The sequence below is a fragment of the Epinephelus moara genome, chromosome 24 (genome assembly GCF_006386435.1).
Source record: "Epinephelus moara isolate mb chromosome 24, YSFRI_EMoa_1.0, whole genome shotgun sequence".
Classification (NCBI taxonomy): Eukaryota; Metazoa; Chordata; class Actinopteri; order Perciformes; family Serranidae; genus Epinephelus; species Epinephelus moara.
In genome coordinates, this window is record NC_065529.1 from 36395987 (window position 1) to 36468075 (window position 72089).

At 40.6% G+C, this 72089-nt stretch overlaps 3 protein-coding genes across 7 annotated transcripts in view; 1 reads left to right on the forward strand and 2 right to left on the reverse strand.

Annotated features, from left to right (window-relative positions):
* The window catches only part of tfap2c (transcription factor AP-2 gamma (activating enhancer binding protein 2 gamma)), a 12341-nt gene extending 1611 nt beyond the window's left edge, over positions 1-10730 (reverse strand). Inside the window, exons 1-7 of one of the 4 annotated variants that reach the window (XM_050038680.1) lie at positions 10577-10730; positions 6472-6930; positions 6059-6110; positions 4702-4773; positions 3925-4147; positions 2519-2637; positions 145-286 (exon numbers count right to left, since the gene is read on the reverse strand). In XM_050038680.1, the coding sequence (XP_049894637.1) occupies positions 145-286; positions 2519-2637; positions 3925-4147; positions 4702-4773; positions 6059-6110; positions 6472-6930; positions 10577-10606 (1097 nt within the window). In that variant the 5' untranslated portion in view covers positions 10607-10730. Of the gene's footprint in view, positions 1-144; positions 287-2518; positions 2638-3924; positions 4148-4701; positions 4774-6058; positions 6111-6471; positions 6931-7638; positions 10538-10576 lie in introns of those variants that run through there. The other 3 variants (XM_050038679.1, XM_050038682.1, XM_050038681.1) reach the window with 3 other exon arrangements.
* Positions 10731-15474: 4744 nt separating this feature from the next.
* rtf2 (replication termination factor 2) lies at positions 15475-40690 on the reverse strand. Its single transcript, XM_050037449.1, has 9 exons — positions 40523-40690; positions 40028-40122; positions 39735-39828; positions 39047-39186; positions 38577-38655; positions 23066-23176; positions 22812-22866; positions 19469-19540; positions 15475-17170 (listed from the first exon to the last, which is right to left on the reverse strand). The coding sequence occupies exons 1-9, from the start codon at positions 40589-40591 to the stop codon at positions 16968-16970; spliced, it is 918 nt and encodes a 305-aa protein (XP_049893406.1). The 5' UTR covers positions 40592-40690; the 3' UTR covers positions 15475-16967.
* Positions 27437-34849, forward strand: gcnt7 (glucosaminyl (N-acetyl) transferase family member 7). 2 transcript variants are annotated; one of them, XM_050037448.1, is made up of 5 exons: positions 27437-28374; positions 30388-30640; positions 30809-31550; positions 33032-33124; positions 34539-34849. In XM_050037448.1, exons 2-5 carry the CDS (start codon positions 30437-30439, stop codon positions 34778-34780), a joined length of 1281 nt encoding a protein of 426 aa, XP_049893405.1. In that variant the 5' UTR covers positions 27437-28374; positions 30388-30436; the 3' UTR covers positions 34781-34849. The 2 variants fall into 2 exon arrangements, with proteins under 2 accessions (XP_049893405.1, XP_049893404.1); XM_050037447.1 differs by having other exon boundaries at positions 27444-28374; positions 33029-33124.
* Positions 40691-72089: the final 31399 nt, after the last annotated feature.

The following is a 72089-nucleotide window of genomic DNA, read 5'->3' on the forward strand; positions in this document are numbered from 1 at the left end:
TGTACTGTTTCACTGTGATCTAAGACCAAAGTCTGCAAGAAGTTAAAATCCTCCAGTAATCGAAAACGTCCTACAGTACACCCTACTTTGCTAGAGGTGTATTTCCACGCAAATTAAAGGCAACCATGCAGATAAGACACTTACTTGGCAGCAAGCAGCATGTTCTTGCGAGAGTTAACCTCGTTGCGTTCCACGTGCGGCCTGCCCAGGTATTCAGCAATTGCCTTTGCAGGGAACTCTGTCTCACACACGTAACCAAAGTCTCTCGCTAAATGAACAGCTTCACCTGAGGGAAGAAGAAGAAAACAAACCTTGTAAGAGGAAAGAAAAGAGGAAACTTTGAGCCTAAGTCTAAAGGCAAAGACACACTAAAGCAACATCAAAAACTTTTGGCGATGAAGGCTGACTGTTGCGTCGCCTCACATCATCTGTACCCCGGACAAAAAGTTGAATTTAAACACACTGCACAGACTACAGCCAATGGCCATTTTGTACATATGTTCCACCCCTGCATTACAGGGAATAACTCTCCATAGCAACAGGCAGCAGTAGTCTGTGTTTGTTATTCAAAAGGGGAAACTGGGAGACCGACAAGGCAGATTCAAGATGCTAGTTAGCCAGCTAGCACATTAAAACACAACCCAGTGTTGAAAGAGCAAAGGACTGTGCGCCAGCAAACAATAACACAAACAATGACAAACCATTTCTGCCAAAGAGCTCAAAAAAAATCTCACCTAATATAACCAGTTTGTTCTGATCTCCCGCCCCCTTGACTTGAGTCATTTGTTAGCTTTCCTCACCTCTGTTCCTCTTTTTGTGCAACGAGCTGCCAGTGGAGTGATTTTAATTACCGTCGGGCTCCGCCAACTCTGATTGAACATGCTGAATCAGCCGATAAAAGCTGACAAGGGCCGACTAATGCCAATGGTGCGGTACACACAGCAAAAACTAGGGTGACAGACACTCACCAACAGCTCGACATTGACTGACGGCAAAGCATCAGCTTGGTGTGTCAGGGCGCTCAGACAACACAATTGGCTCATGGTCTCAAACTAAGACTGTTTATTTATGTAAGAATAAAGATTATTACTATTTACACGGATATTAAGACCACATGCCCTCTGACACACTGGGCAAAGATCAAATGGTAAGCTGGCTGCATTCAGCAATTTATCAATTTAGAGCATTATACTAGCAGCCCCGTCTTGGACCAGACACACACACACAAGCATCAAGGCACATGAAGTGAAGCAGTTGAACTACAGAATAATCAGCTGTGCTCAGTCTCGTAGCTCGAGGGAAGAAGAGCTAGTGAGATGAATATATTTCAGTCTTGAGGGTGGTTTGACTTGCATGGTCATAATGGGCTTATGTGGATAAATGCTAGCAGAGAGTGCCCGCGGCGCCAACAACACCGCTTATTGATAGACACGCACATCACTTGAGGATGCGGGCGGCTATTCAGAAGCACAATCTTGAAGGTCAGCAGACCCTCCTGGCGAGCCGAACACAAGATAACAAGGCTTAATTCAGCTTTGAAGGTCTCTAAATAACACAAGCCTCCAGTCATTCTCCTGCACAGAATCAGCAGCCCATTTATAAAAATTAGGCGCGTAGGGAGCGAGAGAGGGAGAAAAAATATTTTACCTTAGCCCGCGGCAGGTAGATGTGATTAAAGTGATAACGTTTTCATTGCGAAGCGTCACTGTCTGGCTAAGGTATGACTGATGTTTTAGTATTCGAGGCTTTGACAAGAGAAGGTGAAAGTGTTGTGTCGTGTGGTCATTTTAATTACGCAACTCTGTGACATTAAATAAGTGAAGATGTCTGGTCATGTTACACAATGAAGACATTTAAAAGACGAATATTTGAGAGAGAGGTGTCGCTAATACAAAATAATACAATCGGAAAAGTGGTAGAATCGGAGCGGAAATATTTTGGAGCTTCTCTGCTGCGCGATTAGTTTTTTAAAGATGAACTCAAAAGGATAATTGGAATTTAAGGATTTATAATTTTGTCATATGGACAACTATTGCACATCTCTCCGTCCTGGGAAAGGGATCCCTCCTCAGTTGCTCTTCCTGAGCTTTCTACCATTTTTTTCCCTGTTCATGTTTTTTTTGGGGAGTTTTTCCACGCTGTGAGGATCCAAGGACAGAGGGTGTCACATGCTGTAAAGCCCCGCGAGGCAAATTGTGATTTGTGATATTGGGCTATATAAATAATGGACAGACATACCATGGGAACAAAAGAGAAAGCTAACATGCAGTTGAAAGCTTTGCAAATGACGCAAAGTTCCACGACAAGGAAAACATTGAAATTGTCTTAATATATTTGAGTATTTCAACACTGAATGGTGTTCGGAATATGGCTTAGAAGATACTGTACGGTACTTCAAACACACACACACCCTGTGAGAGAGACTGACAGTCTCACAGTAATACAGCGACATTCCAGCCACTGCAAACAGCAATTACACCCGAGAAGGTGCTACGCGCTACTGAGTGACATGTCATACCTTCTACTAGTGAGGTAAGCAGAGTGACATTCGCTGCCTTCCTTCTTCCTGCAGGCAGGTTGAGTCCAATCTTATCCAGCTTCTCTCTCAGAGAGCGACCTCCATTTTTTGACTTGGCTCTGCAGAAGAACAAAAAAAAAAAAAAAAAAGCATTTTAAGTCCACAGTTGTTAAGTAATTCAAACAGATTATGAGTTTTCTAACATGCTGTGTTAAAGTTTGTGGAAAATTATTAAAGGAAGAAATGAATATGAAATCTTTTCACACATTTTCCTTTGATTAGCTTAAGGACATTTAACCCATAAATTAAGACAAATGGAGCAGATTTGTATGATTATTGTGCTATCAGCTAACATCAGAGATTGTAAAGCATACTGCAGACATATCCTATCAGAGGAGGCCTCGTTGTGCACTTCTGATAACAAATAAATCACACAAACAGGCTCTCCTGACCTGAAAAAACACTTGACGCTTCCATTCAAAAACCGTTGCAGAAAAATCACTCATACATGCGTTTGCAAAAACACTTAAACTCCCCACTTGCAGTGGCCGATTCAGTTTTACGCATGACTGGAGGGCAAGCTCTCCCTCTCCTCGGCGGGTGAAAGAGGGAGCATCTTTTGGGAGGCATGTGTGTATGAGTGCCCCCACCCCCTCGTCCCCTTCTCCCCCCTGTCCCCCTGCTAACGATCCCCCTCCTAGTGCTATATGACCTACTTAAAAAATGTCTGTGATTGTGCATGTGTGTGTGTGTCGATGTGTGTGCATGTCAGCGTTAACACAGGCACATGGGAAGTGGCAAACGTGCACTCCAAGCACAAAACGCTCCGGTCAGGGGTGCCGAGTACGTACTGCAACCTTGTGGTCCCTCAACAGACTGCCACACTAACATATGTGCCATAAGGTCAACTGCTCTGCCACGGATAGACCTACCCATGCTGCAACCCCGTGACAAATGCACAAAAACACACCCACAGAGTCTTTAGATTGGTACTAACTGTGTTGATGTAACCTATCCCCAGAAGAAGCAGAGAACCAAAATTGCAGACCACACAAAGAATGTCACGAACCTTACGCAAAAAACTGATGAGCCAGACTCTGAGCCAAGCTGTGCTTTTAGAAAAGCCTTTCCCGTGGGCTGCTGAGCTTCAGTCTCCAGATATCTGGAGCTGCAACTCCTCAGTTTAATGACAGTCATATCTTAAACAATCAGACAACCCTGTGAAAAGTTTGCAGAGAGCAGAGATATATATAAAAACTAAGGAAATGAATTATGCTTGCGTTAGCCTCCCTTGCTTTTTGTGAATCAGCTCTGTGTTCCTGTGTTAAGTTGGAGCCTTTAACAAACAACAACAGGGAAACATTCAGTCCAGCTTGCTGTCATGTTGCATGAGTCTGAGCTCTGACCTGCGTAAAACCCCTCCCAGGAGCGATGCGTTGAGGCACTCAGGGGGTGATAGACGTCTCTGGACTTCAGCCACGGTAACCTTGTACTTGGATGTGGAGCTCAGCAAGGAAAGACGGCCCGGTACGGAGCAGAAAACCTCTGTGGGGTTCGACACCATGCCCAGCAGGGACTCTTTCTGGAACGGAAGACCCAGCGCGTTGCCTTTGGGAAGAGTGACAGGACCTGGAGGGCGAGGGAGAGAAAAGTGGGTAAGCTGAAGAGTGAAGAAGAACAAAAGAAAAGCAAAAAAAAATTCTGGTTGTGCAACAGAATTTGTTTATGTATGCACTTTTCCTGTGTATGTACATAAGCTCTAATCATCATAATCCTTTCTGTGCAAAAGGGAATCTGTGTTTTCTTGTACGTAATCACAAGACAGAGTGTGTGTGCAGCCCTGCATGGCTAAGGAAGACTGTGTCTGCTGGACTTTTAAAATATTGTATGGTTTTGCAAACACTGGATCCCTGATGGTTAAACAGCTAAAATGCCCTCATGCCAAACACCATCCACAAACAGGTACACACATACAGCCTGCCCCTCGTCTAAGCCTCACATTCACCTCAGTACTGTTTATTATATTGCTCTCAAAGGGCTTTAAGTATTCCAGACAATGTGTGTGCTTTTTTTGTTGGCACTAAAGTTAGAAGTTTTCAACCCCCCACAAAAGGCACTAACAGTCATCGGACAAAACAGAAACAGCACAGCACACTACAAAACATAGCTATCTTCATCCTCACCCGCAAGAATGCCCCCCTGATAATAAGTCCTCTGTAAGCGATCAAGGTTCCTGCCACCTCGTAGTCCTAATACTGAGACAAAAATCACAGAGTCACATGAGTGCTTTAAGGCTCCTCTGGGGCACATGGCTGGGAATGACATGCCATTGTTTACAAGTGGAAAACCTAGATTGCCCATAGCGTGCCCTTGAGCATGGGAACAATATAATGAGCCATCACTTATTTCCGTAACAAATGGGGACTGGCTGGTGTGGTGTGCCATGCAAATGGCTTTCTGCATGTAACTGTGCATCGTAATATTGTGACACTTTTTGCTGTTATGCTTTTAAAAAAAAAATCACAGTTTTTTACCGTAAATGTCGCATAAATGTCTCAGAATTAACCAGAGCGCTGTGATATTGGTCAGGCTTCATCATGAGAAACTACTGGTTAGACTTAAAATAAAAGGTAAAACCTGCCTTTGTACAATTCAATTTTTTTATAGTTTTATAAGTTTTTACAGGATTGAATCTATCTATCTGTCTGTGGTTTGAATAACTGAAAAAGGCGAAGCAGCACAATAATGCTGCTCGAGCTGATTTTTCTATGACTCAAACCCTGTTTTAATGAAGCCCTGGTGACAAAACATCGGGAATAAGTTCTCCCTCAAAACAGTTCATGTCCCGACAAATAACTAAACTGTCCTTCACATGCAAGCCCTAATGCCACACCCCGCCAAAAGCTGGTTCTGCAGAGCCAAACACTGCTCCGAGATCAACTCATAATTTCCTGTTAACGTGAACTGAAAAGAGCTGCAATTGCGAGCTTAACCAGCCTAAAGATGATCCAAAGCCTTCCTCTTCTCTCACAGTCAACACCGACGCTTGTGAGATTGCTCAATTTTCATGTCTTGTCAGCTGTAGCCTGTCAGAGGTTTTTTTTTGTTTTGTTTTTTTGAAAGGGGATCAGTTCTTTCCCACTGGGCATCCATTCAAGCACCTTCACCAACAGAATAGGCTAAGGATCACATCAAGCTTAGATAAGTGCATCTCATGGCTACGAGGATTATCGGTGTATGCAGTGCAAGTACAAATACAAGACTCCTCCTTTGCTGTACTCGTGAACTGAGTGCCCTGACATGCCACTATAGAAGTAATTGTTATGACAATTCCAAGTATGTAGAGAGTGAAGAAGGGGAAAAAAAAGAAAATACGGTCCTTACAGTAAATTTCCAGCCCTCGCCAGTAATTACTGCATCTTTATTTGGTTGTACAAAGGCACATGTACCCCAGGCAGCATTTTCCAAAAACCTATTTTGCTTTTCAAAGTAAGAGAAGTGCAGCACTGACGACTGGACACAAACATGCAGTGAACTCACCTTTTTTGATGACTGTCTGATCTGCCATAATAATACTGTGGTCGTCTACATGCTGATAAGAAAAAGAACAGAAGCAGCAATAAGCATTGTTTTAAAAAAAATTACACAAAAAATGACAGAGACAAAGCTGGCTGGAATTAATTTCTGTCAATGTGTGTGCAATTTAGAAAAATCTATTTTGCCTCTTGCATGCAGAACAACAACAAAAAAGCAGGCATATTATTGTGACATGTTTATTGACTTGCTAGTGGTGACATTTGGTTGTTTTTGATCTCCTGTTTGATATACAGTAACTGAAGGAATTAATTTTAGCTTTGCTTTGCATGAATGCTATCCTGACAAGTGCTACCTGTGTCAGCACTGCAAATCACACACACGCAGCATGCACGCACATTTACTTGAATTTCACTCACTTGAACATCCTCCATCCCGTGCCCCATGTCGTGCATCCCCATGTTATCACCAATAACCGACGACTCTATGCCGTGCACATGTGGAGGCAGCAGCTCCGGCCGCCGGAACCCTTCCCTCCTCACCCCGGACGAGCCTCCCTCCAGGCCCAGGATCTGACTCGCCAGCCCGCTCCTCCCGTGCGCTCCGAGGCCCTCCTGGCCCTGCCGCCCGGGCCATTGCTGCTGGTTCGACGACGGCGACTGGTGTATGGAGTTGATGTTGAAAGGGTCGCCGAGGTGCGAGTAAGGGTCGCTGGACTGCGGGTAGGAGATGGGCTGGTAGGGAGGCGGGAAGTACGGGGGCTGGAAGTCCGAACTGGCCGGGTGTGAGAGGGAGGGAGACGGGCTGTAGAGGTGCTGGCTGACCGCGGGCAGGTGAGGCAGCCGGGGGTTCCCATTGCTGTTGCCGTCGTGCCTTTCCTGAGGGAGGACGGAGGAGACACAGGTCAACTGAGAGGGCTCACAACAAGATGGCAGGTAGTGGTGACATTTGGCCCTCAGGGGACTCAAGTGTCTGATGTACACTTTAAATAATGGCTTAGAGATGTGCCTGAATATATTTTTAATAATAGTATTATATTATTTTTATTTGGCATGGGAAAGACACCCACACTACTAGCCTATTTATATTATTATAATATATTATTTGATGGATTAATCAATTAAATAGGTTATTAAAACCATGGTAGAATGTCCTCATGTGTAAGTAATGATCCAAATGCAAAATAATAATTTATCTTCAGGCTACTACTTTTGCAAAATACATTTTTTTATTTATTATTTTTTAGATTATTTTTATTGTTTTATTTTTGTCATTATTATCAGGCACATATCTGTTTTTGTTGTCATCTAAATAAATATTAGCCTGCATTTATTCTGAAATGTGTCCTGCTTTTACAGCTGTATGCAACTTTTTTCCCCCAAACAGATTTTTCTTAGCACTTTCTCTTCCCCTGTTTTCGTCTGTAGTAATGTCTGTTTTCCATTTTATCTTCCCTTATCTTATCATTGTCACATCATAAATATAAACTAGACCTATAGTCACGGTTGTGGTTCAATGCCAAACTTTTTTCGCTGCCAACCAAAAGGTACTTTTCCCCCTCGTTCTGCAACTCCCTCGAAACTCACCTCACAGTCATCCTCATACTTGACGTTGTCAGCTAATTTCCACAACATTCTGACAGAGAAAAAGTCTCCCCGTTACAAAAGAGTAAAAGCACAAGAAAACAATCTCGTCGCCTGCGAGTTAATCCAGGTATGAAAAACCCAAGAGCTTCCTGGTGATCATGAACCACCTTGTTCTTCAGCTGCGGCGGACAGGCGAAGTTGCGGGTGAATGCTGAAGGGGCGAACTGACCGACCGACTCACTATCCAACCGCAGATATGAGTTTTCCCGACAGCCACTACGGGAGAAAATAATCAGGCAATATTTCCCCCCCCTGTGTCCGGTCAGTGTGCTCTGGAGTTCTGTTTGTGCAGCGGGAGAAAACGGTGCATTTAAGAAACTTGACTCCCTCTTATGGCAGAAAAAGCGATGTTCAGTCTTATTGGTGAACACATGAACACTGTACTATATGTGCACAGGCGCGCACAGGGGGCGGCACCCTGCGCGGTGATGTCAGGGGAAAAGGGAAAATGAAAATATTGCTGATTGGCGGGATGATGGTCCAATCAGAATTCTGTCCGTCTGTGCAGAGTCAGACATTTAAACCCAGTGACTTTACTAGAGCCCACTTTAAGTGGCCCACAGTGGGAGAAGTCTCTCAACACTAAGTTTGTTTGTATCTCCAGACGCATCATCAGTAACCTGAGGACACCTGTAGGCTCTGTTTCAGGATTATATTCCTTATACACACACTGAGATGATGAAGAGATTTAAAACAACCCTCCAAAAATTAGGAAACAACTCATTTTCAATTGCTCATAAGTAAAAATGTAAGAAAACATTGAATTAGATCGTGATACAATTTGTGTCAGAACCAGCTTTATTATAGGGAAATGTTGCAGTGACGGGTTGCTAGGTTACTGAGAGGCTTTCAGCCAATCACAGTGCTCGGTTCGAGGTGTTCCAGCATGTTGATGGTGTTCTTAATAATTATTAAGAAAGGCGCCATGTTTATTATAGCAGGAAAAATACTGCAGAGTTTTTTAGTATAAAAACTAAGCTACTGATTTTATAACTGATCTTAAAGTCAGGATATGCCAATGTAAATATCTGTTTGCATTTTTGGAATTATTTTAAATTATTTTTTAATTTTATTTTAATTTTATTTCATTGTATTTTATTTTATTTTTTACTGTAGCCTACCTAATCGCATCAAGTATTATTTTAAACATTTTAAACAAAAAAAGTGTTTTAAAATGATCATTATTATTAATAATAATAATCATTTGTTTATTTATTTTTTATTTTTTTTATTATTATTAGCCAATTATTATTCACAATTGTGGTTATTACATTAACTGTTATCAGATGTATGGTAGAATAATATCCGTGCTCTTTATGGATGCCATTTAACTTAATTAAATCCTCGTGCTCATCTGTTTACCGACTCAAAATAACTCCAGCAAGATATTAAGATAATGCAACTGTCCGATTTAAATGCCTAGGTAATAACAATAATAGTCATTCAGATAAACCCATGACATTGTGATGTCGGTGTTTCACAGTGGTGGTTAAGTGCTTGTTTCAAACCGCAATAAGCCTCAGGGCTTCTCTCTCTCTCTCTCTCTAAAAAAACCCTCCAAAGCTCAAAAGGATCTCAACAAACAACTCTTTCTTAACTTCATTTACATTTTTGGTGGAGCTTTGCAGTGTCCAAAACAAGGCTGCTTTGAAGCTTTGATATGCATCTGAACTGAATGTGTGGACAAAAGATGTTTTTCTTCTTTTGTTAATTATAACGAACTCACTTTGCATTATTTTGTTAAGTTTTAGCCCATTTTATTTTAAATTCAGCTGTCAGAGGGTAATGTGCAGTATATTTGGAGTCATTTCGTTAATTGGTTTTGTATCACTGAAGGAGAGCATGTCAGATTATAAATCTTGAGATTAACGAACAGACTTTTGGGTTGTAGGATAACAGCCTGTGGCGTCCGTGCACCCAAGCTGTGATGATCGGCTGTGCCTGGGAACAGCAAGACATGGGCTACACTAGGATTATCTTTTTTTTTTCCAGTGTTGGTCCCTGGCTTGTTGTGATGCGGAGCAGAAGTGAAATGCGCGCTGATTAAAATGTTATTTCACGTCGGAGCAGAGCAGACCTACAGGAGGTTAGTGACGCTTGGCTTGCCGGTGATGTTTTGTGCAAATGTGATGCTCAGCTTGTCATTTTAATGACAGCACACTGCGGTGACAACCGGCTCAGCTGATGTCAGGTGTAAAGATTAAACGGATCCATGCCCGGACAAATTAAGAATGTGGCACAAATCAATGAGGGAGTTGTGCCATGTGGCCTGTGGGAAATAATATTTTAAGGTTGATTTGTGTGAGAATTTTCACAATATAATGATAAATAAAAATCCCAAATTCGCCTTTAAAGCCTATACTAGACACCAGCAGGCCCTATACAAGTCACTATGATATTCAGGTTATATTCATACACTATATATAGCCTATATTATCTGTATCATGTTGTACATTAGAATCCCATATGATGTCCATGTTCCTGCAGAACTCGCTTGCTTTTATAGTTTAATTTTCAAAAAAGAGAAATAACTAAGAAATGATCCAGCTTATTTTGTACAAATTATAAAAAGAAAAATATGCATCATTTTCTTAAAAGCCTGATTCAAAGTCTGTTCATCACGTCTTTGTAATCCAGCAGCCTCAAACCAAATCACTTTGACTTTCTGAGAGAATAAAACCCAAGCCTTTTGACATTAATCACGGGTTATCCAAAAGCGCACACGGCGCTGCTGCTGCGCGATCACAAACAGGTGATTATTATGGAAAGGTAATAAAACAAATCTAAGCTCAGCAGTAAAAGCGATAAATAGGCTATGATGCAGGTTGGGTTAAACTAAGTCAGCTGTATAGGAAGAGAAATACAGCAGTGAACTCACCCTCCAGTCTATCCTCTCCAGCATAGACATCTGCAAAGCTCCAGTCACAGCAATCCCACTGAGACGCAGCGAATGAGTGAAACCATGAGAGGTTTACGTGACCGACTTCACCTGACGGTGCCGCACTGCGCATGCGCCACCCGGGCTAATACACCTGAGTGGGATAAATCAAAACAATCTATCTCCAATTCCTTCACGTGAACCTGCATTTATAATGTTTTATTTAAAGCAACATATTAATATAAATTAAAGTGGGGGAAAAGCAGCGCATAAATGTGTCAAAAACATTATTTTAAAATAAACTGATTATACTCACAGGATTAGATCTATAACCAAAAAAAATTATTGCTGATCTCATAATTATCTGTTGAGTACAAAATAAAAAAAGAAACAGTGACACACAGGCTAAAGTGTAAGAAAAGGTGAAAAGAAAAACACGTGGGGAAATTTCAAGATGAGGTAATTCCACCCCCAAAGACACATCGCCTCAGGCTGACCAAAAAGAATCTGCTTTCAAAAGCCACTGAAGCTTTTTAAGGCCTAAAATGGCTCTTGTTATCTGATCTCCCAAATACTTTAGCTTAAACTAATGAACAGATCAAAGTGGCTTCGCTATGTGGTGGAGAATGTAGCTTATATATCTTGTTCTGAGAAAAAAGAAACTCACCTTTCTGAGGCGCAGCCCGGGCGGACACCTGCCATAAAATAAAGCCTCATCAAACAACACACTTTCAAATAATGGAAACAATTGTGCGTGTCCTTTATTATAATGATAAGATAAAATATTTTAATTCCCATCTCCGTGTCTATGTATCTGTGATGTCTTCACTGCACAATACCAGCTGTACGAACTATTTTATGGTGCTTGAAAAAAGCATTATCTGACAGATAGGTCTATGATCTCCACCTTAACTTGAATTCCAAACATTTAAGCTTTGTGTATGGTCTTATTTAATCAAACTTTAACATAAATGCTTGTTGCAATTCATTACAAATTTACATCTATGTTATAATGGGTGCAAACGTTCAGATACGTCTGTTCAAAGATGCGTTCAAGGACTCTAAATTCTCCTTTTCTTTCTTTCTTTTTAGCCCATCGCATTGGCTCATGCAGGATCTGGTAAATCTATCTGTACAAACATCTACTCAGATCAGAAAATGCATCTTAGTGCTGCCAAAATTATGGGCCCACATAGAGCCAACACTGAGCTTTGAAAAAATGCTACTGGAATATATCAAGCAATCCAAAGAGGCCGTTAGAAAACGCATCTGTCTTTGCTCCTGCGCAGAGACAAAGGGTTTCTCTGGTTACTAACAAGAGATCATCGAAAACGAAACAAAAGAAAATTTACATGAGCTTATAGGGTTGTTGTTATTGATGCGTTATTCCTCTGTAAACCACCTATTCAGGGATCTAACGTGCGCAGAGAGATATAAATCAACAAGGAACAGAGAAACATGTCACAGGCTGCTGCTGGATGAAGACAAGAGGACGCAGTGTTTATTTGAATTTTTAGCCACAATGATTGGATTATTTATGGTGTAACTTACATTTAATGAAAAGCAGGCGGACTCCGCTTTGGATGTTCTTTTTTTTTTTTTTTTTTTAACCCCGCGACCACAGTTTGAGTCTGTGGAGTCACAGGATAAAGGGATAAAGACGCCTCTGCTGCCGCCTGGTGGCTGCATCACCACATTACCACTGGGCTTCTAACAGTCTTATTGGAGAAAACATGTTTACTTCAAAAGCAAAGGCATTTACAAGTTCTTCAGGTTCAGGATAGTATAAACTGTTAAAAATAACCCCCAGGGGGTATTAGCATATATTTTAGTCTGCTATGTATAATTTAAAAATAGCCACTTAAATAGTTATGGAAAAACAGGTAGTGGAAAAAAAATCACTCTCTGCCCGTGAAAATATAGTAGTCCAATGTACATTGTTTTTGCTGTTTTTGTCCAGAAATAAAGTTATCAAATGTCAAAAATAACGATTCCATTGAATTCCTTGTGTCAGAATTGTATGGAAAAATGTGTTCATTTGTCTCTCTGTGTTGTTTACCTCAAAAGCTAAGCTATTTCCAATTTCTTTGGGTTCGGTAGGTGTAATAAACTGTTAAAAATAAACCCCATGGGACATTATTTCAGTCTGCTAGCTAGTATAATATTAAAATAGACACTTAAATGATGAAAAAAACAGGTGGTGAAATGTTTTTTACCCTAGGTGCATGAAAAAAGGAAAATATAGCTGTGAAATTAACATTTCTTTTGCCATTTTTTGTTGTTTTATTGTCCAGAAATAGAGTCAAGATGTTGTCACATGTCAAAAAGAATCATTCCATTGAATGTCTTGGGTCAGAGTTATATGGAAAAGTGTGTTTATTTGTCTCTGTATGTTGTTTACTTCAAAAGTTACACCACTTTCTGTATCTTGTTTTTCTTTTTCCAGTTGGGGATAGGTGCTATAAAGGGTTAAAAATGAAGCCTTTGGGACATTATTTCAGCTTGGTACCTGGCAAAATCTGAAAACAGACACTTAAAGGATTAAGAAAAATCAGGTGCCACAAAAAATCTGGGGGGTCGCTTTATACTTTTACTGTACTACATTTTAAAGCAGGGGTGTCACACTCATTTTAGCTGCTGGGCCACATACAGTCCGATTTGATCACACGTGTGCCGGACCAGTAAAACCATTGCGGAATATCCTGTAAGTAACAAACACCTCAAAATGTTTCCCTGTTTTCAGTTTGATGTCTTCAGAATAGGTGCAATTCAACAATATGTCTGTTTTTCCAGTCATTCTAGTACTCACCGTCATTACATGTGCATTTTTCTATACATTTCCACTCCATCCACACCAGACTAAAGTGGAAGCTATTCAGGAGGCAGGTTAAGTTGTCCCCTGCCTTACAAACCTTTTTACAAATGAAACATTTTGGCAGTGTCTATCTTAATAGGGTTCCACCTATATTGTTTTAAGATACAAGTTTAATATAGATTATCTTGTACTTGAAGCTGCTGGTTGAATATTTTGCACAATGTTCAATATCTTTAAGTATGACCACAATAAGTAGACCCATTCGTTGTTATATCAGAAGGGCAGCACGGTGTTGTAGTAGTTAGCATTGTCGCCTCAGAGCAAGAGGGCTCCTGGTTCGAACCCAGGGTGGGGGAGCCCTTCTGTGTGGAGTTTGCATGTTCTCCCCGTGTCAGTGTGGGTTTTCTCCGGGTACTCCAGCTTCCTCCCACAGTCCGAAGACATGCAGGTTAATTGGTGACTCTAATTGGCGCCCATAGGTGTGAATGTGAGTGCAAATGCCCTGTGATAGTCTGGTGACCTGTCCACAGTGTACCCCGCCTCTCGCCCAATGTCAGCTGGGATAGGCTCCAGCCCCCGTGACCCTCAAGAGGATAAGAAGTTACGCAAATGTGTGATGGGTGTTATTTCAGAGAACTGTATTCTGGTCAGAGTGGAAAAACCTCCGAAGCAGCATTTTATATGAGGAAAGCTATCTGTTTAACCTGCTCTTGAAACCTGACACCTCTTAGCCTTCACAAGTGCATCACTATTAGGTGTGCAGTAGTGCCCAATCAGGCCCTTTAGTGGGCTGATTCTGGCCCCCAGGCCTTATGTTTGACACTGCACTTTTTACTCCACTGCATTTATTCAACAGTGAACAGATTAGTCAAAATTTAGTTTACAACTGGATAACGCAGTAATGCAAGATGTGTGTAACAAATTTTATATTCTCAAAATCACAGAAAAAAATAGTTCAGAATATGTGGGTTCCAATTAATTTTCATGGAGATTTTTTTCAAAGTTTTCCATGACTTTTAGTGCCGATATTAAAAATCCCATGACCATTCACTATGTATAACACAAACACTGTATGACATTCTCACATGGAGTGAGAGACAAAACATGGAGGAAAATTGTTAACACATCCAGCACCTATTAGAGCTACGTTACGTCAACAAGAAAATAAATGTGGTTATGTTACATTAAGAATATCCATGTAAGATTACTGTCAATTTATTTCATTACACGCAACAAAATTCCATGACTCTTCCAAAACTTTCATGGATTTCACTGATCCCATGACTTTACCCCTTTGCCTGGAAAACAAGATGAAATTCAATGGCTTTTCCAGGTTTCCCATAGTAAGAAATACTCATTTTAAAAGATTACCTACGAGACACAAGATGGCCCCTACCTTACCAGAAAGTCATCAATGTGAAAACAACCTTCTAGTGCGAAACTCAGCACATACATCAGTCTGCACAGCAAAGGTTAAATGTTAAATGTAAAAAGAGAAAACGCATTTTTATAATACAGGTAACATTTTTTATGCGTTATTTTACTCGTAATTGAGTATTTTCACAGTGCTGGTTTGCCACTTTTCCTGAAATAAAAGATCTGAATAGGCAACCCTCTGCAACGCTGGACCATCTGATCAAAGTTTCTGTTTTGTTTTCCTCAAACATCAGAAGACATTAGTGGATATCTATGTAAGTGTGTGGCTGCGACGAAGCAACAGGATATCGGTTTGAAAGATCTATGGATTCAAATGCAGCCAGATGGGCGTCCCGATCAACACTATTAACACTCATAACAGATGTTGTTTTCTCACCTCTTACATGTGTACACACACATGTAAGCTGCTGTACTTCTTAGGATCTTTTTATAGTTTGTTTTTGGTGTGAATTTTCCCTTGAAGGGCACAACAGGGAGTTGCTGCTGCTGCTGTCACCACAGGTAATTATTTCTCTTCCTTGCACACAGAGCCCTGTGTAGCCACGCTTTATATTACAGGGGGAACACACAACAAAGGCAACTTGTTGTGCATTCTACTTGTAATAAGGGCTGCATAATGCACCAAAACACAGCGAGAAAAACAATCTTCATAGGACAGAATAGAAATTTATTTTGGCCTTTGCTTATTACATGCAAAAAAAGAAATTGTAAAACAGGAAGAACGCATTTTTAATCTCCTCTTAAGTAATAATCTCAAGGAGTTTTGTTTAAATAAATGTCTGTTCAGTAACTATCTATCACTGAATGAGCTGAATGCTTTACAATAATATCATTTAACTGGCAAAACAGGCGTTGCCTTTAATTATGAAGTAGTCACAGGACCTGAGCTGAGCACTTACCGCTGTTGTTCATTAAAAATGCATCTACAAAACAAGATCAAGGAGCAGCAGCCAACTTAGCGAGGTAAACAACTCCTTTCACTGTTCACTGCTGTCCGCAGACTCATGCCGTGTGCAGCTCAGAATCAGATCACAGCTGCTTACAGAATGATGGGAGAAGGCCAATTATTGCCTGACATCTTTATTAAAACAACAGTAGTGTGTTTTGTAGTCACACAAACTCTGTGACCTGTAACATTAAACCACAGTTGCTGTTCCTGCAACAAACTGCAGGTGTCGCCAAATCACACAATACTGAGATCTTCCAGATTGCCACTTAAAAAATCCAAACTTGATTAAACTAATCTACATTTTGCTTAAACTGGAAGCCAACATAACATATGTTGTTTCTGTCATGTCAACAGACAGGTAGAAGCACTGTGTTTGGAAAAACTGAAACTTGTGATGCTTAAAAACCAGGAACATCACTGAGCTAAGTTTGTATCTATTGTCTTGTAACATCACAGCTTCTTGTGTTTGTCTTTTGCTGAGCACTTTTGATTCGTGAGCATCAAAAGCTTTAATAAATAAGCTTTAAACTGTCTTTATGTTGTCACTCTATTATTCAACCCACTACCCCAATGAATACAAATCACTTGGATGTCCTCTGCTAAACGTTTTAAATATATTACATAAAAAAAGTGGGGCAATCTCATACTTAGAAAACTTATAAGGGGAAAAATAATCACTGCTCTACATGTGTACCTGCTTTAAGATGTAGAGTTCTTGCAGGGTGTTTTTGCCCCAACTAAGGAGAGAAATCGAGCCTATACATGACCTGACACCACCTTTAAACCATTTAGAGCTCCCTTTAAAAAGCTGCACTCTGTCCACTAGGAGACAGCAGAGTGACAGAAACAACAAAGTCACCCTAGCATCAATTCTCAGAGCACTTGTGACTGAGAACACCGAGATGCCAGCGAATACATGGGGGAGGAATTAGGTTACAAAACAAAGAGTCTGAACAGCTTAGGGAGTTATTAACAAAATGTTCACAACATGTAAACACTGAGCTACTGGGGACTGACGAAACGAGTGGGGAATGAGTCCACGCATTGATGACATTATTAGAGGTCGTGGGTAATGTGTGTGCATCTGTGTGTGTGTTGGAGCTGGGGTTTGTAGACGTAGGTTTATCAGTGATGGGTCACAATTACTGAGGCAATCTAAAAATGGTGATGTTAGCTCTGGGTGATGGTTACTAGAAGTGATACGGGGTGTGGGTGACCCAGTTGGATGTCTGATCTTTAGTGCGCTTGGCAGAGCTGTGGGTGGTGAACAGTGATTTGAAGGCCTCCGACTTCTCTGTCATTTCCTGGATGGACCTTTTGGTGGCGGTGGCGGAGGATGTCGAAGACTTGGTGCCTTTAGAGGAGCTGGAGGATCCGGACGATCCGGCCACAGCTAGGTGGTGAAATGGCAAATGACAGGGAGGACAAAACAAACAGGAAGAAGATGAGAACAGAGAAAACAAGGCAAAGAATGAGAACAATTTAAAGGACAGGAATATGAACTTTACTTATATTTAAACTAGCATTTTTTTTCCTTCTTTTTTTTGCTTCTGTTATGATATAGTTTTATAATTCTGTCTTCATTTTATTCAATAATAAACAAATAATCTCACTGGAGTGGATTTATTCACTGAACATATATGGGCCAATCTTTAAAAAAAATCAAAGCACACATCAAATAAATGTCTTCCAAAGATGGTTTCTGTCATTTTAGGAAGCTCTTATAAAGCTGATGTCTGTTCAAATTTTCATTTTTTCTGATAAGTTTGGTTTTAATTAGTTATTTGATGCCATAAAAAAAAGGGTTTGACGTTACAACTAACAGCTGTGTGTATTGTTCGGACGGGTGTACAGGGGGGAACTGAATACAGCGGCCCCACTTCCAATTAGGGCTGAGCGATATGGACAAAATTTCATATATCGATATTTATGCCAGGTATCTCGATACCGATACGATACGATATGACTATGGGTTCAGTGAAAACTAAGCATTCTTTATTTAAAAAAAAAAAAAAAAAAAACGAATCCGAACCATTTTCTGGAAGCCCTCTTTAGTGACTGAATATACGGGAATCATGTGTAGCAATATGGTACGTTATAGCATTTGTAATGTCTTTGTGCCTGCTGGACGTCCATTGGTATGGCATTATGCTACTGAATGCATCGGCAATCCGACCTTGCTTGGGCTTGACACAGGAGGCCCCAGATGTCCCCACCGTGTCTTTTATTGCAAGGCACTGTTCATACAGTGGGACCCACTGTACGATAGCAGTGAAAGTATCACGGTTCTGAGTAGTATCAGGATACCACAGCCAAAATGAGGCAGATGTGCCTTTTGTCATTTATAAAAAGATAAATCACTTTTCTATAATACATCAATGATATTTCAATGGAATAAATTACTTACTGACTTATTCATACTTCAAAAACAGCATCAATCAGTGATGAACATAGGGGGGATCAAAATAAAATAAATAAATGAAATAAAAATCAACCAGCCACCCTCCTCCCCTGACAAGTAAAGAACAGTCCCTTCACAAGTTAAGAACAGTCCCTAAAGTGTGGTGAGGTTTGTGGAAATGTGAACGGCTCGTTTCTCCTCTGACACGTCACATACCTGTGTGCCGCCACGGCTTGGCTGTTCAGGTACTACTGGGCAGTCATGACACCAACTTATTCACCTGGAGCCGGGTTTCTCGGCCGCCGGTAGCATCGCGTCACCAGGCTCTTCACGTACGGCAAAACGCCGGTGAACTGCGTTATCTTGGGGCGGCCATAGCGCTCTGCCGTATTCCTGTCTGTGACCCCAGGTCAACCCACAACCAGTAGGATTCGCCTTTCGTTTCTGCTGCTGGTTGAAATCTGTACTCACACAGCGTGCTGAATGATTTATTTTGCTCAAACAAAACTATTTTTAGTCGCAAATGTGTTGTGTGTACTAGCAAGTTGCTAGCAGCAGCAGCACGTCTCCCTCGCTCAAGGGGATGTTTGTGATTGGCTGGCTTTGCTGTCGATCCAAGGCAAGCAGGAAATGAGGTTTGTGATTGGCTGGCCTTAGCCGTACATCTAGGGCAAGCGTAAAAAGGATGTTTGTGATTGGCTGAGCTGTACATGCAGGTCAAGCTGGGGAAACTCATGGGGAAATTATATCGTCAATATCGTTGCCTTTTGGGATATTAATATCTTGCATGTTCATATCTCGGTATAGATACGATAACGATATACCGTTCAGCCCTACTTCCAATCACTACTGCATTCACCCTGGCTCCAACAGACGTCACCAGCACAAGATGGCAGCGTCCGTATCCGGGATATTTAGGCTTCATTTTTGCACAGTGAAAGGAATCAGAGACATGTGTCCAGCTTTATATACAGTCTAGGATTCAAACTAGATTTTGTGTTTTATATTACATCCAGCCAACATTTCATTAAATGTTTCTTGCTCAGTAAGGACATTACCTGATGACCAGCTGATTGTATGCACTACTTTAATCTTTTTTAATTACCTGGCAGTTAGACCTGTTAATTCTAAACAGAATGAATACCATACTGTCTGAAGGAGGGGAAGATTTTCTTACAGTAGTCCTTACAGACATATTATGTTCAGCAATAATGCCTTTTTCAGATTCAGAGAGGCTAAGTCGACATTTAAATTTTGTTTGTCTTATTAAAGAAAACTGTGATTAGCTACCTGACTGGCTGCTTTCCCCACCATTTTGTAGTGAGCTCCCTGCTACATCCACTTCTGGAGGTTGCGTTGTGTCTGCAGGAAGAAACAAGAGTCGGACAGTTGGATTAAGACAGTGGACTTTATGCAATGTTATGTTCAATAAACAATATAAGAATGTAGATAATCAGAAAAAAAAGTATACAATAAATACAAACTGTCTGGATAAAGATTTACAAAACGTTGCATTAATGGGCATCTCATTTAAACTGAACACACTATTGTTTACTAACATCCTTAAGAATATTATTTCTAATCAACTACAACCTTTGTATCTACATGGAGATAATGGCTGGTAATTGTCTGTTTTCCAACATTTTATCTGATAATAAACACTTTGTTTAGCATTCTATAATAAGCTTTACACAAACAGGAAGGTGCGGAAAAAGCTGCACCTCTGCGTTTTTATTGTTTCATCAAAACTTCTTGATTTTGAGCCACACGTGTAAACACTGAGTGTTTCTCAGCGAACATCCTGTTCACTTGTGAGGTGACAACCCTGTGCTGTTCTGGGGAGTTAAACAGGAAACCACACCAACGCTCTCCGAGAACACTTCAAGTGCTGATCGAAGTTGTGAAAAAACACAGGGACAGACTGTAAAACCAGTGTGCCTGTTCCATTTATAAGATTTGCATTCATTTGCTTATTCAAAATAAATGAGATATGAGTAATACACATCATAGTTTATAAAAAGAGACCAAAACTCTGACTAATCCTAAACTAATCCACTAAATCCTCTGTCACTATAGACGAATAAGGCGAGTGATTTGTGTATGCCGCCATTGCTGCGGTGACATGTGTCAGTCATCAATTCATTATGCTGTCATTGTGAACTGACTCTCTACAATGACAGCATCATGAATAGCTGGATTGATGATGTTAGACAGTGGCCTCCGGTAACTGATGAAGGTATCTTAAATGNTTAAATGTCACGCTGCTAGCTTGCTAACGTCAGCACACGTAACGTATGCTAACATTATATTACACAGTGTTTAATGATACAGTCTATTATCGCCCTGTTACTCTAATCTTTCCTGCTTATCGCTCAAACAAATGATCAATCCAGCTATTCATGATGCTGTCATTGTAGAGAGTCAGTTCACAATGACAGCATAATGAATTGATGACTGACACGTCACCGCAGCAATGGCGGCGCCGCAAGATGGCGGCATACACAAATCGCTCGCCGAATTCGTCTATATGATAGATGTGTTGTTATAGTTAAAGAAGAAATGAACAAACAGCACCTCAACTAACCAGGCAGCAACCACTGAGGCTGAAAAATGAATCCAATGCCTCAAATGGGATTTATACTCGTGTGTCATGTCTATTCAGAGTCTACACATGTGGCCTACACCATTGTGAGCATTTTTACTTGCACAGTGGTGTGTCTGTGTCACTCTGCAGTTACACCTCCAAAACACTAGTTGGCAATGGGGTTTCTGTGAAGTGCTGTATAGTTGACTTAATTCAAAACACACCCAAAACACACATTAAACATGACTTAATAGGAACAATTTCAAACACAAGTACACAAATCAGCTTCACTATAACTCGCAGCATTCACAGTCAAAGCATTTGTCTTTATCTGGACACATTTTCCCCATAAATACAACATGCTTAAGTTTTTAGCACAAGCCTAAGGCATTTTACATTGTATAAATTAGCCTAGCAGCTAGCGGACATCTATACTCATATGAAGCCAGGGACCACAGCAACATTTAACAAAGGTAACATTACAAAATTCGGCTCCATTACAAAACACATTTTCCAAACCAATACAACATGCTAATGTTACTAGCACAAGCCTATGGCATTTTATAGGGATGCTGCGATCCAACTTTTTCACTTTCGATCCGATACCGATACCACAGCCCTAGTACCGATCCGATACCAGCGCATATTTCTATGTCTCTGTTCTGACCAATAGGTTCACTTTTTTTAGAACTTGTTTTGTAATGTGGAATAATAGAAAAGGCTTGATCAAGTGCTATTACTCAAAATGAGAATAACATACTTCCCGAGATGAACAGTCCACAACAGTAGGTTATTGTGACAAAACTTGAGCCATTTATTAGATATTTAAATTTTTACATGTTTATACGTTTAATACACATTTGCATTCGGCCGTTCCGTCTTTTTCGCTTTTCAGAAGGAAGTACTGCCACACCGCTGACATTTTTTTCAACTATCCACGCTGTTTTTCACCCGGTTGTTGTTATCACGTGACCTCCCCCTCCCACTCTCCTCTCTTCTTCCTGTGTTACAATGAAGTGCTGGATGGAAAAGCTGAAGCGGATTTGTGGAATGGAGTGCTAGTATTGCAGTGCTAGTATCGCACTTTTCCCCTGCAGTGCGATCCGATCCACGTTTTTTGGCTGGATCACAGCATATTTTCGATCCGCGATCCGGATCGCAGCATCCCTAGCATTTTACATTGTAAAAAATTAGCCAAGCAACTAGCGTAGGTTTCCTCTACCCATGTGAAGCACAGCTATTACTATCCAGAAACAACTACTTTTAAGAGAACTGTCGACGGAAACAATAAACAGAACTATGGTTGAAGTACACGTCCATACAAGTTTCGCACTGGTTCTGAAGGTACTATGCCGAAAGTGTTTGGTGAAAACACGGCTTAAGTGTTAACACAGTCTATGAGTCAGATCCAGCCCTGGCTCCTCCCAAGCTCCACCCTCTCATGCAAATACAGTCACTTCTGGCTCCAAAAACCAAGATGGCGACAGACAAAATGTCACACTCAAGGCTCTAAAACTCAAGTCCATGAAGCATTGGGTGACGTCACGGTGGCTACATCCATTATTTTTATACAGTCTTGGCTACTAACATCATAAAAAAGTGAATACACTTTTATGAAAGACACAATTAATCTTCAGGGGGAAAGAGCAGAAGAGATTTTTCACACAGCCCATATGTATGTATGCATGTATACATAGATGATAGATCAGTAGATACACACTTCACATATATACACTTCATAGAGCAAAGTGTAAAGTTACCTTCTACCGAATCCTAGTAATTAAGTTTATAGCTGACGGTGTCACATTCTGCAGCGTCATTCTAACACTTCACTGTATTTTTCCATCTAAATATTTAATGCAGGTATTTACTAAGATTCCATGTGAGTTCCAGGTTTGAATAGCCAAACTAACTCCACTACATCACATTCAAAACATTATCCAAATGAACAAGTAAAGGTTTTGTCAGCTGCTTGGTTTTGTTTATGCAAATGCTTAACAGACTTGACTTCACATCAAGTATGGTGCCTCAACCAGGCATCACACAAACCTTTTGATTCTGATGGTGTGGACACAGTTTCAGCTGCTTTGCTCTTCTTTGATTTCTAAAACAGGAAGGGAAATATATCTGTTACAAAACCTTAAAGTAAAAAATAATCCCAGACAAGTATTAATGATTGGATCATTTCAGTTTGCAAAAAATTACAAGTTGGCCATGTGAAGGCAAATACTACTCAAAGACTAGCAGATAATTCAAATTCAAGAACATAAAATATTTTTGTTTTCTTTTAAATTAAAACCCACCTTAGTTTTGGCTTTGGTCCGCCTCTCTTCCATCTTCTCCCTCAGCTTCTCCACCTCCTCCTTAGTGCCGTTGAGCACTACGATATCCTCAACTTTAAACGCGTCCCCACACTAGAACACAAACATGCCCACCAAGGTCAGACACACTGATGACACAGGAAAAAAAAAAACATTTTCCAACAAATGTAAAAGTATTACACTCATATATCCTTAAAACTTGTAAGTAAAGCAAGTCAACACTCCCTGTAGCAAATGACCCTTCACTTAGCCCCGCCCCTTTGTGATGGTCCGTCAAGCTGTCAGAGCTAGCATGGAGCCCACACTGTAACTAACTGCACTCCCTGATGAAATATTATCACATATTTGGAAAAACAAAAGGTGATTGCAGAGAGAAGCAGACAGAGGGGTCTACAGTCTGTGTTTGAAGGATATATCCAGGATGTCAAACTGACTCAGCAGCAACAACAGGTTAAAAAGACAAAGATAGTTAGAAGCGAAAGCCGAACTATAGGCTACAGATCACAGTGTAAAAGTGAACCATCACATCACTGCTGATCACCACAGAAGACAATGAATATAAAGGGTAACTTTGCTGATACTGAACCAGCTGTGTGGCATCGCAGTGTGTGCAGCTGAACTGTGTTTGGCTTCGCGCCCATACCACTGCCAGCACCCAGACCTCTGCCGCCGGATGGGCAGGGATCTCTGGGGGAAGTCAAACAACTTTCATCTGCGCACACTGCGATGACACACAGCTGGTTGAATGTGAGCAGTTTTCCTGCTTCCCTTCACTGGTTCCTGTACAGCAGGGTCGGTCTTGTGTTCACTGTTATAATCATTAAAAAGTAAAGCAGCATGTGTATACATTCAGTAGGCTATATCTTCAGTGGCTAGCTAGCTAACCCTACACTTTTCAGGGTTTGGTTTTGGTTTTGGAACAGGGAAGAAACGTATATCTTTTTCCAGCCTCTCCAGGTAACGAGTATCAATAATACATGACATACCCCAGGCACAACATTTAGCTCCAAATCCACAAAACCAGCCTGAAAATGAAGGAAATCTGAAATGACTACATTAGAGTCAATGGAGCACAGCTGTGTTGTTGCTGTTGTACTGATGCTACGCTATGATAGGTCAGTGTACAGCAGAGTGCGATTTTAATCAATATCACCCTCTGACATATATTTCAATAAGTATTTGTCATTACATAATATACACTGATACTAGCACAAAGGACAACTTCTGTCAGAAAAACTGCAACCAAGGGGCCGTATTCACAAAGCTTCCTAGTACAATCAGCTGCTCCTTGTGACGAGGCAGAGGAAAAAAATGGAAGAAAGACAGAGGTAAGAGAAATGACGCCAAGAAACAGTGAGTTAATGAAACGCGTCATATTAGATTGTGCGATGATAATGTTTCCGGTTGCTGTTATTAAAGATGGGCCCACATCTTACGTCACACTAACACCAGACATGATAGTGATCACAACACTAAGATATACAGCAACTGAAAAAAATGCGACAGACCTGTCATCACTGCAGCAGTGATGACAGGTCTGTCGCAACCTCCCATCAGCAGAGCAATAGTGCTCACAATGACAGCACTTTAACAGCCTCGTATTGTGTCCCAGTTCGCTTCATTTCTACTGGGTGTCCACACCTTGCAGGCTCACAAAAGACCAATCAATCACGGCTTTTAAAGGAATGCATCACGCCTCGGACCCGGGTCAAACGCACCTCACTGTGGTTAACGTTTCTGTCTCCTCTTTGCTCAGAAAGTTTTCCTCAAACAATCCCAAGCTATGACTTCTTGCTAGAAATGTCTAGGGCTACATCAGGAGCTCTTTGGGAATACTCTCAGAATGTTTGTGAACACAGCCCCAAGAGTTCAGTCAACAAGCTTTAATCATGTCCCACATGAGTAAAGGCAGATGCGTACATTGAATCCTGTATCCAGTTTATTAGAAAGTCAATTAACAGTTTGGGAAGTAGTGGTTATAACTTTAGTCAACAACGACCTGTTTAGCAATAAAACACTCATTCCAGCCTTAAGTGAGAGTTCTGGCTGAGCTTGTGCAGTGCGCATGTGGAGTGAGGTAACAGTCCTTTGGGTCTGTTTCATGATTATGTCCAGACTACCCCTGGGAGAGTCGGAGCAGGGAAATTTGCTCCGTATTGATTTCAACAGCTGTTGCTACATTTTAGTGTCAAATAATCAAGTAAACTAGATTCAGAACACATTAATCCTTCTTGTCATCTTGTATCTAGTGAAGGAAACCAGGGTCTAATCCTGGCTTTTGTATTTTTGTGATGGAGGATGCAAAACAGAGCTGATTTTTTTTGGTAGACTGTCCTATGATGGTGTTTGAGCAGTTCTATGGTTAATCTTTCTCTCTACTTATTGACTGAGAAGGGCATTGAATGTGTTGACAGGATTTTCCAAGTCCCCTACCTTTACACATGCATTTAACAAATATATGTTTACTTATCGGGCTTGTTTTAAGATATATTTCTGGGGGAAAAGGTTAACCTCACTTCTAAAAGACATCATCCGGATACATCTGCACAACATTCAAATGTGTAAGCCTTTTAAAAAACGCTAATGCTCATAAGATGAATGATTAGGTGAAAGTCTACCGCACTCAGGTGCACAACAGATAAGTAGATGAAGTCCTATTTTGACTAGCAAAGCAATGTTTTGTTTATCCAGCGTGTTGAAAAACTTGACAATAGTTTGTGAGGTACGCTCAGCAAAAATACATAGACTGAAATGGCAAATAGTAAAATAAGTTAAGCTATTTCCATACACATCTTTCCTGCTGGACGCCTTCATGAACTATGAATTATGTGAGATCAACATCAAGGTAATCTCCCTGCCACATCATCTCTTTGCTTTTCACTTGATTTGCATGCAGGCCGCATTTACTCTGAGAGGAAACCCTGACTCAAAACACAGTGATGCAAATGGAAACTCAGATTTAATCAGACAGACACACATTGGTTAATGTTATAACATAGTGTAGGAGCCATTCACTTGATTTATCATATGGGTTTCATTTACATTTATACTTACCATGGTTTTTTATTAGTATGAGATGGCCTACCTTCATGACATATTGAATAATTATTTACATACCTTAGTGAACCCTGAGTTCACTATCAGGTCTGCTCAGAGGGATGGGGTTTTCTTTAGAGGGGGTAGTAAAACCAGTTCGACCATACGCACAGACAGAAAGAAAATAAATGGATCGTATAGTTTTGAAAAGGATTTTTGTTCTGGACTTATTGTTTGTGTTGAAGTCATCCACCCTATGTTGTTTAGTGGCTCTGGAAAGTTTTTAAGCCACTACACATAGGCACACAGCAACTATTTTCAAACATTTCGACCTGACAAACATGCAGCCAAGAACACTATGTTTTCTTTTCTATTGACTAAAAATAAAATTGTGTCTTGTTAAATTCCCTTTAGGGGTTTATTGGTGCTGACAGAATTACAAAGCAGCCGTCTGTATCAAATGTGCTCCCATCTCCAGCTCTCAACAAATCTCTGACGGGTGTCATAATGAAAAACACTTTCTTCTAACTTTGTTGCACTTGGTGGATTTCTGTCATTTGTTAGAGTACTTGTGGCACTGCTTCATTATGGTGGCGCTATTATAATCAGCACAGTGCACCAAGGCACTGCCAAAGAGAGAGAAGAGACTACAACGTTTACACCACTGAGAGGTAAAGTTTGCTTGAGCCAGCTGAAGGCAGAGTACACCTGCACATGAGTGCACGTGTTAAGGATGGTACCACCCATACCACATTTTGAGCCAAGAAAGCCCTACCTGAATGACTGGGTGCCTGAGTCAATCTACAGACTTGTAGACTTTATTGTTCAACAGGAATATCCTTTGAAATAAAAACTACTAATAAAATAAAAGAAACTGGGTTGACTATAGAGTGCTTCGTTTCACTACATCATAAGATTTGTTATTAAGAGAACTAACTAACTGAATTATGGTGGTTAATTCATCTCACAAGAGCTTGTTAATTCAGCACTGAAATATTAGATATGTCACTATTCTATTTATCCAAAGCAGCTTGTAAATTGTTGACAGAAATGGAGCACAGCAGATGGTCACAAGGCACCTCTGTGTGAAAGCACTGGGAAACAAACTCTCTGAGAGGGGAAAAAAAAAACAAAAAAAAAACAGCCATTAAACATTGCTGCGTTTTTTTCTCAAGAGGAAGGATTGCAAAAATCTCTTTCATAACTTTGTGTATTACCCAAAAATATCATCATGAGCAGCACAGCTGCTTTCGAAAAAGGGAAAACACACCCATATACAAACACAAATATTAAACCCCTGAGTAACCAGCAGGGGATCTATTGTGTTGCCGTTATGCAGGCTCAGTGGGTGTGAACTCCGGCCATGTGCTCTGTTCAACACAAGAGGGATAATCTCAGAAGCTGACCAAGCAGCAAACAAACTCTGTGGGTGCTGCTCTGAAGTCAGTCACTCACTCAGCGGCTGCTGTTACCACACATGACACAGGGCACCAGTGAGCTGAGAACCGGACAATCAAGTCAGTCAACAAGTTAATTAAAATATTAGTTCAGCACAAAACCAGCTACTCGATCCGACAATTGCTGGTGAACAGCACAGAAAGACCAGGCTCAGTTGAGAGACACTGGATAATTCAATATGTACACCTCTGACTGCGCAGATGAACTGGAATTAAAACCTACTCAAGAGAAAAATGAAGAAGGCAAAGGGGTTTGAAAAAAATAATGGAAAGCAAGAGGACCAAAAAAGAGAGATGCAATGCACCAGTGAGTAGGAAACTGTAGGGGGGAGGAGAGTGGAAAAACGGGAGAGTGTGTGCGGTGCAAGTGTGTTCCGGTGTGTCAGGTGCGTGTGTGGGTGTTACTTCTGGTAACCAGGCAGGGACAGACCTCGTCTCGTGGGGATGTGGGGGGAGCGACTTAATCAGCAATGAATACAACCAGAGAGAAAAAAAAAGCACATGCAAAGCACTCTGCCTCACTCTGACAGGGTCTCAAGCTCAGAGAGCACTGCCTCTCGCTCTCTGTACCAAAACAATCCTTCCAACAAAGTTCAGCCCATACATATGACAGAGGCTGCTGTTACTACCACTCCGGCTGCTGCTGTTCTGTTGCTGCTGACAATGGCGCCAATGGAAATGACTTGTGCTCTCCACCGGACTCTGGATGGATTGTGCTAACAAGCTCAGAGCAACAGACGCTGATGTCTAATGTTTTACTTCTTCACCAAGAGGACTACAGACTGAACTACCTCGAAGGTAAATGGCTCTGATTGCACTCTTTGGCTTTCTGTCTTTACATACTGTATTTGATGCATTCATACAAGCTGTAGAAGTCTGATCTTCAAGATAAAATCTCCAAATGAATCTCAGATATGTGAAATGATTATTATCAACAGATCTACAGGTTTTTGACACAGCGCTAAAAAAAAAATGGTTACACTGTGAGCAATCAAAGTAAAGGAAGGTGTGTGTGTGTAAGGGGTGAGGGGTGACGACACTTCGACAGAAGATTAGAAACGTATGTATTTCCATGGCAGCCCCCCTGTGGATATCTGTATCTTTGGGCTTTATCAGCAGGGGGACTCTGGTGCGGAAGCTTCACTGGGATTAAGAATAGTCCCCAGAGACATTGTTCCCTGCTAGGATTCTTTCTCTAATACTCTATAGGCTCAACAAAGAATATTTTGCATTGACAAGAGCATGACGTCAAGTACTAAGACGGTTTCAGGAGTTTGGTGTACAAACGCTACTAAGCATCAAACATCAACTTCTAATGAACAAAATACAGACAATGCATGCAGTGAAACTTGACAGACTGCTTAGCTGTCACAACCCAAACTGGTTCATTTCAGTGCCAGGTCTGTTCAGGCCTCATGAATGGAAAATGTCAGAAACAAGTGAGAGGCCCAGAGAATGCCTTACATTGAAAAATGTGGGTCATTTGATATATAGTCATTCAAAATAGTAGTAATTTATTTCCTTCCAAATTGGTAGGTTCTTTGTGCCTCGGTATCAAATGCTAAGCAGCTTTGCAGATTCAGACGATCCTTATAAATATCATCTGACAAACAGACTTTAAAGTATCACACTCATGGGTCCTGCCCTTCTCTCAACTATTGTCCAGTGAGTCTGAAACCTCCCCATATCTCACAAAAAATGTTGTTTACTTAATGCGATGTGTTGTACCTTGCACGTCACTCCTAAAGAGAACCTTAGTTTTCCAATACTCTGCGAAAGCTTGCTTAGTGAGCCTTTAGAATATGTTCAAATTAACGCTGCAACTGCTTTCATTATTGCTAACGATAAGTTCAGAATTGTTTTTTACAGGGAATTTAAATTAATGTAAGTGTTTAAATCTATGGAATAATCAAATATAGCCTCTCTCTCTCTCTCTCTCTCTCTATAAGTCCTCTCTCTCTCTCTCTCTCTCTATATATATATATATATATATATATATATATATATATATATATATATAGAGAGAGAGAGAGAGAGAGGCTATATTTGATTATTCCATAGATTTAAACACTTACATTAATTTAAATTCCCTGTAAAAAACAATTCTGAACTTATTGTTAGCAATAATGAAAGCAGTTGAGAGATATATATATATATCTTTCTCGGTTACCCACACCCAAACTGTCTGTTATTTGTACGTGATAACTGACTGATTATCAAAATTATAATACATTTTTTATTGATCAGCTAGTTGATTAATTTACTATCTAATCTCTTCAGCACTAGTTTCAAATCATGTTCCTCACAGGGATGACTATATTCACAGGAAAAAAACTTTCATGACTGCTTTTAAAAGGTTTATTTAAGTATACTTTGTCAACTCTCTTCATACTTGCCTATTCATTTCACCAAATGTTGATGCACCAATTCCTTAAATTGGTTGTTTTGTATTTTGGTTGGGGTGCAAAGTAGAGGAAGAGCAGCTCTCTACAACTGTAATTTATTACTCTGCATTCTAATTAAAAATCTGACTATATGAAGATCAATTAAAATCCTACATACTTCTGGAATGCTTCTTTTTAATGTTGTAAATGTTTTAGGAGGACACACCAGAGACAATATACTGCCAATTATCCGCCACATCTGAAATACCAGTTATTAATAGACTCAATTCGTTACACTAAACTACATTTCTTGCTCTAAAAACTGTCTTCATCAATTAGTGCTAACCTACATATTTAACCCTATTTATTATCCCCCAGGGTTCCGAGACCCTACTGCAAATAACCAATCTGGATGTCTTTATTGCAGGAGTTTTATCTGTGGTGGTGCTGTTTGGATACGGTGAAGCAGGGCTATTATGCACCTTGAGGGGGCAAAATGCAGCTTCCTGTTGTGCCTTGGGATAAGTACTATTATCTGTTCAGTCATTTACTTGAGGACAAACGTGCCAACAGAGCCTAAGCTGCTAGAGCCTCCAAGCTGCAGGCCCTTCTCCACTAAATGTAAAGCTTTGCTGCCCAGCATGGAGGAAGGAGTGCAGTGGAACCGCCATGACTGCCAGGTATGTTTTAAAATATATCTAAATATACTTTCTTACCCCATTTCTAAAAACCTACATTAAACTTAAGAAGTATGCTAACAAATGTGAGTAACGACTGGAGTTAAAAATGTTACAAGGGTACATGTTTGACAGGCTTTGTGTTAATATATCTTTTTTGTCCATCAATAGATGGAGAACTATATCCTGAATAGTCAAATGCAGTGTTCCAATTTGACCAGAGACCTACACTTCATCACAAGACCTCTAAGTCGTGAGGAGGAGGACTACCCCATAGCATTCATTGTGACTGTTCACAAGGAGCTAGAGCTATTTGTGCGCCTGTTGCGGGCCATTTACATGCCACAAAATGTCTACTGCATTCATGTGGATGAAAAGGCTTCATTGGAGTACCAGACTGCTGTACTGAAGCTAGTCAGCTGCTTTGAAAATACCTTCCTCTCCAGCCGCAGCGAGACAGTGACATACGCTGGGTTTTCCCGCCTGAAAGCAGATTTGAACTGCATGAAGGATCTAGTGAAGTCCAAGATCGGCTGGAAGAAGGTGGTGAATCTGTGTGGACAGGATTTCCCTGTCAAGAGCAACCTGGAATTGGTGCGGTACATGCAGAGCAAAGAGTGGAGGGACAGAAACATGACGCCTGGGGTCAAGCAGCCCGTGACTATGAGGCACAGGACACATCTCCAGCACCGGGAGATAACAGGGTCACATGTAGCTCTCAAAGGGCTGGGACTGACGAAAGGTCCTCCTCCACACAATCTGCAAGTTTATTTTGGAACAGCCTACTATGCTCTCACAAGGGCTTTTGTAGACTTTGTTCTGGAAAGCCCAATAGCCAACGACCTCTTGGAGTGGTCCAAAGACACGTTCAGTCCAGACGAGCACTACTGGGTGACACTCAACCACATCAAAGGTAATCTGCCTGTTTCAAATGGGTACACCTGGTGTAAAATTCTGCAGTGCAAATCCTGGTATACAACTATTAATTATTAACCAGTGTGATTATGATGTTTAAATAAAAGGAGGCGTGAGATACAGAAACACAGATCAATGCAACAAGGTCAAACAGCATATTTGATCCTTTAACTTTTTATAATGGCCCGGATCCTGCTTTTATGACAGGATTTTATGGCAGGCAAAGATTTGTGTTAAACTGCTTTTTGAGGGGCAAAATGGCAATATTTATATGTGGCAAAATTTTCTGGGGAAGTCAGAGGTGGGAAAACTGGTAGCAGCATCACCAGTGTAACACCTGTGGCACTATTGTTTCAAATCACGTACGGCACAAAGGAAGGTGATAGCATGTGAACTTAAGTGACCACATATATGGTTTAAAATGAAGATGTTTATAACAACATTAATTCTGATAATTAATATCACTTCTTATTCCCAATGTTTTACGCACCCTTGGTTGCTGTCATTTCTCACACTTGACTTGTGCTTAAGTCGGGTGTCAGAATGTCAAATTTATGGTAAATCGCAATGAGAGTTTTCCTCTTGCAACAAAAAGACAAGCATGCCAGTTATTAGGAAATACTGACATTGGTCCTGAGCAAGAAACTACCCAAAGAAATTAAATTAGTCCTTGAGTGCTATTAAAGAGGGCGGCTGAAATGTAATGTGCTTATCTTCCTAAAGGGAAATCAATGTCGTGTAACAAACTGTAATTTTTTGGTAACAGATCTGTCCTGAGGTGGCAATAAGGCAGACTTTATCTTAGGAATGAGAGAGGAGCCTATTTTTAAAGTCTAACCTTCGGCTTTTGCCCTGAACCCTCATAGATTAACTGATGTCAATACTGATATTGATCATTTTGTTGCGACGTTAGCAATTCTTATAGTACGTGGAATTTACTATAAAATACTAGTGTAAAAATGAGGCTAACATATATATTCTTAAGGAAACTGTTTTGTTTTTATAATCTTTATAGAATTTAAATTTGGAGCATTACACTTGGGGTAAGTAAACACTAGGCCTGTTTATGCTTCCCATGGAAAAGTTTAGGGAAGTGGCTGTGCACTGCTCTCATTTAGAGGTGGGAGGGTTAACTAGACATGTGATTGATGTGAAAAGGACACCGCACTGAAAATCTCACTTGAACAAGCTGCACAAAGATGACACATAGTGCTTTAAAAAATAGTGTTTTCTGACAGAGTTCCGTTTTACGCCAGAAAAGGCTTAAAGGATGAGAACTTACTGACTAGCAGATTCACTTCCCCATCTTGGATAAAGAGCCACAAACAGCTGCTTCCCTAAAGCTTTTCCATGGAAAGTATCTGGGACTGTCTGCCACGCGGTGGATGTGACAGTCCCAAAGAAAGCTAAGTAAATCCTTATAATTCAATTAGGTCACATAATTATAATTCATTGTGTCTGGTTATGTGTTTGAAGAAGCTCCGAGCAGCAACATAGATGGAGATTGGTCAGGAGACATCCGAGCAATCAAGTGGAGGGATCAAGAGGGGAAAGCACACAATGGATGCAAAGGTACAGTAAAGAAGTGCATGTACAATAATGTGGTATTATTTTATTGATTAATTACTGTACCACATGGATTAATATGTCTTAAATTCTACCAGTCTTGTTCAATTGTAGATTGTTACTTCTAGATTTCTTCTAAAAAAGTTACTGAATTACTGTAAACCTAAAATTAAAAGCCTAGTCCCTTTAACTAGCCCAGTGTGGCTACACATTTTGACAAATAAAGGGTTGTCTCAATTAGACCCCCAGTCTGGTTACCAAGCAGTTCATTTTATAGAAGTTCTTTGGATGTATAAAACTTGATTGTTGACTACCCACTTGAGCTAGCGTTAGTCAGCGGCTTATATACGGCAAATTTACCTTTATGTAAACTCGGTTCAGTTCATTTTACTGAAACCATGAGCACCACAGAAGATGCTAATTCATTCAGATTTACCAACATGACTAAAAAACAAGTGGTGACTCCCTTCCTCTGACGCTGTCATGAAGTCGTTAAGTGTCCATTCCTCGATTACCCGGTAAATTATTCATATTCATTTAGTCCATAAGGGTCCAACGATCAAAAGAATCAAGGTTTTTTCATTAAAAAAAGTTATGAATATTGTTTTAACAGGATACGTGTTGTTGGGTCGGTATGTCGAGTGCTGTAATCCTAAAGTGCTGTGAAATGAGTGTCAAGTAAGAAGCAAGTATACAGTTAAGTATAAAAGGAATTAAAGGCCTGTGCCATAAAGACGCCTTTCCCAAATATAAGCCTGCTGAGTTCAGTGATTTAAGCAAATAAAAGCCCGGGCTACTAATTGAAGTTTCACGGTATTAAATTTTTGTGGTCAAACTCACTTCTACACACTAGGGATGGGCATAAGTACTCGAGTTCTTGAGTTGGACATCATAGATCTGCGCAGCTGCAGATAATGCTCGACGCTTTCAGTCAGACATCACTCGATCTTCCGTTATAAACAGAGTGGCGACCTGGCATATGAGTGATGTTTGGAAGTATTTCGACAAGATAAATGTGCACTACAAGATATGTAATGTTTAACTTAGGTATAGTTAATCTCTACACTCTGTGCTGTGCAGTGCAGAAATGTTAGCCTACCTCATGTGACATAAACCCTGTCTGCTCCTTCCTTTTTGTATTGTGTTTGGCTCTTTGGCTCCAGACAGGATTACAGGACCAATTACTGTCTATGGCAACACAAGATTTACTCAACAAAAGATGATAAGAGGACAGATATGAGGATTTATCTGATATGATGTACACTACAATAGGTTTAGTCTGTGTTTTATAGGACCTGTCACAGATAAACGATTTCAAAAAATAGGATTTTTATGTGACAATAAAAATGTTTGGAAAACAGACTCAGGGCTAATGTATGTAATGTAGTGGTACATAACGAAAATTGTTGTTGTTTTCCAGGGCATTATGTACGAGACATCTGCATCTTTGCAGTTGAAGACCTGCCGTGGATCGTCATGAGGAACAGCATGTTTGCCAATAAGTTTGAGACTAATAGCTTTCCTGAGGCCGTCGACTGCCTGGAGCAGTGGCACAGGAACAAGGTGTTGAGCCAGGCAACTGTTCCCATAGAGCCATCATGGCTGCTGGCCACACAGAGCAACTCAAGCAGCAGCCATTTCCACAGTACTGCTGGAGCATGAAATCGCTTTTGGTATCCTCAAAAAAAGGTCAGGTGACGTGAAGTTTCGATTATATGCACTTGCTCAGCACCTGTGAATGTCGAAAATGTGAACAGAAAAAAACTGAACTGAGAACGGCAGGAGGAAGCACTGCCCACTTCCTCTGCAGTGTAGTTATAGGTTACAGACATATTTATCTATTTATCATACTGTAATTGCAACTGCTCTTTTTGACAGTAAGAAGACAGTGTGGACTAAAATCTCTTTACAGTAAAGTAAATTAGTTAAAGCAGAGGTTCTATGAATTCAGTTTCAAAACTATATACCAGTATACAACAGATACTATGTGAGACAACTACACTGTAAAGTATTACATAAACAACTGATAATGCATTTCCTACTGTTTAATTTACTTTAATATTTTGACTAATATTGTTTAACTTATTGTCGTTTAGTGTGTAGTCCAGTTAAAGAACACTTGGTTATATACGCAGACAGCACTGATTCTTGCTGACTATGTACACATGTTCCTGTCATGCACACGATTATCACGAATGGGCTGCTATATTTGAGACAATTAGTAATGTACTGGGGAAAACAGTAGACCTTGACCCCCTTGCTGCTCTCTTCAGAATCTCCTCCACATCCAGTATGCCCAAGACTGCACAACAAGTCCTTGCTTTAACGACCTTACTCGCTGGAGACTCATTCTCCTTAAATGGACGCACTCCTCCCTTCCTACTCATAATAGATGGATTCATGAGGTGCTGCAGTGCATTGGACGTGAGAGGATCAGATTCTCCCTTATGACTTTCTACAAAATTTGGCAACCTTTTTAATATATATGCTGACTCACTGGCTATCAGTGATGTAACTGATAAAAATAAACTGAGCCGCCCCTTTTTGTGTTGTTTTGTTCTGTTCTGTTTTGTCTGTTGTTGTCATTTGGCATGGTTCCAATTTGTCTTTGTTCTGCGTGTGTGTGATTGTTTTTCATGGGTGAGTGACAGGGACCCAAACTTCCTGGAAGGTAGACAGGAGTGGGATCCAGGAAAATGGATAGGAGTGGGGTGGGGGATATTATAGGCATCACAGAATCCTGTTTCCTCGACTGTTTTTGTGAATGCTGTTAATTTCTGTGTAAAAACTAATAAAGAGAGTTGGAGAGAAACAAAAACTTGTTGATTACCTTTTTTTTCTTTTTTAATGTGTTAGAGGGTAGTGGGTATAAACAAATAAATAAAGATGATAAAAAAAACTCCCTTTTCCCTTTTTGTGATGTTGAGACCGCAACAATTATCACAAATTCAGCCACTCCTCGTGAATTCTGCGCCACCTTGCAATTTTGTCCCATCACCGAAACTTTACCACAAATCTGACCATTGAAAAGGGGTAAAATCTTATTTATCTCTCTGTTTATCATGTGCTGCAGGACTGGAGCTCCATGCCAGGTACAGAGTCACACACACACACACACACAAACACACACAGTGACAGGGCTATACGTTGGTATCACAAAGCCAGCATTACCAAACAGAGTCAAGCCACACAGTGTGAGGTTAATAGCTCAGCGTCAGATGTTAACCACTGCTGCAGGGTTTCGGCCAAAGTTACAAAATATGACAAGTAGTGATTACATCCTGTTGTGTTGTGTTGGGGCACACTAACCTACCATTACAAATAGGTGCTAATTCTGTGGGAAACACTGAGTGCTCATAATAATATGCCCCAAATCTGTGACAGCATCACAACTATTTTTGTAATTTTTATTTGCCCCCACAATTATAAATAAGGTATAAGTGTGGGCATGCTGCTTAAAGGTACAGTCAAAGGATGAAAGAGGCTGTCTACTGTGAGGGGTTGTCAACTGCATGGGAATAAAGCAGACTTCACCTTCAAGAAAAGAGGAACAGGGATAAAGAGAGACAGAAGCCCAGCTATGACCTTGAATCTGAACCCTTACAGACTACTTAGGCCTAGGACTGCCCAGTGGTTTACAATTAAGTGTTATTTTTTGCTACAGATAGCTAAGAGAGATGCTATGCAAAGATGTATCCACAGCACTTGTCCAACATTTGTGACATGTTTATTGTATGAGCTATACATAATCATAATTTAATTTTACTTTTTATGTGTAATGTGAAATCCTATAACTACATTCTGACATATTCATCAAATTTGCCTACAACAGTACACACTATGCCAGCCAAATGTGAGCTCACATAAAGAGCCTGCCAAGTCCACCTAAATGTCACTGGCTATAAATATAAAAAAAAAAAAAAATCCTGTGGGTTGCTTCATAAGTCTATCTAAGGAAAAATATCTGCGGACAGAGTCAGTTTCCCACAAGATGCTCTCTATCTTTTCCTAAAGTTTCAGGCCCTATTTCTGGCAAAGTCAAACAAGCGCTCTGTGCCAAGATGCTTTCACCTCCACGGAAACAATAACAGTAGCTGGATATAATCTGCTGTCTGCGGCCTCATAATAGCCTGTGCATGAGAAATTACTATCATAGTTTTAAAGTTACTTAAATCAGGTCAGGACTCCACTTTGTTCATAGGCTGGCCTCTGCTTCCCATGTGGCTCCATTTGGTTCATTGTCAGAACCCGCTCAAAAAGAGGAACAGTTACAGAAAAAGAAGAAAAGGTAAACCCTAAAGATGCCAATAGATACTGGACGAAAGACAGTGACGTCCTCAGGTTAGCTGGGTCTGTGACCACAATTTTCTGCTTTGAACAATGAAAGAAATAATGTCAAAAAATACCAAAACTACTAACAGAAAAGAGGAATTAATATGTGACCAAACATAAAAGACAATCACACATCTCAGGTTAGACTGGGAAGGTTCTGCTTCCCACTGGTCTACAAAGGGATTTGCAACAGATACAATATGTGCAGACAATAGCAATTCATCAGCAGATGCAACAAATAAACAAAACTATTTTTAGAACTATTGCTAGTCATATTTTTGTTAATGCTGCTGCTATTGTTTTGTTGAGCCCCACATATTGTAAAAGAAATGTTTGGATAACTGAGGTTAAAAGTCTTCAGAAATGCGATGTTGTTGTTTATTATTGTTACTTTCTTTCACTGTGACATTGTTTAACCCAACTGGCTGTCATTTTGGATTATCCATAAAACTGTAATTACAGAAAACTGTTAAGATATCCATCTATTTTCAACACAAACCTGTAAGCCATCTGCATAATTATAAACTTCAGACTTTAAAGTGACAGGCCATCTCCACAGGTTTTCTGATATGTGCTGTTTCTCACTTTTTTTCTTTATAATTTTGAGTATTTCTAGTCTTCTAAATCCTTTAAGTAGTGTAAATAAAACTGAGGAAGGTGTAAACAGTGCACAAACTATGTTTTTATTTCTAGCTACCCCAAGTTTCTGGATACCTAACACAATTTATTCAACTAGTGTACAGCCTGCTAGCGTACACTGTTTTCAGATTTCAAAACCTCCTGTGGGAACTTTAAAACATTATACTCCATATACATGACACTCAATCTTATCCATCTGAGCAACAGATTGTGCATCTGGAACCTCGCCAAAGCCAGACTGCTAGTGTGTTATCTACATTGATAACAATGCTGCTTATTTGTCAAGCATTAGCAGTGAGAGATATCTGTGTGTGAGAAGCAGAATCACTGCCAGACATCGATTGTTCAAAGATGGAGAGGTTTAGTGGACGGGAAGATTAAACATCTATTAGTAAAATTAAGAAATGCAATCATAAGTGGCAAACCATGGTGTATCAAAGAAAGTTGGAACAGAGTAGCTGAGAAAAAAAGATGAAATATTGCTCACCTTGTGGCAGATTTCTGTCTTGACCTCCTTCAGAGCCCTGTCAGAAAAGACGCAGCCACAAGTCTGCAGGTAACAGAACCTGAAAATGGAAACATTAAGCATTTGAAAGTGAAATCTTGTACCTTTCGTGCCATTTCCTGCAGACAGTGAATTGTGAATACAAGTGTGTCAGGTGGATTTTTTTTTTTAATTCCAGTGATGAGAACAACTGAGTTCTGCCAAAAGTTTTTACAACACATGTTAGGTTTAATAGCACATTGTGATCAACACTGAATATTACAAAATCTAACAATCTACATCTTTAAAGTCTCACCTGGTAAGTACTAAACTAATCTGGATGCACTGAGTTGATCTTTACATCAAATGGAGAACCTTTTCTGATGATACTTGATGCATTACACTTAGCGCAATAAAAGCACCAGCCTCTCTATCATTTCAAGGTTGTGGACCATTTACTTGTTGCTTGTTACCTGTGCTTGCCATTCATCTCCAACCCAACAACAGGGCAAATGAACATGCCGCAGTGGATGTCCTCATATCTGTCTCCTTTAGTATTCCTCCTCTCTCCCTCCCACTCTGGGTTATCAGTCAAGTTAAGCTCCTTTATATCCTGCACAGGGCATAGACAGATAAACATGCAAAATTCAAATGTGACACCACATACAAATGCACACAAGTGGCAACACAAATAAAATCAGACACAGTTACACAGAGCAGAGCAGCACTGGAAATATCTGTGTTTTAATAAGAGCAGTAAACATCAATGCCAACATACTAGGGCTGCAACGATTAGTCAAATAATCGATGACTAATCGACTATTAAAATAATCGGTGACTATTTACGTAGTCGACTCATCGGTTTGAGTCATTTTTCATAGAAAAGTACCATAAAAGTACCCAAAATACCCCTATTGCAGCTTCTTATGTTCAAATATTGGCAGCTTTACACACTCTCCCATGACGGTGAACTAAAACCCTTTGGTGTGAGTACGAAACAAGACATTAGATGACATAATTTGGGGGTTTGGGAGAGACAGACCGACATTTTTCAACATTTTACCACATTTTTCGATAAAACGATTAGTCGACTAATCGAATAAATAATCGACAGATTAGTCGACAATGAAAATAATTGTTAATTGCAGCCCTGCAACATACCTTGATCCCACGGATGTGAGCTACTGCCTCAGCATTGGGTCTCTCAGCAGTCTTATCCAGGAGGTATTCAATGATAGCATCTTTGTTATACAGCCTGAAACATAACATGGAGAAGACTTTAAGAACATAGTGTGCTGCAATAAGTTGGTAACTGGATGGATGGGCTCAACTGGTCATGACAAGCTCAAGTCTATGCCACGAAGACAATACGTTAATTTAGTGTCACATTATAGAGCCATTTAGCAGCTAACTTTGCCTGATTAAAGATGTACAAACAGTGGGCAAACTCTCACCTTCCCAGATCACAGGCGACAATGGGGCGTCTGAGTTTCTCCTGGCTCAAGGCACAGTATTTCCACTTGGCAGCCAACTCCGCATTTTTATCAACCTGGACACATCAACAGTTAACATAACGTAAGAGTACACCAGACACATATAATAGACGTTACTGGGCTTCTTCTTCACTGTAAGGCGACTGAGCTAACATTAGCGTAGGTTAGCTGTACTATGTTACGAAGCTAACGTTAGCTAACTAGCAAGCTAAGAAGTAGTTAGCCGACCTAACTGCGTTTGCATAACGTCTAACAAGACAAAGCCGATAAATGGCTAACATATCTTTATACGTAACGTTAAATAAAATACGTAAATTGTACTTAACGCCAATCATTTTCAAATATCTGTAAGCTAACGTTAACTCTGTTAGCCTGTTGGCTAGCTAACAGCTAGCAAACAACTGACAACGCTTTTATACATTTGAAAAGCGAGGGAAAAAAATAAGCGTAACAAACCTTCTCGACTTTTTTGGGCCCTTTCACCAACTCGTGTCTCTTAGGAATCGTGCCACCGTCACATCCCATCTTGAAAGCTGTCTTGTGAAGTTTATTCACTCAGTTAGCTTACTATGAACAAAGCTGCTAGAAGAGGCAGGAAGTCCCGAGGTTGTAAACAAACGACGAGATATCTGCAAAGCTCGCGGGATGTGCGATTGGTTTGATGTCGCCCTCCAGTGGCTGAATGAATAAACTACAGCTCTACATGTGTATTTTGTAGCATCAGCCACAGTGTGGAAGCATCAGCCCAAATATCAGTTTACTAGTTTCTTTGCAGCAGGCAGCAGGAGTAGAAATGTAGCCTACCATTTACCATAAAAATATAAAGATGTTCCCTTTAGCAGAGGGATGACGAAACATGGGCATTTTACTTACTGAGCAACTTATTACCAATAAAAACTCATAATAATTGCTTCATCAATATCCTTTTTTTAGCACTTTTATTTGTTTTCAAAAGTACCTCTAACTGTCATAGCCATACATGTAAACATAATGAGACAATCCACACAGATGACTTCCTTCTTTGACTGCCCATCCATCTTTTAAATGTTTTTCAGTCAGCCATTAAACCCAGGACTAGTAAGTGACATTAGTCTGGCTTTCAGGCCCGTTGCCAGAGTGGTCTAAAGATGAAAGTTTCCTTGGAAGATAGTTCAATGAGTGCTAATTAGATCTGTTTCCTGTGCCTTGCAGGCTGCAGATTAGTTTACTATCGATGGCGCTGTCCAAGAGCGACCATTAGTTTGGGGAATACCTCAGTGGAGACATCTCTGGCGGCATGACTGATAATCTGTGTGGAAAAGAAGACTGAGTAAAAACACAGTACTGCACTTCATTTTGGCTGAGAAAAATAGGATTTCAGCCTGATGCTCACCACACAGCTGTGGCTGTTACCGTGGTTCCCAAAATGTGGCAAAATTAACAAATATAAACATAAAAACATTTCTCCATTTTCCCTGTTGGTTCGATTGGTTCTTCCTGTAATTTATAAATTGTGTTATGTGTCTTATTGAATTTCCCCCCTTTCTCACACAGAGCTAAATGTTTAGTATGGATTTTCATTAGAGGCAATGGAGTAAAAGCTCTGTTAGCAAACTATCTTTGAGAGAGTGGAGTGCCCCAGGCTGATAGTGCAAACCAACACCTCAGGAACACACAATGCACAATGGCCACTGGACAAAAGGAGACTAGAACAATGGTCGTCTATCCCTGCCTTGCATCTTCTGCTGAGCTCAAAACTGCAGAGCCACGGAGAGTTGTTTTCAGTGATTTATTAAAGTGATCCAAGTCTCAGTGAAAAGTGACATATGGTTGTACTTGCTCGTGTGCTATGCATTTTAAAGTTCTAAATCAAATGTTAACACCGGTTTAAGTCTAGTTTAAAAAACTATCAGGTGAAATTGAGACAAATATATAGCTCTAGAATCATCCTGCAGTATTCTAGCATGCAAAGGTCATCCTAAAAATGCCTGTGTTTGAGCCACTTGAGCTGAATGGATAGAAACCGGGGAGTTAAAATACTTGACATTTGCTCTAGTCCAGATAACACAGCTTCCATGCAACAGAGACACATGTTGTCACAGCTCAAATATGGCTGAGGTTACCCGAAATGACAATAGAATGAGAACGAGTACATTAAAAGTCTTGTTTTCTTTATGGGATGCAAATAAATAGAAGTGATTTCACACTGCAGACTGCATGTTAATTTTTAAATGAATACAATCCTGATCTTTTTAAGTACTTTTTAAGTTCTTTAGTTCATTGCATTTTTATCAAATGAGTTTCAAATCACCTTAAAACTGCAATATAGCAGTAACCTGTGTCATTTCACCTCTGAACTTACTGCAATCCAAAGCAAGGATGTGTCACTGCCAGTCTCTATAGACCTCCTCTGTTCTGATCTCCATCCTCTCCAGCTTTACACTTGAATCTGAAGAGTTTGCACAGCTGAAATGCAACTTCCTCTTCCCCCAAAATCTCCCCCTCTGATTGACCTTCCTACCACACATATCTTCCTGGCCTGCTGTGGTGCTACCCAGCACGGCTGACCCAAAGAAAACCCCAACCACCAAGCGCCCATCCAACCTCATGTTTATACTTGCATGATGAGTCCAACCTGCCCAATCAGACTTCTACTGACTGGCCTTGAACTGAAACTGTATACATCTTAACCATCTCAGCCATCCGAAGCAGCCAGTGGAGACCCAAGGCTGCATTAATTGCACGGACCGGCCCTGGTAGTGCACCGAGTCCAATGCATTTAGCGTTTCTAATTGGGAAGGAATTGCTGTGTTTACGTTGGCGCTAGTTGATAGAGCTGGACCCTTAGCCCTGCAGCCAACCGAGCTAAAGCCCTCTGAAGGAGGAAAACCAAACTGCCTAGTTCCTGAAATCTCTCTGGACACAGTTGGAAGGAAATTATTTGGAACAGAGAGGAGGGATATTTACTTGGATTTATCATGGGGGATGGTTCAGAGGTGAATCCTTTTTCTTGTCATAGTTTACCATATTTCCATAGTGCACTAAAGTGATCAGTGTTGTTAACTAAGGTAATGCCATGCTGTGAGGGAATTTTTTTAGTGTGTTCTAGAGAAAAACCTTAATTTGGTTGCAGCCTGTAAATATTTTCATTGTCAATTAATCTGTCGATTTTTTGTACAAAAGTAATTTATGGTTTAGTCCATAAAATGTCGTGTCAATAAAAATGTCAAAATGTCAATTACAGTTTCCCACAGCCCCGTGTGAAATCTTTCAATAGCTTGTGTCTTTCCAACTTGCAGTCCAAAACCCAAAGACATTAAATTTAATATCATCTGGGGCGTTGTAGTGGGTGGGGGAGGAGTGGGACTGATTACCCAGGGCCCCAGTGGGAGGTGGGGGGCGGCTCAAAAAGCCTGGAATTAAAGGTTTGGGATTTTTTGCAATTTTATATTTCCAAGTAATTAGTACCATAACGACATAAAAAAAATGGCTGTAAAATAAGACTGAACTTTGTATTAAAAAAAATAGTGGAAGCTCTCTGAGGCTCCTCTCACCCCTGAAAGGTGCAACATGGTTTAGTCCATCCCTGCACTATGGTTTGTCTCTACAGTAGCAACAGCCGAGTGAGTGAGTGCTTATGCTGACAGAGCACCAACGTACAGCGTCCTGTCTTTCCCCAAGAAAGGGGAATCGAGGTACGTGAAAGAGGCGTGGATCAAGAGAAGAAGTTGCCTATGCATAGGGTCTGGAATTTGGTGCTGTACCCCTGAATACAATATAAAACAGGAAAAAGTAGCAAGTGCCCACTTTTGAGAAGCTAGAACAAACATTTTCTCTGGATTGATGTGTGAAAATTGCTGTCAGTTAATCATATTCTTATAATTAGCTATGGACAAATTGATGACTAGCCCACTAGCTCCCAACCTGGGAGTCTTAACAGCCACTAGGGGTTGCCAAAGCTTCACTGAGGGTCGTGAGGCCTTCTTGATTTTAAGGAGTGTAAGAACACTTTTTTTAAAATATATACAGTCGGCCTGTATCTCAGCATTTCGTCAAAGAACAGGGAATGAAATTGTTGTTTTTAAAGTCTAGATTATTATTCAAGTCTCATGATCTCACAGGGTAAACATATAGTGAAGACCTGAACACAAGCTGTACCAACAGAGCCTTCCCTTTCTGCTAAACAGCCTCATTTGCATTAGAAAAGTACCCAGTTAAAAATAGTAGAGACCTAATACAACAATGGCAAAGCGTCAGGGAGAAGAAAACGCCAACTTTGTCCAAAGAAGATGCCTATTAAGTATGTATGATTGTCAAAAAGTCAGAAAAAAATACAAACGGACGGAGAATCATAAAAGGGTTCCCTAAAAATATCAGGAAAACTCATCTCTGATGTGATATGCCAGGAAATAATCTGCTCAGAATTCATCCAAATCTCTCATTTCACACAAACTTCCTGCAGTTTTCGCGGTCACTATTTGGGTTAACTTTACAGTTTATCAGTTATTCTGTTCTATTATTGTTATGCTTTGAATCTAATATGAAATATCCATTAAAAAAGCTTATGTTACGTACGCAGGGATCGTCAGTTTAGTGACAGAAATTGGATAAAAAATAAGGAAAAAGGTTTGGATTTTTTTTTTTTTAAATATATCTGTTTCTTTTAGCTTTATTCGGTGAATTTGTTTGATGGTGTGTCATCTGGTGAGTGAGCTGCTGTGGAGAGCAGTATCTCACCTCCATGTATGCAGAGTGATGTCAGTGACAATAAAGGATCTTGAATCCTGACCTCCACATTGCATACGCATCCCTTTTCATTTACTAGTATCATGAATTAATGTAAGTATTACACTACAACTGTCAAGCCCCGAAGCACAAAACTCTTGTGATGCAAAAAAGGATAATAGGCTGTGATATAAAGGCTGTCGAAAAGACCTTTCCTAATTTCCTGTAACAACTGCAGTGGATGAAGTGACACGATACCATGTGCAAACGGTCCCACGTCAAGAATTTCCCCGCGATTTCTACCGTCACCACAACATTTCCCCCTCAATAAAACGCCTTCTACATATGTGAAGGAATATTTTATTTGTGATTTTAAGTCGAATAGGGAACACGGCTGCACTCAGTCAGCTCTAACACCATGTATAAAGCCATATGTAAGTTCATGTACCTAACATATAATGAGAAATCCAAAACCCTGGAAAAAGCGCACCACATCCAACATGAAGACTGCGACGGGTTACCACACACACCAGTCGACCACAATTATTTTCTCATTCCTTTTTCTGTTTATGTTGAAACTCACATAGCTAAAATTATGTCAGTTGGAAACACTGCCCATAACTAATTTTTCTATCCTCTTGGTCTGCAGGACGAGTGTGATTAACCCACTGGAGCTTTTGCCACTTACTGATATACATTTCTGATAGCTTGAACTGTAATGTACCCCACGTGGTCTGGCATGAGGTGATAAACAGGGAATTCGAACCGGAGTTTTATTTTTATTGTCATTGTTTATAGGATGATCAGGATAAAATTGGGATTAGGATTTATTATTTTAGGTGATTCCAATTGGATTTGGAAACGCTTTAGATGAGTCAGCAGCGAGGAAATCAGGTCTTGTCTGTATCTCTCAGCTTCCAGGGTATGACTGTTGAAGAAAAACATGCCCTGTGTTGCCATGGCTCCTCCGGCAGATGATTGCCGACCATTTTTCCTTGTTGCACCAGCCTGCTGTGTGACAGTTTTAATCCATCGGCTGCGCTGAAGTGTACAGCTCAACATTTTATTTACCACAAACTTCGAGAGGCACTGGGACCCTTTATGATCCCAGCCAAGCCGAGACACAGACCCATGCACCAACACACACACACACACACACACACACACACACACACAGTCCACCTGGACACATTTTTGCCATCAGCCATTTTATGATTATCTTTTCCACTGTGGCAAACCAGTTCTGAACACCCGCAGACACAAACCCACTAAAAGATAAATGGATACATACACGCACACATACTGTGTGTATACACTCACAGTCTAAATGTAGACAACCATATGACACACACGTGATCCTGGGTCCCTTCTTGATGGCTCTGACTGGGAAAGAAAAGTCTCCATACATCAGTGGAGGCTATATGAATGGAACAATTGCATGTGCGCTGGCAGCACAAACTCAGTCACATCTCATTAGCTTGACGGGATCCCCGAAAGGTTCTGACAGCCTCCTGGCTGTGACTGGTGTGGCCCCGGGTGATGGGGACATACCTGTGGCTGCCTTGTGTACTCTGTGGGCACGTGGTGAGGACTAAGCACACGTAGCAGCTGAGGGCTGGCAGCGACGGTAGCTAAGGTTCTGGGTGTCCACGCCAGCCGCCGCCTCACCGTACACGTCTTCAGCAATAATAACACTCACACTCACTTTTTTTTTTCTTACTCTCACTTTCACCGTCTCATGCCCTCTCTCACTCCCTCCTGCCCACACACACTCACATTACACAGACAGGAGGGGAAACAGTGGGCGATTCTGTGTGCCGCTTTGCCACAATGAGCTCAGTGCTAACTTTGAATACTAACCAAAAATCAATTTGGAGTGGAGTTATTATTTTGAGTCTGTTAACCTGACTGCATGGATTATATTCAGAGAGTTGTTATAGTCTTTAATGGAATAGTTTGACAGCTGGAAAATAGCCTCAGTCGCTTTCTTGCTGAGAGTTGGACAAGAGTATTGATACCACTTTGGTGTTTGTGTGGTAAATATATGCTTAGCTTAGCCTAGCTTAGCCTATCTTAGCTTAGCTTAGCTTAGCTTAGCGTAAAAACTTTTGAAAAGCTCCCCTCCTTATCTGAAGGTGACAAAATCCACCTACCAGCATCTCTAAAGCTTACTAAATGCCCAGTAATATCTTGTTTACTTAATATGTACAAAAAACATGGTGTAAAAATGACACGCTAAGGTTTTACGGAGGGTTATTTGTCATTATTTTTATTTTATTGTTATTTTTATTTGAGTTTTTCTTGGCCAAAAGCGGTAACTTCCTGAAATCTTGTTGTTTGCCTGGCAACTTCGTGGTGGTGACATAATTTAATCTGTCATGGCTCCTGGCCAAGAAATTGTCTGGCTCATTAAAGAACACTTCACCTAGGAAATGACTATTTGTACATCTATTACTCACCGTGTGTTACCTTGAATTCCTAAAGGAAACTTTTGTTTTTCTTGCATGTATCAACGGTGCATGGAGAATCCAAATAAGGCGACAACAACGAAAATATGTATGCTCATGATTTTCCAAACACATGCATTGTGAAAAATTATTGAATAAAAACCTCCCGCCTATGAGTACCGTCCAAACATGCTGCTCTGCGAAATGAGACTGTTTGCACTGACAAGTTTTAACTCGTAATGTTTAATCAAAAATGCATGTGTTTGAGACGTACTAGTTACCGTACTAACGTACGTACTAAACACCCCGGCTGCTTGTATTTCTTTCAACCAATCACAATCGCTTTGGGCGGTGCCACAGCAACGGTGCACTTGCAAAAATATTGCCGGGGGGAAACAGGTTTTGGTGTAACACACCCACAAAAATATCGCCTACAGGACGTGAACCATGGCAGAAAAATGGCTACATCCCCGCAAGACCAAACACCGCAAAAGTTAGTAAAGGACGTGTTGAAAACGGTTGAAAACTGCTACACAACCGAAGGTGGTAGGGCGGGACTTCAGCGGGTGGCTCGTTCCGCCCAATGAGAGGCTGATCTATGCAGCGAACTTTCGCCAACTCAGACTAGAGACGTACTGACCATATGACCGGATGAAAGAGGGTTGAATCAGCCCAGTGACGATATGTATTTTATTTTTAATATTGCTATATCTTAAGTACTAGTGTTTAACACTACAGCATAATGCACACTCTATTTTTTATTTTGATTTTAATGTACATTTTTATTTTATTTTATTTTATTTTATATTTACATACTTCTATTTCATACACTTATTCTTATGTGTTATAATTCTCAGTTCTTTACATCAGAGCGACTGCAACGAATCACAATATCCCCTTGGGGATCAATAAAGTATTTCTGATTCTGATTACATTGCATTAGTTTTGCAAGTGTTTGTAAACTTTCATGAAGACTGTTTGCCTGTTTTTTTGGATTCTCCGCTCACTGTGGAGGCATGGCAGAGAAAAGTTTTCTTTACAAATTCAAGCTAACAGTCAGTGAGTAACTGTGCAAATGGTTATTTTGCAGGGGTAGTATTCCTTTAACACCCATAGAACTTGACGTTTCTATGCTGGTTTTTGTACATATTAAACAAACAAGACACAACATGTTTATTAGTGAGCTTTAGAGAGGTTTGTACGCAGAGCCAAGCTACCTCTTTTTCTTAAGCTAAGCTAACCAGCTGCTGGCTCCAGCTTCGTATTGAACAGAGATATTTGAGAACTCTCATCAAGAAGGCGAATAATTCCCAAAATGTCACACTAATCCTTTAATATTATTTGACTTTTCTGAGCTAGCTTCTTCTTTTCTACGTCACAGTTTCTGACCACTAATTTTCTTATGCTCTTTAAAGTGCAGAATTTGTCATTTACGGCACATCCGTGTGTCTCATTCGGGGCAACACACATTTCTTCAATGATGTGCTTAAAATGAGCCTTCAGGCTGCAGCGTTTTTCCTCAGACCCCTCCTAGATGTCTCCCTGAGGGGTCTTTGGAAGAACACATGTTTTTAATAAGGGTCTTTACGTCTGGCCTTGCATAAATGTTTAGCAGCGTTCCTTCTGGGAACTGGGGCCTGTCTTTACAGAGGAGGCTAATCAGCTGTAAATTCTGTTTTAAAAAGGAAAAGGAAGGCATGGAAGGAGTTAATCTCCAAGGCCCAGTGCACCCTCTGTCTCACCCTTTATTCACTCCCTCTTCATCTCTATCTCTCTCGCTCTCATACACATACACACGTACAATACATACACACTCCTCCCTCCAGAAAGTGAAAGGAGGGGATGATGACAAAAAGAAAAGAGGGAGAAGAAAAGCTTGAGGCTTTGACAAATGATCTTATAAACGGGTAGGGAGATTACAGGCTATAGGTGCCCGCTGGGAGAGGAAGTGGGGCAGTAAATATTTTTTAAAAGCTGTCAATAAATTTGTAGTGTTGAGTTGAGAGAAGTATCCAGTCGGAGCCAAGGAGAATGGGCTCCTGTGCTGGATGGGTGCTTGTCTGTAAGAGCTATTGGTTAATAGTCCGTAGGCTGAGTGTAATTAAGTGCCAAAATATTGTCTGAAGGAAACTCCACATGTGCAAGATTTATACCAGTATCAAAATCACGTTGTTTGACAAGTAAGCTACAATACATCCATCCTACCATTAGCTACACACACTTATATTTCAGAGGGTCAAGGGGATGCTGGAGCTGATCCCAGTTGACATTGCGGCAGACCAGTTGCCAGGAGAAAATGCTGGCATTGAACGATTCTGCAAACCACAAATACATTACTTGTACATTTCATAAATATCATATCAACGTTTTTTAAGTGAGGTAGTATATTAGCTGATGTTGTCATGTGGTGGGGCAGGGGCCGGTGGATGGCATTGGTGTGACACCAGGGGAGACTCCTGCCAAGCTGCAGACTTATGTTCAAGAACAGCAAACAAAGCTGATTGTGTTTGCGTGAGGTGAGTTTCCAGCAGCTTTTTATCCACTTAACATGGGGTGCTTTTAAGTGGCCCATCACTGTTTTTCCACCAGTGATAGTGCCTTAAAAGGCAGTTGGTTTTTATCAAAACATTGCTGCGTTTCAAGTAGGTATTGTGTCCCCAAAACCTGGCATTTTAAGCCAAAAAAAAGATCTTTTCCTAACCATAACCAAGAAGTTTTTGTACCGAAACCTATCCACACATTAACCACAGTGTTTTAGAAACGTAAAGTTGGCAACTGGCTTGCAATTAAGCCCCGTTTCCACAAACACTTTCAGTATGGTACCTTTGGAACCAAGGTAACTCTTCAGACATGATACCTAGACCCTATCGTTTCCACCACAAACAGTGCTTTTAAATGTGGGCAGTCTGCGCCTTGTTTATTGTCCACAGAATGAGGCTGCACACCAACATTTTCTGAACAAAATAAAACAGGCTGCATGCAGTCTCTCTCCATGGGATATTTTCAAAATAGTAGGCTTGTGCATTTCGTCCTTCTAAGGCAAGCTCGGGGGTTTAGTGTTGCCGGAGCCCACACAACGCCCCACAACGTTTTTTTTTTCCCCTCTGAGTGAGGATAGAAATATATGCCAATCACATAACCCGGTCGAAATTAATGTTGTGTAGGATTTAGTGGCATCTAGCAATGAGCTTGCAGAAGTGAAACTTCTCCCATGTGTCAAGCGTGTAGGACAACTGTGGTGGCCGAAAAACCCAAAAAAATGCAAATGGCCCTCTTCAGAGCTAGTGTTTTTTTGTTTTTTCCATTTTGGGCTACTGTAAAATAACATGGCAGACTCTGTGAGAGAGGAGCCGCTTCGTATGTAAATATAAATGGCTCATTCTAAAGTAACAAAAACACAGCAGTTCTTATTTTCAGGAGATCATAAACTAATGAAAACATAGTTATGAATATATACACCATTTCTGCCAATAGATGCCCCTAAATCCTACACACTGGACCTTTAACCCGAGAAGTTAATTAAATAAAAATCAATCTTCATGCTGTCATGCTGTCAACGTGCTGACTGACGTGCAGTGACAACAAGATCTCAACAACATAATTTATGATTAATCAGTCAAATTAAGAATGTATGCTGCTGTCTTTGTGCAAATGTCCAAATGTTCTTATGTAATACTGCTCAAAGCAAGGATGGAAAATATACTGACACTGTATAATTCTAGTCATAAAGTCTGTGGCACTTCTTCAGGAAAACAAAAAGCACAGTATATCTGTTTGAGACAGGATTTACAACATCCTCTTATTGCAGAACTATTGTTTGGTTTCTTTCTTGAGGCATCATGAGTGATGATAGAGAGACTATTATCACCAGCTCTGCCTCCGCAGTTGGCGGAGAGTCTGTCAGAGCCCCATAAAGTTCACCGACACCAGTCTCACTTTCCCACACCTTTCAAACACGCTTGTTACTCAGCAGCCCAATTAAAGCTGATTTAAGGGTTCACCTGTGTGCCTATTGGCAAATGCTCCCCTCAGGGCGGTGCATCCGTGTGATTGATGGGTTGATGAGATAATGATGGACAGCCACAGGTCTTACCTGCAGTCGCCTGTTTTAGCGCTCTGACACTGATTGGTTAATTTTCAGGATAAGGCAGATCCTCCAGAAGGTAAAGATAAAGTCACCCTGACAGTAAAATTACAGTGAAGGAGGAATAAGTTGTGATGAAAATTTTACAGGGCTTTGTCATCTCAAATTGCAATAAAAAGACTTCTGTTTTTACGGTATGTTATGATGACATTATTACCTTTTGACTCATGTTGTGATAATTATGACTGTTATTATTCTTGACAGGTCTAATTCGCCTCTATTAGCATATTGAATGTCATGTTGTTCTTGTGTTCACAGTGGATAATTGCTGGATTTGCAAACAGTTGGATTAGACCAAAAACTATGTTAGAAAGGCCTTGTGTTAGTGTGGATGGGGTGAAGTCATACATCTGGGTGGAAAATTAAACAATAACTGTACTGAGTGTTGAACCCATTGTCGCCATTTTCTCTTGGTAATAACAACTAAAGTTAATTGAAATTTTTGGACCTCCGAGTCAGACATAACAATAAAAAACATGGATTTATTCCCATTTTTTTTATCCCTCTCCCACCCATGTGTTCACTTGGCAGAGGATCATCATTAGTGGTCATGCTGTAAAAATAAAAACTAGCTCTGTTTTGCACTGGCTGTGATGGACAGTGTAAAATATTTTTCCAAGACCAGGACTTGTTATAGCAATATTATCTTTTTTGACAGTGTCATCTTTGTGATCATTACTACCTTAATCTGTCTCACACACACCCACACAGGCTCACACACAACCACAAGCACAACAGAAGGCCCTGCAGATATGACAGAAGCTCCAGGATATTGATACTTTCTTTAACACCTTCCTCCTCACCCTTGGATCAGATCCTCTTGAGTTTCTGTTTGGTAAGCAGAGAGAACATCCTCGAGCCGGTCCTGTTTTCTACTTCCCAGCTGGTTTCCCGTCCTGTGGATAATGTTTCACTGATCCCCTGACACTAACCCTAACCCGCTGCTGCTGCTGCCAAGGTGTGGTGGCCAGAGGTTCAAGGCCTCTAAGCCAATTAACCACAGCACAGATAACAAGCTTGACCACTGCATGAAGTGTTAACATTTCACCCTGCTGTTAAGTAAGGTTCCTATGAGAGAGCATACATTAGAAATAGAAAATGCCAAAATGTAAGTACTGCTTTAAAAGAACTCTGTGTAATATTCAGAGCATTAATACAGCAGCTATACTATGCTATATAAAGATGTAGTAGAGTAATGGCGTCCAAAGTGGAGAATTAAATAAGCATGTGTTGTAATCTGAGCTTCTCTGTTCTTTGTTGAGGCAGACATGTGAGTCCTGTGAGTGTATCCCATTGGATGACAAATCACTGTCACTTTGCACTGTGCTCATATGGCAGTTACTGCTGATATAAGGACAGCATCATCACAGAACTGTTAGCCGTGTCATAAATATTACTGTTATAAGCACTGTTTGGGCTGTTAGCACTGTTAGTTGCTAGCTTCCGGCTCAGCCACCTCCATGTTGAGAGCCGTGTGTAGACAACCTCTGAATTATAAGCCATTTTAACACAAAACTCCAGCACTAGTGTCCTGATGAAGACCATTCAGTATCAGAAATACTTCATTGATCCTGGAGGGGAAATTGTGATTCGTTACAGTTGCTCCAATGTAAAGACTAGAGAATTATAAGAAGTAAGAAAAAGTATGAAATAGAAGTATGTAAAATTAAAGTAAGAAATTCAATAAGATAGAAATAAAAATGTTAACACTAGTACTTAAGATAGTAGGAATAAGATAGGAATAGTAGGAATAATATATATCATTACAGCGGCTTTGCTTTGTTAAAGAGAACCAAATATCGTCAGCATAATGCCACCCCAGTGTGTGACTTTAGATAGCATGCCAGCACTCTGGAAGCAAAAGAGGCATGACATATAACAAAAGTGTCAACCTCTGTTTGGCCTTCTAAACAATAGCACTGGCATAACATGGCAACAACAATCATTTACCAAGCCTGTTTAATGGCGGCTGCTCTTATCCTCTGATCAGACTAAAAGGAGCTTGCAGACCTCATTGTCTCCCCACTTTGCAGAGCTTTTTGGTTGCTGTTCTTCTTCTTTGAGTTAGCTGCTAACTGCTGGTAGTTGTTTGTAAAATCTCCCGGTGGCCAGTCGCACTCATAACACATAATGAAAATGCTACCTCCATCCCGTCCAGCCAGCTCACCCTTTTCACACAGACATCGATTCAGCGCTGTTACTACCTCTGCTGCCAGCTTCAAGGCGAGACAATTCGTCCCTCCTTTCTGTGATCGTACCTTTTATACGTGGCGCAACATTCTTGCCTTGAACAGAGTGTGTAAGAGGGGCTATTGGTATGCTCTGAATATCATATAGTTTCTTTAAAATAATATGATTCATTTAGTATGAGAAAGATCAACTACTAAAAAAAGTAATGTCATATTTTAATATACTGTATTTCACATTTCTTAGATTTAATTTCTGTATAGACAAGAATTATGTTGCAATTTCGTCGCTGTCCGATGAAAAACACGTATCTCCACTTTTGACGATTTTGACTTTCTACGCGCTTTGATGGACACTTCTGACACCCAATGGAGATACGTGTTGAATAGATGATGTAAAACACATCTTTCCATTGGTCATTTGGATATGCAACGCTAACGGTTGCTATGGAATATTATGGACACTCCATGCACTGTAGAAAATCAAAACAATCAAAAGTGGAGATACGTGTTTTTCATCGGACAGAGACAATATACTTGTACTCTGAAAAACATCAAGTAAAGGTAATCTGTGTAAGAGCCTCTGGATTGACATTGTTGGCATCTCTGGCATTTTAGGAATCAGATCTTTTGTAAGTGAAATAATGAATTATAGTACTTTACAAATTAATTTAAACTGTGACAGCTGTTAGTCTAAACCTAATGCTATTTGACCACAAACTGTAAAATGTGCCACTATTTACTGTTTGAGTCATCTTAAGACGGATACATTTTAAGACCATCTGGCAGAAAAAATGGAATGTACTTGAAATGTCGACAAATTTATTTTTTTCTTTAAATATTATTGTTTGAAAAATTAAGTCAGTCCAATATTTTGTCAGAATTTAAGAGAAATGTTAAGTGAGTTCCCTTCAGTGTCAGCCAGTTCAGCTTGTTCTAATGCACTGTTAAAGTAGTAGTCTTACCTGGTTGGCCTTTAAGACAGCATCGGCTAATAAACGCCACTCTTAATCATTCTTCAATCCTTCACACACTTTTGGGTTTAAGTCTGCCTAACTGTGCCAGAGACCAAAGGTTCAAACCCCTCTGACATTTATGCAGCTGCCCTTGAAGCAGAAGCAGCAGCTACCAAACAGACATCACTTCCAATCATCATCAGAACCTCAGAGCCCTTAGAGAACAAGCAGCCTGTCTCGGGGTTTCCAGTTTCACCTCTGAAAATTTTCAAAACCCCACCGGCCTCACCAGTATTCCCTCGGATTGCCATTCACTCCGACCCGCAGCATCTAAAATGCGCGTCCTCTCACCCTAACGATAATTGAAAATCAGAGAGCAGAAAAAAATCACTGCGAGATTTCTTAAAGCCATTATCTTTTTTTGATGGGCAATTGACTTTGGGAACGGGGGTTTATGGCGAGGGAGGGGTGGCGGCGGTGGTGGTGGAGTCCGTCTGTGCTTGCCAGTAAGAGCTCCAGGGCCTCCTGCCCTGTTCTGCTGTGATGCCTGCGTGCTGAGTTTGGCTTGGCTTGAGTCTCTGCACTTGATGGTTTATTCATATTCAGCGGTGCAGGACGCTGTGCCATGAGGTTCCTCTCACACTCAATATGTCTGCGAAGAAGTAACAGAAAGGAGGTCTGAGTCCCAGTTTCGCTGTCCGGGCGTTTCAAATGTTTTGCTCTCATCTAAGGATCAGAACAACGATCAGTTTCAAAGTCGAACAACACCACAGATTTTCTCCCTTTCTCTCCTTAGATGCAGATGTTTCACAGCTGTCAAACAAGGATTTCTAGTATATGTCTGTTTTGTAGCCTTGTCTGTTTGAGTTTATTTTGCATTCTTTTCGTTTTTTCCTCTGTTAGCTTTACTCTCTTTATTTCCATTCTTTTTTATTCTCATAGTTTCGTCTGTTTCAGCCTAGTTTCTACTCTTCATTAGCAACAACTCCCTAAATTCCTGTGGGATTTCAGCCTCTAAGAGCCTGGAAAAAGATTTGTTACAAATATAGCTGATGTCCATCTTACATCAGAGAGTCAGGTTTGGCATTTCGAGGAAAAGTGTACGCTTTGTATATATTCCAGCCTCCCCCGCAGTCATCATCCATTCCCACAATACTCATATGTGCACATGCACAAACTGCACGCAAATAAACAAATAGGTAAGCGCCACCACTACTAAAGTGCCTAATCTCTGCTCAGTCATTGTGTCCGTGGCTCATGCTCATCAATTAACAAGCCACTTGCCGTTCAGAAACAAACAACATCAACTTCCCCCCGAAAAAGCCCAGTCAAAACAAGCGGCAAAGGCTGGCTTGTCCACACTGCCCCTCTTAATCAAAGCCAGATGTCTCCTCAAAAACTATTTCTCTCTTTCTTTTCCTCGCTGCACCCCTTTCTCCGATCGCTCATTCTCCCCTTCTCTTCCCCCCGCATTCCCTTTCCTGTCTGAGATTGTGTAGACGGCTGGTCCTCAGCAGTCGTGATTTGGCACTCTTGTCGGCTCTCTGTCTGTCTGTCTTTCTTTCTGTCTTTTTCCCTCCTTCTTGAGCTTTCTCTCCCCTTTCCCTCTTTTACTCTCTCTAGAATCAGCGTCTCGTCAAGCAGGCATGGACCCACGTTGACCCTCCGCAGCATTCACAATCATTCAAGGTGAAAAATTAGACCCACATGGCAGATGCCGCCAAAGAAGTGCTTCTCGCAGAATAACTTCCAGTCGATTTGCCTGCCCATTTGATGTGATGGCGATTTTGAAATACATGCCACAGCCTGCCTGTCTAACTAAGAGTTCTAGACTTCATTCTGTTTACTTTAGCATGAGCCATGTCCCTTTGGTTACAGCTCTTTGAAGAGAGCAGTCTTGTGGCTGTCGACACACCATTCTCAGTTGGTCGGAGCCAGAGCCAAGCACAGAGTGAACGCTAATTTACTTTTCCACCTCAGTGCCGAGAGAAAACACCCTTTCCCGGAGATGCTAAACAATACAGGCAGTCCTTTTCTGCTAACTGCTCTTTAGGGGGGAAACCTCTGGAGCTGGTCGTCCTACTGTTGCTGCTTTCAGCTGGTTATCTTGCTCAACCTCTTTAATCTGAGAAGCAAATAGCCCCCAGTGTTGTCCTTAAAGCTCAGACACAACTCTGGGCCGCTCAATGGGTCCTTGGAGAGAAGCAACAAAAGCACAAGACTGTGTGTTTTTGAAGTCTGCCTTGTGATTGGCACTAATTTACTGGCTCTTTACCTCATTTGTACTTTTGAACTTTTTGAATTGCATTATGTTGTAATGCATAATAGAATTAGCTGTGATTGATTCTGTTCCTGGAAAACAGGAACTACTTTGTCAAAGGTGTCAAATGTTCTGCTCTTAGTTCAACTCCTGAGAGTCATTCATTATGGAAACCACAGCGGGTATCCAACAAAATCAGAATTTTCTCGTTTTCTTTACAGTAGCAAATCACAACAATGACCTGAAGTACTAATTTAGTGGGGGGCTTAATTTAAGAAACATATGCAAGGATTTAACACAGACATTGATCACCACCTCAGGGCAGTGTTGCGGAACAAGTATAATTATGAATAGTAGCATTGTAATAATTCATAACTTCATTTTAAACTCATTTATCATTATTAAGTAGCAGACATGACATGTGCCCCTCAGTTGTTTTTACTTACTATTAAAATTAATGTTGACTGCAGTATGTTACCAATGTTTCCAGGCCCTGGAAAAGGAAACAGGCCGATGGGTGCCATTTCAAACACAAGCAGATTGACTTCCCCCAGCCTATTTCTCTATCATTTCCAGACTTTGTTTTTCTCTGCAGAGCGTAACAATCATAACATTTTAAGAAACTCCATCAGTCTTTGCAAAACTGTATGGAACCAATGTCAGAATCCACTTTTGTAAACTATAGCTACACCTAAAATTCATGTTTCAGTTTCAATTTGGAGTATTTTTAAGTAATGCTGATACATTTCAATTAAAGGTCCAGTGTGTAGGATTTAGTGGCATGTTGTGGTGAGGTTGCAGATTGCAACCAAGTAGGGCTGCCCCCGAGTAAGAATTTTCCCAGTCGACCAATTGTCGTCAATTAGGGGCATTAGTCGACTAGTCACCCACATGTTTACGATATTAATTGGGTGCTACGCTTGTGCCTTTTCTGTGCCAGCTTTCAAGAGTGCGGTGGAGGGTTGTGTCTGAGGTTGCTAACCAACCTTAACAAGCATCATGCAGCCAACATTCCTGAAATCCTGAGTGCAGAGCTAATCTTCTTCCAGGCGCTGTTTATAAGTGCGTAGGCCTATCGTCCGTGGGACAGATGTAAATCTCTGGGTAGCCCTGCACTCACATGATCAACTTTTCCGTATTTATCAGACTGAGTATTTACAGAAGAAGGGAAAGATATCTGTCGGCTGTGATTGGTTTGTAACGTGACTCCTGTCTGACTGCTCGCAGCCTCTTCCTGTGTTTGGTCGTTTGGTCGACTATTAGTGGGCAGTCCTACAACCAAGTGAAACTTCTCCTGCGTGCCAAGAGTGTCGGAGAACTACAGTGGCCGAAGTGAAAACGTGAAAACATGAAAATGCAAAAACAGGAATGGCCCCACCTAGAGCCAGCGTTTGGTTTGTCCATTCTGGACGACTGCAGAAACAACATAGCGGACTCCATGGGAGAGGACCATATGTAGATATAAACAGCTCATTCTAAGGAAACAAAAATGCAATGATTCTTACTTTCAGGTGATTTTACACTGCTGAAAACATAGTTATGAATATTATGTACCACTTCTGCCAATAGGTGCCACTAAATCCTGCACACTGGGCCTTTATTACATTTGCACATATAAACCTAAACTTTAAGTCTCCTGAAAAATCTTGCTTCACTGTCCCTAATCCTGGCTCTCATCAGGCTGGACTATGCCTGACTTGCTGCCTGAAGATGGTGCTTCACTGCTTCACTGGAGTTGAGGGGATGGAGGAAGGGGCAGCAGATTCTTGAAGGGGACACTTGTGGGAAGGAAAAGGGTCTCATTGCGAGAGATCAGCTTGTGTAAACATTCAGGTTAATGAAGCTCAGTGGGCCTAATCCTCAGCCCTCTTTCTCACTCTCCCTCGCCCCGGCCTCAAACCCTTTCACCCCTCCCCAGGACCTCCGCCCCCCCTACCCCCTGGTTTCCACCATAATCCCTTGCAGGAGCAGGCACTGTCAATCAAAAGGACCCCAGGGAAGGAAGGCAGTGGGAGATGTGTGTGAGGGGGAATATATGTGTATGTTTGCATACAGTACCTTCATGTGGATATGGATATGTACTTGCATGCACATACCACAAACATGGCGTACCTGTGTGCACGCATGCGGGTGCAGGGTGCTTTAAGGTGGGAGGCGGTTGGGGGATTTCCACTGAGTGAGCCGCACTGCTTCAAACCATATGAGTGGAGAAGGTGGAAGGGTCCAGACCTGGACTTCGGGGTAATCAGCAACACATGAACCGTATATGGCGAAGGGGAAAAGGGGATGAAGGAGCAAAGAGGGGGAGGACGGGAAGGCGGGTTTCCAGTCTAAGCTCTCCAAATACTGACATCACACATTGTGGTCAGGCTATCAGACGAAACACACAGAGCTCGAGGATATGTTTTTATACCCTGAGACAACACCACATGATCATAATACATTGGGCATGTGGTGACATATGTGTTGGACTAATGTGGAGTGATAGCTGCTCCTTCATGTGAAAATAACATTTAGGCTACAGGTCAACAAGTCTCATAAACAATAAGCTTTGGAAGGGATTGTTATATTTCACACAGCTATGATTTTGATGAGTCATTCAAAATTGACCATTCCAACAGCGACTGCCCAATCATCTTCCAACAGCAGGTCTGAAAAGCCTTGGATTTCTCTGTATACTGTACCAAAGCAGTGTGGTTATACGCCTCACAGATATGAGTCAGTAGTGGCCTGCTACACCAACCAGTAAGTTCAGAAGGCCTTTATCCACTCATTCAATGGCTGTTAGGAGTTTGTTAGGTTTGACTATTACTGTCCTCAGGTTTACAAAACAGCGTCGTTAGGTTGGGCATAAATATTGGTTTCACATGGGACTTGAACCCTGGTCTCCTGGTTGACAGCCCTTTTTGGCAGAAAGTTTCATTTCATGGCCCAATAATGGCCTTCTCAGCATAATCGTAGGTGTGGCAGGCCTCTATTCACCCATATCTGTGACTACTGTTATTATACACTACTAAACATTTCAAGTACTTAACATTTCACATGTTAAACCTTCTCCTGGTTGTCATGTGAGAACAGAATGGTGGACAGGCATAGCAACAGTAACAAAGGGAGTGGTGCTCTAAAAAAAACTACCTATAGTACCTGTAAAGTAAATGGATGTATAAAGAGAACTGGATAGTGTTATGCAGAGCCCCATTCATTCCTATGAAAGCTGCTCAGTGGTGCATGAAGCCAAAAAAGTTCAACCGCCGCATATAAAATAACCCGGCACTGCTTCCGCACTGTGTGGCCCATAGAGCGGGCGCACTAGACCACTTAGGGGCTTACAAGCCAGCTACCTTCAGTTTAGCGTTCCACTAACTTGGATGGGGATAAAATGATTCTAGACTTTCCAAATGGTATTGCATCGAATGGATCAAATCCTGATAGTGAAACAATTCATTTCACAGAGGTGGTGATGCTCAAAAAAATTCATTCACTGATTTACTGATATCTCTTTGCCATATAAGTCAATAGGCAAGTCTTTTTGGGCTGCAGGGCATCATGTGACGGTGTAATTACACTGTTGGGCCACTACGAAAATTGACTTCAGAGCTTGGCGTACTTCCTGGGGTCCCAGTAAAGTGAGAGTCTCCTAGTACATAAGCAACCATGTTTCTTTCACAGAATACATCCACGTGAATACATTTTTATTTTAAAATATATAACTATATCTACATTTACGCCTAGTGTCCACACTACTACGGCGTATTCAAACCCCTACAACAGAGACTTTTGAAAATGCTTCTTACCCCATTTTACTTGGAAAACTTCAGGACTGCAATTTAGTCCAAACATTCAGAAACAGAGACTTTTTGAAAACAATGTTGCATTTGCTTCCTGATTGGTTCTTATCTCTCTGACCGTATTTGCTTTGAAATCACTCCCAATCTATGGTTTCCGCCACTTTAACCACCTTATACTCTTGTGATACTTTCAGTAACAGTTTCACCTCATCGTTGATCCAAGCAAAGAAATCTTTGGTCTTACTTTTAGCCATTGCTGTTCTTTCTCTGTGGTATTTCCTGCAACCAACTGGACAGTAGACAATGTGCGGTTTGGCTCTCTCAACTCATTGGCTAATCTTCCAAGAGTCCACAATGTGATATACATTTCCAGGCATGTTATTATAGATGAGGATTATTTCTGAAATGGGGCTTGTGTGTACAGAGATGGTTTTAACTTTAAAACTGTCTTTAAATGAAAACGTATTAGTGTGGATGTCGCCTCAGTCACAGAATTTGCCCTGAGGAGCTGTAAACAGTGTTAACTAACTAACACCTTCTCCCCCGCCCCCTCCTGAGCAGCTACAAACCAGCTGGGTAGTGGCCGCGACGTCATGAAACAGATACCTGAGAACGTGTATGTGTTGTTGTGTGGGCTTAAATACAGTATGTACAGCAGTTTGTGTATGGATGGATGTTGTTTTCACTTCCTCCTCGGTCAACTCCTTGTTTCTTTCTTCACAGCAACAATGCCATCATAGCCCAAGGACAGAGACTGAACTGGCCATACAACTCTACTGTTGCCATATCAGTTCCAGCTTTACATCAGGGAGGGGATGAGTAAATATTCACAGCGAGCTTACAGCGAAAATGTGCTTTAAAAATGAGACATTCAGAGCTGTTAAAGGAAATGCTAATCTTAAAAAAAAACTCTTCACTTATCTCACCTTTAAACACCATATCAAAACTGAATGGAATCATACATTTTAAGTGTGGAGGCCCCAAATACTGACAGAGCTTACATCTGGTGCCGCACACTGTTGGACTGGTAGCTTATTTTCTCAACAACAACATTCAACATTATATAATGACATTATAAGACTCAAAGAAATCAATTATAGCCTAACTTGCGGACTCACTGTGGCTGCTGTTCGTCTGTTTCAGTTTGTCAAACCTTGAATCCTGCTCTCAGCCTTATACATTCAAAACGAACATAAACCCTAATGTTCCCACTTTTGAGCCCACAATATTCTGGTTAACCCATAAGAGTTAGGGTTAGGATGCAGTCTGACTCTGGATACAGCCGCAGCATTTTTACAACTTTAGGTCATTAGCCTTGACTAAACCTTGGTTACTCATGCTTAATTATGGTATAAATGATGAGGCATACATGTTAAAAAAAAAAAACAAGTTGCAGCTTTATGGATTATTAAAGCTCTGATAGGGTGTGACAGAAAGTTTTATATTACTGAAAGATTCTGATGGTGATTCAATGAAGTGTCAAGCCAAAACACAGTTCTCCATATGGCTAAAAGAAACGGAGGAGTTGCAGGGTAATCACAGTCATTTGACCCATCATTACTGTTATTATAAAATTAGGGCTGTCAAGTGATTAAAGAAAAAATCTAATGAATTACATGCTCTGGGATTAATTAATTTAAATTAACTGCATTCGTCAACTCTTGCTGTGAAAGTATTTTAAAAAATTTCAACACAAATGAATTTTGGCAGATTTGTCGTAAAGCTGCTGGATTTTGGACACAATTGTCCTCCTGTCATCTACGACTGAAAGTGTTCCACAGTCCTTTGCAATGCATTTTGCAAGGGAGTTAGTGAGTCAGTCACAGGTGGACTTACTTAGTTAATGTCTAAACACCTGGTTGAGTGTGGCTTGACGAGGCTGGCTGCTAGCACTAGCATCAGAGGCTGTGCTAGCTTAGTCCTCCGGGTTTGCTGCTAAATGCTTTGTATTGAGGTGACATTTCAGGCTTGAAGTACTCCGATGGTACGAAAATTCCTTACTGCATAAACAGCAGAGAACAGTGCTCCTATCAGGGCGTTTTTTAAAATTGAATGTTCCATTCACAGGGCCTTGTCTGCCTCCATCATGTAACAAAGCCACTGTGGTCTTCAATAATGCACTGGGTCACAGGTCACCACGGAACGCGATTAATCAGTGTTCTTTTTTTTCTTACGCGTTTTCTGTGATTAATAAATCAAAATACCGCCTTATTTAGAAAGCCCTAATATTTATCTATGTATTTATATATAAGATATGTGTATTTACTTGTCTTGTACATCTATGTCATAATGTTTAAAAATTGCTTTTATATGAAAATGTAATGTGCAAACAGACTTCAAACTTTAACATTAACCCAACTTGTTTGTTTGGTAATATATAAAGTATCAATCTATTCTTAAATAATTAAAGGTCAAAGGTCACCATGGAACGCGATGAATCAGCGTTTGTTTTTTCTGTGATTAATTAATTAACATCTTATTTTGACAGCCCTTCACAAAATAATAACATTGCAGCTTTAAAGATTTAATCCATAGGTGCTCTGTTTTCTCACAAAAATACATGGACCACTTAAAGCAACTATTTAGAAAACATAGGCAGCTTAATTGTGATTAAAAAGAATTAAAAATAAAAGATAAAACTTTCACTAGTAGATAGGTAATGTAGAGCATGAAGGGTGATTTTAAAAGGCCATCGACAGCATGTCAAATCATGGCAGTATTAGTTTACTGGCCATATCTGGTCTTTGGTCTCTCGTTTTTCTCACAGTTCTCATTTTCCTGTCGTCTTTACAGATTTCCCTTTTGCTTCCACCAAAGGTTTGGCTGCTGTTTTATGATGGCGTAGTTATTGTGATGATGATGATTTATGTTCTAATACGCTTTTCTCTCATTTATTCCTGATCCCTGGGTGCCCATAAATCAGTGCCGATATGAAGGCCAGCTTGGCTACATGCCACTTATGACACAGCAAACACTCCTCAAGGGACATGCAGGGGCTAACAGAAAACTTAGGGGCATGAAAGACAATAAAACGGTACCTGAATATCATCAACGTCAAGTTATTTCTTTTAACGTTAAATTCGGTGACTACTACTGATGATCTAAGACCTTTTGTAGTGCTTCTCGACTCATAAAAAAATAAATCTGTGACTATTTATTACCTGCCTCCAGCTATTTACTGGCAAAGCTGTCACTGAAGTTTTTGCAGTGAGATTTGGAGGAATAAAATGGGCCCCGTTAACACCATACAGGCCGGTATGACTGAGCTGTCTGAGCTCTTCTGTCAGAGGTCTGTTCACTGAAGCCAGATGGCAGAAAGGGAGAAGGGGTGAGAGAGAGACGGATGACAGAAACGGCTAAAAAAGAGTAAGGTAGTAGGAGGACAGGATGAAAAACTGGGTGGTTTGGGGTTCCCCTGGCATTCTGCGTTACGCTAGGAACACAAACATGCACACAAACCACACACACACAAATGAACCCACACATAAATGCTGAAGTATTCAGCCCAGACTGCTGGCTCCCATCCAACATTAACATGGTACAGTCCATACCCTCGTGTGGCACCGTGGCGTAGACCGGGCCGCCCTGCCAACTTTCTTCTTCTGTGGTAAAGCTGCTGTGTGGCACCAGAGAATGAAGCCAGCAGCATCCCACTGCCCCTGCCAACTCCTTCCCCTTTTTCTTCTTCTGTGGTGCTGGAGCTGGTGTGGTGACAAGGGCAGCCTGCGATGCAGCAAGGGCCCCTCACTTGACTGAATTATCTCATCAGGGTCCTTTTATTAGGAACTCAGCAGGCTTATTATTTTTATTATTAACGGCCTGTGTTTTCATCCTCAGGATGCCAGGCTTCAGTGCACACAGCTGTTTCTCCTCAACTCCTATGTTTTCTTAACTTAAGAGGTGCTTTTGCAAAATGCCGTTCAGATATTTTTCTTCAGCATCCCCCCGCTCCGTGCCTATCTTTTCACTGGTCTGGATTTCTTTTTTTTCCCCTCTTCCTTAGGCAGGATTAGGCCAAGTTTAACAGCCATGTCTCCAGGCTGGAGTGACAGGCTAGTAAAATTATGTCGAACACAGCGAGCCAGATAATCATTAAAGTATGAAATAATAAATCCAAGTTTGCCTGGTTTGTCTCAAGAAAGGAACAACAATGTGCCTGAACATTCAGAGTGACAGTAAGAAAGCATACCTTTCTCGACAGTATAATAGTAGAAGCCTTTAGTGTGAATTCTTTGTAGGAATTGCAGGCAGCAATTATGTAATGATGATTAAATATACATCACGAAAAAGAAATAAATGGTCACATCAGAAAGAGGGATAAAGGAATTAGGACATGGACGCTTTTAAAATAGACACATTTCCTCAGAGTCTAACTGCTGAAATCCTACTGGGAAGATTTATGTGGTATATTTTTGTCTATCATTCATCACACCCCCACTGTCTTTTAGGAGAGGGTCATGAAGTGAATGTGGAGACATCAGGCTGCGAGCTAATAACCTCGTAGTGGAAGTCTGATCAATAGCACGGCTCAGGTTTCTCAGCTACATCACTGGGAGAAAGTGTAGCAGCAGCTGTTTAGAGCTTCAGGTTTGATATGAACGGCAAAGCTCACAGAGAGACATTCCTCAGTGAGGTTAAACATATGGACTCATGTAAAGGATGACAATCGGCTCAGAGGGCAACCTAGCTTTGTCTTACTGTGAATATCAAGGGCTTTGTCACTTGAGTGTAAACATATGGTGTTTTGGGACCCTCACTGAAACAACTAACCTCATGTTATGTTCAATTTATGAAGAAAACTTTACAAATTTAATATGTTGAACGAAGAATCCAAAAACAGAGAAAATTCTTGAGGAATTAAAGTCATGGGGGTCCATGTTAAACAACAGCAAAATATCTGTTCACTCACACAACTCAAGCAGTATAATCCCAACCTGGTCTCACTCCGAAGACGTCAAAATCTGGCGCTTGGGCAATTACTTGTGGCATTAGACACTGAAGAAAAAAGCCATCCTTTAACATCAGCATGATACACAGACGGTCACCGTTCTAGCTTAACGGCGCTCAGCGGTGTCAGGGGGAAACGTGGCGGTAGTAGGGCAGGTGGAAGTAGTGGTGGATCGGTCCAACAAACACCAACTTACATCCGGGAGAGTGGTGTTCACGTTCCAAACCCTGTTCTTTTTTCCTAAACCCCACAATGTGCTTTGTTGCCTAAACCTAACCATGTGCGATAGTTGTCGGAGGAAAAAAAAGTCAATCAGCATTGTTGTACTGTCGTAATGCTTATATTTTGAAAGAGACAGTGTGTAAACGTTAAATTTCCTGTGAAAACAGAAGTGTATTTTTGAAAGAAGACAATGCATGTAACAGGCAGAACTTGACACAGCATCCCAGAACATCAACACCCTACGCACCCAGGGTACTTTGCACGTCATATCTGGACGAGGAGGGTCCATGACCAAATGTCAATATGTGACGAGGTCAGAGTGAGGATGTGTTGATAATCCAAGTCTCATTTTTCCAGTCATATGTTCAGTACTTCCCAAACAGACAAAAACAGTAATTTTACCTCGCTGAACATGGGAGCTGCTGGTCTACTACTGCCTCGACTGATAGTTTGTGTTATCGGGAGACTTTGCTGTTTTAAAGTGTTCATTCGGATTCAGCAAAGTCACACAATAACACAAACGAAGTGATCAATGGAGCGGTAGACCAGCAGCTCCCATGTTCAGCGAAGTAAAACTACTGTTTTTGTCACTACAGTCCAGCTTTGAAGAGAGCATCAAAGAGTTTCACTTCAGTTCAGTTCTCCCATCAGACAGGGCTGTCCATTTGGGAAATACGGGGCATACCACTGGATAAATGAGACTTGGGATTATGCCACACGAGTTGCATGAGAGTTTGTAAAGGGACCCCTATCCGTTTTTGGAGTCTTGGTTACCAGAGGCATGCAAGAAAAACAAAGTTTTCCTCATAAATTCAACATAATATGGGGTGAGTAACTGATATACAAATGATCATTTGGGGGGTGAAGTATTCCTTCAATGTACAAAAGATAAGTAAATGTCACAAACATCTGAGGGGTGTTTATGATTTTCAAACAAAGGAGATTATGCCATAAAACAAACTGTGTTTTTCAAGTTTAAATTGGCAGACTAAGCTAGTGATAAAGCAGTACAATTCAACTCAACTATTCAAAACACAGAAACACTGCTAATACTTTACAGTTCCTGCAAAACATGGATTGTTCAACAATGCAGACCATACGCCATAAGAGCAAGGACCCTGAGTTCATGAGCTCCTTAACACCATCTGAAGACTATAATAAAGACAACCAGAAACATTTCTCACAAATCCAAACCGTACAGGGGAGCTCAAGCTGCGTTCAGAAGCAGAAAACATGATTCACACACTGAGACACGCAGACACCCCTGAAGCCGTCAGTTTTTTTATGGATCCCAAACGTCCCATTATCACAACCCTCCAGCCTGAAACAGGCGCATATTCTCCACAGCTTTGTCACCGGGCCCAGTGACTCAGGGTTAACATTGGCTATTCCACTGTGCCTATATCGCTCCCAAAACTGTTCAAACTTGTCAAAATCACTGTGTGATTTCACCACCTTCTCAGTCTTGGAGGGACTGGAGCAGTTTTCACTGCGGCCAGCACTAAATCACAAGAGTAAAAACAGAGGATGAAAACCATTTCTGGATAAGTCAGATGAAAGGGAGATATGAAAGATGGATTGGAGGAGTGCAACTCAGTGACAGATTGAGTAAATGATCTGTTGGGAACTTGTTGCTCTTGAATGATGAATATGATTTGGGTTGGTGTACTATCAGCTAAAGAGGTTCAGCTGTCTAATCCGACATTAATGGTTGAACTCGTGCAGACATTCTGTTGATGACTAAAACTGTGTGAACTCTTGTTCCATTATAGTTGGATATGCATGACATTTAGTGTCAGGAATGTTTTTTCCAAGCGGGGTAGACTTAAAGGTCCAGTGTGTCAGATTTAGAGGGATATACTGGAGCAAATAGAATATAATATAATCACCTGAAAATTAGAATGGTTGTTGTTTTCATTACCTTAGAGTGGACTATTTATATCTACATAGGGAGCAGGTTCTCATCTGTGGAGATTGTCATGTTGCACCGTCATGTAGCCCAGAGCAGACAAACCAAACAATGGCTCTAGATAGGGCTCATAAGGTGAGCACACATTAGCAGATCATCGCATAACATGAAACTGCTTTATTCTGTGTTTTTATGGGTTTTAATCACCTGGTGCGTTTGTTTTGGAGAGGAAGAGACTTTTGCAGATAATTCGGCTCCCAGTAAACACCTCCTGAATGTCTGGATCTTAACTTATCAGAGGAAAAAGGTGAGCACAGATTAGCAGATGCTGGGATGGCGGGCCCTCTCCGATGAGCCCCACAGTGTCGGTTAAACACTGATTTGCAAGATGGAACTACTTTATTCTGTATTTTTATGGGTTTTAATCACCTGGTGTGTTTGTTTTTGGAGAGGAGGAGACCTCTATGGATAATTTGGCTCCCGTAAAAACCTCCTGAACAATGAACAACCGAATTCAAACTGAGAAAAGTTTCAACTGCAATCTACAACCCTCACTGCTAGATGCCACTTTCGCTCCCTAAGTCTTACATACTGCTCCTTTAACAATTGAGTCATGCTTTACTTCTCCTTAAGCATAGCTTGATGGTGGTAAGACTACACTTGGTAAACCAAAGAGGGGGGATGGTCAGAACAGACAGTCAGTCACAATGCCAAAAAAAAACACTTAGCCTCCATCAGTCGTGGTCCCAAGACAGCTGGCTTACTTACCATCCTGGTGGTTTATCAATAAAGTGATTACCTTAACAGAAAGAACAGTGCCTTTTAAAAGCCTCTTTACTTGTCAGATAATTAAATCAGCCAATAGAGAATCTGTTCCTGATCAGATATGTGAATTATTGATGAGCCAATGGAATCTTTGGTGGGACTCTTGGGGTTATTAATAATTGACACACTCCATCTGGATTAACGTGTGCGTGTGTGTTTTAATTTGTCCCCCGTTCACATCCATATATCCATGAATCCATCATCAGTCCTGCAGTAGTCCAAAAGCACCAGCGACAATGTGGGAAAGGCAAAGTGCAGCAACCATGACTACGAATGCTCATCTGATTTTGATTGCTTGAAGATTTTTTCCCTCAGTTGTGTGCAGAGTTATTAAAACCAAGCCTTGTGTCCTTCAGTACCCAGTCTGAGTAATAACAGGGTAATGCAGTAAGTCAAACAGTCTTGTTCTAATTAGGTGTGGTTGTGTGCGGTGTTCCAGCGCCTGTCGACTGCTCACAGACATGACCATAAACACGTCGGGCCTCTGCGCTTTGTGGATTCGCAGCAGAGTCCGCAGGACAGAGATGGATCCAATAAGGCCTTTTCTCTTGTGTTTTCTTTCTGAGAGGAAGGAAAGAAAACACAACAATCACAAGGGAATGTTGGTGCAGAGAATAAAGAGAAGAGGACAGTGCGGAGGGAGCGAAGCAGTCCTAGAACTCTGTTTTTGATCAAAGATGTCCATGTGTGTTACTGTTTTATCTTTCATTCCAAGTCAGCTTCTTGGATCATGTGCACGATCACCTCCTCTTTATTTCTACTTTATACAGAATCAGGAGAAACAGCTCTTCCAAGAAACCTTGAAGAGAAAAACCTTCTTTCTTCTTATCTGCAGCCTGTGTAAAAGACATGCATTTAACAAATCACAGTGATTTTCTGCCAATGGAGCTCAATTATGGCCACTAACTGGTGTCCTTGCACAATCTGTGGTATCTGACTGACTAGTGTGGTTTTGGTTTTCATGTGGTCTGCAAAATGACAAAGTGATGCACTGGACTGAAGCTTTGAACTGACACACTATCAGCCAGTGTTTGGTTTACACCCGTACAACATGATTAAGTGATTACAGGTTGTGTAAAGTCTCAGATAAAGACATCACGTTATTATTTCCTCAGAGTCCTGAGAGACTGTTGGTGACACTTTACAATATGATACAAAATCCTGACTAGCCACTAATGAATGAATAAAGACAAAATCAGTAGCAAATCTGCAACGTAATGAATCACTTATTGAATCAAGTGCTATAGAGAAGTTAATTATTTAAGAACAGACTTATACTATTATATTACCAAACCAACAAGCCAAGTTAATGTTCAAGTCTAAATTGCATTTGCATATTAGATTTTCATATAAAAGCAATTCAGTCTGTTTTAGGGGATGATCAGACATTATAACACAGATGCAGAAGACAGGTAAATACGCATATTATTTACATAAAAACAATTATACATCCCAAAACAGACCAACAAAGAAACAACAACACTTGAGGTTCAAGTGAGAAATGCTGGATAAAAACAATCTCACCGTAGGTTCCCTTTAGTTGCTGTTATAAAGTTTTTGATCAGATGCTCAAGTTTTGATGTGCAATCTCTTTTTCAAGGGGGTGCCAACATATATCACAATAACTACAAAACAACAGAGGAGTGACAGAATTAATCAAAAAATAAAAATAAATACAACTTTAAATACAGTAACTTACAGATAGACAACACATTAAAACAAACAACAACAAAGAAAGACAAACCACAAATATGAATCAATTAAAATTAGTGAACATTACAACCATAAGATGGCCAAAGTGGCCAATGATAGATAACGGTAGAGTGGAGGTGGATCACCAAATACAATCAAACATCATATAAAAACATACAGACAGCTTCATTGATTACAAAAGCAGTCTGTCTCAAAGTAACCACACGATCTACATCAGCAGATGAACTTTGATTAGTTGTTGAAGAAATGTAGATGTTTCCAATTTTGACCTTCTTCTCCTTTTAAGGACTTATTGTTCATGCTGGGAGTTTCAAGGTTTTGGTGGTGGGGGGGAATAAAGAACGTCCACTGCCAGACAAATTTTGAGAATATAACACCCAATTTCCTGCATTCTGTTTAATATTAATGCACCAATTTGTGTGTTTTCTGCATCAAATAAAGGTCTAAATGTCTTTAACTTTGACTTTTATCTTGCATATTGTCAGACTTCCCTTAATCACTATTTACTGAAACAGATGACCTTCTCTTTGGAACAACCTACTTCTATCTCTGCAATCATTATCTACATATTGTTATTAAAAAAAAACATCTGCATCTGAAAAGGACTGTAATTTCTCTTTTTTAATTACTCAGTCTTTGCTTTTATTTTATCTATTTTTTGGGTTCTAACTTCTCCTGCACAATGTTTTAACTTTTAATTTCTTTATTCATATCTTTTCTAGGCATGCATGTGCAAATAAATAAACAAAGCCACACGGTGATCAGTTTTTCCCCCTTATTTTTGTTTGTTTGTTTGTTTTGGAATATTTTATTTTAGTTGTGCAAGAACAGTACAGAAAACAAGGTGGTAACTTATAACAATAATGATGATGATGATGATGATGATAAATTTCAATTACAATAACAATATTGATAATAATAGTTACATTAAAAAAAAACAAGACATTTCTTATGTCATGGCACACTTGTCATCAAAATACTGCAACCATTGTAACTGGACATTAGTATTTATTTACACTGGAACCAGTGCAAAGCTACTGAATTTTAATAAGTTGAGCTAATTAAGAAAGATTCAAATAAATCATTCATAATTAGCTCAATTAGGGCACACAAAAAAATAATCAATCACTTTTTTCTCATTATGTTTATGTGAGGAATGATTTTTGTGCGGGCTAAAGTAAAACTGATGTTGATTATTTAGCAGTTGGCTCCTGATTTGTGCTTTACTCATTCATTGGTATCTACTCAGGCTTTTGCGCACCTCATATCAAAGTGTTCTTCATCTCTTCAGCTCTTTGTGGGCGGAGTTTTCACACACTTTGCAGTGACAAGGCAATGTGCAGCAAGGTGAGGCCTCGGTGAAAATCCACCGCCTGGAGCCACCAAGCAAGACCCAAGAGGAAATGAACACATCGCTCCTTTTTTCACACCTTTACCTTTGCCTTTCCCTCCCTCTGTCTCTCCCGCTCATTCACCCCAGGCATTGAACTGATAATCTAAAAGGTCACCTGTGGCCTCCTTCTCTCGCCCCTCCCTTCTCTTTCTCTTCCACAGTGAGAAAAAAAAGAAAAAACAAGCCTGAGGGAGTTTCAATCCTCAACACTCAGGGCAGGTAACTCTGGGAGTCAAACAAGTGTCTCTTCTTCTCATTGCAACATCATTTCCTTGTTCAGCCAGATCCTTTTCTTTAATGAAGGTGAAAAGGTGAGAGATTATTCATCTGCTGACTGCGCAAAGGTTATTTACAGTTCACTGGGCTCTGTAAGAGCTCGGTCTCTCAAAATGTAGTAAGATAAGAACAATGTTTACAAATGCAATCACATGCTGTATGCACTAAAAATGGAAACACATGAAAGATGAAGTAGCCTGCAGCAGAGATAAAGTGGTGGAAAGAGCTTATTGTGCAACATTTTAGTTTCAC

Excerpts from the sequence above, each read along its gene's own strand:
- gcnt7 (XM_050037447.1), top strand. The coding sequence starts at position 30,437 with ATGCACCTTGAGGGGGCAAAATGCAGCTTCCTGTTGTGCCTTGGGATA. Across the intron at positions 31,551-33,028 it reads GACACTCAACCACATCAAAG|AAGCTCCGAGCAGCAACATA; the intron begins GTAATCTGCCTG and ends ATGTGTTTGAAG. Across the intron at positions 33,125-34,538 it reads AGCACACAATGGATGCAAAG|GGCATTATGTACGAGACATC; the intron begins GTACAGTAAAGA and ends GTTGTTTTCCAG.
- rtf2 (XM_050037449.1), bottom strand. The coding sequence starts at position 40,591 with ATGGGATGTGACGGTGGCACGATTCCTAAGAGACACGAGTTGGTGAAA. Across the intron at positions 40,123-40,522 it reads GGCCCAAAAAAGTCGAGAAG|GTTGATAAAAATGCGGAGTT; the intron begins GTTTGTTACGCT and ends TGATGTGTCCAG. Across the intron at positions 39,187-39,734 it reads CTCACATCCGTGGGATCAAG|GATATAAAGGAGCTTAACTT; the intron begins GTATGTTGCAGG and ends TGCCCTGTGCAG.